The sequence below is a fragment of the Parambassis ranga genome, chromosome 21 (genome assembly GCF_900634625.1).
Source record: "Parambassis ranga chromosome 21, fParRan2.1, whole genome shotgun sequence".
Classification (NCBI taxonomy): Eukaryota; Metazoa; Chordata; class Actinopteri; family Ambassidae; genus Parambassis; species Parambassis ranga.
The window spans coordinates 7,040,513-7,112,601 of NC_041041.1; the positions used below are offsets into that span (position 1 = coordinate 7,040,513).

Sequence of the window (72,089 nt, forward strand, 5' to 3'; positions counted from 1 at the left end):
TGTGATCATGACAGCAGAAATCTACTTGAGAACAAAGTGCTGGTTGTCAGGGTTTCGAGCCAGGGCTTTTATTTTGGTAGTTTATTTTCTGTTTGCATTAATTTGAGTTTTACTAGTTACTTCCTGTTTTATTTTGGTACTTGTCTTTTCCCTTGTGTTTCAGGTCTGTTGACTTCCCCTTCCTCATGTGTGCTCCCTTCCCCCTCCTGTGATTACCTGCTCCGCCCTAATGTGCTTCACCTGTGTCCTATTGTCTTCCAGCCCTCCTGTGTATAAAGTCTGTGTGTTTCCTCCCTCTTGTTGCCAGTTCGTTTTGTGAGTATTCCTAGCAACACAGCCGTCCAAGTTGCCTTTCCGCGCTTGTGATTTTCCCTTTGAGTTTTTCAGTGAGTTTTGTATTTCCCTGTGAGTGACCTGTTTCTGGATCTGACTACTGTTTTTGCCTTTGCCCCTTTTGATACCTTTGCCTCGCTGACTGAACTCTTGTGTGCCGATCATTGCTTTGGATTTAACTACTGTTTTTGCCTTCGCCCTTTTGATATCTTTGCCCCGTGGACTGAACTCCTGTGTACCAACCATTGCCTGCATTAAAACACTGAGATTTGCCTTATACTTCCGGCTCCGCTGCATCTGTGTCCTCCATTTTGTATCGGCCCTGACACTGGTATTTTGGTGATCTTTTGTGCACTCTGTATAATTATGTAGTCATTATCATCATGTGCTCCTCAGTGATAATAATGGTACTCATATGGGCGGACCGCTATGTGGCTATCTGTGACCCTCTGCATTACCCCACCAGAGTCACAGAGAGGAGAGCAAAGCTGTGGGTCTGTTTATGTTGGCTCTATGCTGTTTTGTACAGTAGTCTCATAATGAAGGCAACCTGACTTATCCAGGCAAGTATAAATACTGCAGTGGAGTGTGTTACGCTTACCCTGACAACATTGCAGTGATGTTTGACCCAGTTTTATCATTCCCATTAGTGTCATTGTTGTCCTGTATATGAGAGTCTTTGTGGTGGCTGTGTCTCAGGCTCGGGCCATGCGCTCTCATGTTACAGCCGTCTCAGTGACTGTAACAGCGAAAAAGTCTGAGCTGAAAGCAGCCAGGAATCTGGGTGTTTTGGTAGTTGTGTTTCTGATGTGTTACTGCCCACATTACTGTCTTATGTTCACAAGGACTAGCTGGTTCAGTCCCTCGTTTGCATCCTATGTATATTATATTGTCTATTTCAACTCCTGTCTGAACCCTTTGATCTATGCATTGTTCTACCCCTGGTTTAGAAAAGCTGTTAAACTAATTGTGACTCTGCAGATTCTGCAGCCAGGCTCCTGTGACGCCAACATACTGTAGAAGTGATTAAAATGACTGTCAACAATTGTAGCGAGTTTCCAAAGTTATAGGGTAAATACTGAATGAGTGAATGAATGAGTCTTTGCTTGAGTGTCTGTGAGGCCTCTAAATCGCTGAACCAGCTCCTGCTCCTGCACATGAAGGGGTACTGCATGCGTTTCTCTGAAATGACCTCACATGAAAACTGTTTGTAGAAAGAACTCAGTCACTATTTCAAGTGTACATGGCACATTATTTCTATTAAAAATATTGAATGTTCTCAAGTCAAAAATAAATAATTCTGCAGAGAAGCTGTGGCTCCAGGAAGACTTGCTTAAAAAACATCATACAGTAGCAGGAACATGTGTAGTAGGACGGCTCCTTTTGAGTTGATGGAGGGGTGTGGTCAAGGAGAAGAGAGGCATAGGAGCAGGCACAATGAAGAGCTGGGTGCACCTGTGCGTGTGTGTGCGTGGCAGCAGAGAAAGAAGCCGGAAATAGAGTGCATGGAGAGAGGAGGCCTGAACCAGCACAAAAACCACAAAATCACCTCAACATTAAGTCTCAACGGCACAGAAGAGCAGGTGTGGAAACCTGAGTGCTCTTTGGCAATGTAAAGGAAAGTAATAATACAGTGGATGTGCTAAGGGTGGTGGTGGCTTCTCCTAGCATGTGGGACAAAGCTGTGCATGGCAACCTGATCTTCCCTGACTTCTATGATTTCCCTGACCTTCTTTGGGTTCTGTTTTGCAAGAAATTGCTTGACCTTTGTTTTTTGTAATGGACATTAATTCATGAAAATGAATCCTCTTGGTCCATGTTTTGATGTTTTGTATTTTATTTAAGTATTCATGGACTCTCCCTTACTCTGGAATTTAATTTTGAATTAGTCTTAGATTTAATCTGAATAAACAGAAAATAATAATAACTTGACAATGATCACAACATTCCTGAATCTCGTGTTCTCTTTTAAAGTTGTTTGTTTTGTGGGGCAGGGGTGGTTCTAGCTGAACAAGCTGAATCTTGTCTGGTGCCCAATTTATTAATCTGTAATTTTGCTAGGTTTCCTTTGGGGGCACCCACAACACTACACATCTTTCAATCGAGCTGTTAAATTCATAAAGTAAAACTATATACATGCTTGTTATTTACAAACATAAGTGTTGCCCTGATATATGTGAGAAAAATAAACTGTAATCCTCATTTCACAACATGAAGTTGTGCAATGATGCAGGAAGTCAGACATCTTGATATACACGTCATTTCAGCATAGGCCGAACTTCCACTGCCTGTGCACTTTAAATGTGATGTCTCAGTTAAAATCTAAATAATTTAAGTAAGTGTTAATGATGGTTAACATATGTTAGTTAGTTAAAATATGATAACATAACCTAAATATCAACTGTAACTGGCCTAACATAAGAAAAGGCATCCACTGCAAATGTGCTTCTTCAGAAATAAATACACAAACTCCAAGTAGGTTTCTAAAATGATAAGATAAGATAAGAATGCTCTTATTTAAAATCAAATATAATTTATAGTTTCAAACAGTTATTGTTTAGTTTGGGAAAATAGGTTTTTGTATACTTTCCGGTGCGTACATGGTAAATCATGCAATCAACTTCAAAATTATTTTAGTGCTGCTGAGCCTGTGATAGTGTGGGACATGGCTGTCTAATATTATGTAAGACTGTACCCAGCAGTATGAGTGAATGATGTCTGTCTGACATTGCAGTATTCTCATATGTATATACTGTAAATACATAATGTATAAACATAAGTGTTGCCCTGATATATGTGAGAAAAACTATAATCCTCATTTCACATGTATTTCTGCAATGATGCAGCATATAAGTTATAATAACAACATCAATATCAACTGTAACTGGCCTAACATAAGAAAAGGCATAAGTTTCCACTGCAAGTGTTCTTCAGAAATAAATACACAAAAGTAAGTTTCTAAAATGATAAGAATGCCTTGGTATGGTATATGGTAAAATTCCAACTAAGCAGGTACAATTGAAACTTAAAGCCAACATGAAAGGGTCAAAACAAGGGTTAAACAAAACAGATCTTTTTCTACATAATGCTTATTGCTTAATTCCTTTTGCTGGTGATGATGTTACGACGTGGTTTTCTAATTGTAAAGAGACGTAAAGCATTTATTTTCTTGGAATTTGATTAATTGAATTTCGGGTGAATTTCTAGTAACAAATAGTGACCAATGCTTGGCTATGTCCTAAGTAGGGTTGGGCTTTATTGGCAAACAAATGAATGACGATTAATTATGGCGGTAGCTGATAACGATTAATTGATGAAAATTGCACTTAGATGTTTTTGCCTCTAAACCGCCACATTGTATGCTTATCTAATGACCATTTTAAAGCTACAAGAGGTATTTTGAATGCAGTCAGTTCAATCTCAATTCTCTAAGTTATTTCTATATATTTATTTGACTTATCACGAACAAATACTTTTACTACCCTGCCTGGACCTTCCCCCACCTTAACTCCATACATTACAAGGCAGGCCAGTAGAATTAGTTTGCTCATACAAATACCTGGATTTTAGATTGGAGGAAGGCCTGTCTTTTAAATGTCATGTTTTATGAATTACTCACCAAATTAAAGTAGAGTTTTTGCTTACTTATTAAAGAATGGATTGCAAAAACAGCTCTTTATTTGACTATGGGCATATACCATAGTTTATCTCAACCGTATCCGCATTTCACCTTAAAAAGCTGTGTCTGCTTGTTTGCTGTGTTACCTACTCTATCTGTCTATGCTGAATTAGGGTGGAAGATGTTCAATTGTAACGTTGAGAGAGTCCAGATCGCCTACTGTCTTCTCTGTGCAAATATGCGCTGATTCTAGTTTTCCTTCAATAGTTTAGAGGCATCAAGCACTGCGGTTAGAGAAGAGGAGACGGCGGATCAGCTGTCACTGTCAACCAGGGTAAACACTGATTGAATTTTTGCTTGAGGGTCTGTGAGGCCTCTAAATTATTAGATCAGCTCCTGCTCCTGTCCATGTAGAGGTACTGCATGAGGACATCTTGGTCCAACTGGGACACAGAGGAGGAGGAGGCAAAGATGCACTCAATAAAAAAAGATAAATTAGTTGTGTGAGATGTGTTTCAGGCAGAGCTGTCAGTGCTGCAGCTCCTCTCTCTGATGATGGAGAATCAGGAACTCTGCTTTCCAGAACTCCTCAATGCTTCCTGCAAGAAGCTGACACTTCACTGGACTGATGCTGTGTTTATGAACATGCTGCTGGCCTTCATCTCTCTGATCACTACAGCTCTCAACCTGCTCGTCATCATCTCAGTCTCACACTTCAGGTGGAGATTAATGTTTCATCAGATCTGTTTTCTGAAGTCTTAGTTTGGTCCAATGATGTTTTATATAGTAACTTTATCCCTGACTATGATAGATACATTGCTTTAAATGACACTGATTTATTTGTCTTTTGGACATGTGGACTTGTTGGTTTCTCTGTCTCCCTGCAGGATGCTCCAAACACCCACTAACATCTTCCTCCTCTCTCTGGCTGTCACAGACTTTCTTGTGGGCCTTGTGGTCATGACAGCAACAATTTACTTGAGAACGTCGTGCTGGTATTTTGGTGATATTATGTGTTCTCTGTATAGTTATGTACACGTTATCATCCTCTGCTCTTCTGTGGCAATAATGGTGCTCATATCAGCCGACCGCTATGTGGCTATCTGTGACCCTCTGCATTATCCCACCAGAGTCACAGAGAGGAGAGCAAAGCTGTGGGTCTGTTTGTGTTGGCTCTCTTCTGTTTTGTTCACTACTGTTATACTAAAGGACGACCTGGCCCATCCAGGCAAGTTTAAACCATGCCACGGAGGGTGTTCCGCTTACCCTGATCCCATTGGATTTATCTTTTACCTTGTTTTAACCTTTATTGTTCCCATTACTGTCATTGTTGTGCTGTATATGAGAGTCTTTGTGGTGGCTGTGTCTCAGGCTCGGGCCATGCGCTCTCATGTTACAGCCGTCTCAGTGACTGTAACTGCAAAAAAGTCTGAGCTGAAAGCAGCCAGGACTTTGGGTGTTCTTGTGGTTGTGTTTCTGATGTGTTACAGCCCGTATTACTTAATATATTTCATCGCGGCAGAACTACCCAGTTTCTGGATTTTATCTCTTCTATGTTATATAGTTTATTTTAACTCCTGTCTGAACCCTTTAATCTATGCATTGTTCTACCCCTGGTTTAGAAAAGCTGTTAAACTAATTGTGACTCTGCAGATTCTGCAGCCGGGCTCCTGTGACGCCAACATACTGTAGAAGTGATTAAAATGACTGTCAACAATTGTAGCGAGTTTCCACAGTTATAGGGTAAAGACTGAATGAGTCTTTGCTTGAGTGTCTGTGAGGCCTCTAAATCACTGAACCAGCTCCTGCTCCTGCACATGATGGGGTACTGCATGCATTTCTCTGAAATGACCTCACATGAAAACTGTTTGTAGAAAGAATTCAGTCACTGCTTCAAGTGTACGTGCCTCATTATTTTTATTAAAAATATTGAATGTTCTAAAGTAAAAAAAAAATAATAAATAATTCTGCAGAGAAGCTGTGGAATCAGACTTGCTTAAAAAGGAGAAGAGAGGCTTAGGAGCAGGCATAATGAAGAACTGGGTGCACCTGAGTGCGTGCGAGTGCGTGCGGCAGCAGAGAAAGAAGCCGGAAATAGAGTGCATGGAGAGAGGAGGCCTGAACCAGCACAAAAACCACAAAATCACCTCAACATTGAGGCTCAATGGCACAGAAGAGCAGGTGTGGAAACCTGAGTGCTCTTTGGCAACGTAAATGAAAGTAATAATACAGTGGATGTGCTAAGGGTGGTGGTGGCTTCTCATAGCATGTGGGACAAAGCTTTGCGTGGCAACCTGATCTCCCCTCACTTCTGTGATTTCCCTGACCCTGTTTGGGTTCTGTTTTGCAAGAAATGTCTTGATCTTTGTTTTTTGTAATGGACATTAATTTATGAAAATTAATCCTCCTGGTCCATGTTTTGATGTTTTGTATTTAATTTAAGTATTCATGTACTCTCCCTTAGTCTGGAAGTTAGTTTTGAATGTCTTGGATTTAATCTGAATGAATAGAAAATAATAATAACTTGACAATGATCACAACATTCCTGAGTCCTGTGTTCTCTTTTAAAGTTGTGTGGGGCAGGGGTGGTCCTAGGGGTACTCTCTTTAGGCCCAAAATTGACAAGTCGATTCTTGTCTGGTGCCCAATTTATTAATCTGTGATTTTGCTGTTTCCTTTGGGGACACCCCAACATTACACATCTTTCAATCAAGCTGTCAAATTCATAAAGTAAAACTATATACATGCTTGTTATTTACAAACATAAGTGTTGCCCTGATATATGAGAAACTGAAACTGTAATCCACATAATGCTCTTATTTAAAAAGAAATATAATTTATAGTTTCAAACAGTTACTGTTTAGTTGATTTTGGGAAAATACGTTTTTGTATAATTTCCGGTGCGTACATGGTAATTCATGCAATCAACTTCAAAATAATTTTAGTACTGCTGAGCCTGTGATAGCGTGGGACATGGCTGTCTAATATTATGTAAGACTGTACCCAGCAGTATGAGTGAATGATGTCTGTCTGACATTGCAGTATTCTCATATGTATATACTGTAAATACATAATGTATAAACATAAGTGTTGCCCTGATATATGTGAGAAAAGTGAACTATAATACTCATTTCACAACATGTAGTTCTGCAATGATGCAGCCTATAAGTTATGATAACAACATCAGTATCAACTGTAACTGGCCTAACATATGAAAAGGCATAAGTTTCCACTGTAAGTGTGCTTCTTCAGAAATAAATACACAAAAGTAAGTTTCTAAAATGATAAGAATGCCTTGGTGTGGTGTATGGTAAAATTCCAACTACAGGTACAATTGAAACTTAAAGCCAACACGAAAGGGTCAAAACAAGGGTTAAACAAAACAGATCTTTTTTCTACATAATGCTTATTGCTTAATTCCTTTTGCTGGTGATGATATGACGACGTGGTTTTCTAATTGCAAAGAGACGTAAAGCATTTATTTTCTTGGAATTTGATTAATTGAATTTCGGGTGAATTTCTAGTAACAAATAGTGACCACTGCTTGGCTATGTCCTAAGTAGGGTTGGGCTTTATTGGCAAACAAATGAATCACGATTAATTATGGCATTAGCTGATAACGATTAATTGATGAAAATTGCACTTAGATGTTTTTGCCTCTAAACCGCCACATTGTTCTAAAATTATACTGACAAATCATCAGTCAAGTTAACTACTTCATTCTAACAGGTTAAGCTGGTAAGTAGTGATTAGGCACAATCCAGCCATGTTTGAAATATTTATTGATAACAGATGCATTTCACAAACTGCTTCAAAATAATAATGAAGCAAACATTTAGTAACTTTGTCCTTCAAATGTTCTTATCTTAAGGTCACAAAGCAGTGCATATCAACATTATAATTAAACAGGACAAATAAGTTCAGAAAAGTCACATCAGTGATTATTTCAAGTTGTGTCTGTGCAAATTAACCTGTGACTGGAATATGTCACACACTAGTACACGTTTTCACTCATACTGTAGAACAGCAGCAGAAAAAAATGTGACAAACCGGACAATTCATTTAAATGTATGTCTGTGCAACTCAACCTGCGTTACGTTCTTCCAGCGCTTAGTTTGGTCGTAAGGAGCACAATGACTAAACGTATCGCGGATTCTCGGCTGAGTGGAATTCTTTTCAATATCTGCTGGAGGAGACTTCGCTGTTGTAATGTTTTCCTATCTTGCTGTGGAGTCCATAAATAAAGATCGGGAGGCAGCTTCTCCAGTCGGAGTTCATTCTTTTGATACAAGCAAACGTTAAGTTACTACGGCAACAACCAACGCTCCACACTTCACACCTAATGCATGTCTTGTGGCCTTGTTGCGTTTTCTTTGGCTTTCTTCATACTCCGGTTTATGGTGACAGACGTGGAACCTCTATTTATTTGACTTATCACAAACAAATACTTTTACTACCCTGCCTGGACCTTCCTCCACCTCAACTCCATACATTACAAGGCAGGCCAGTAGAATTAGTTTGCTCATACAAATAACCTGGAGTTTAAAATTGGAGGAAGGCCTGTCTTTTAAATGTCATGTTTTATGAATTACTCACCAAATTAAAGTAGAGTTTTTGCTTACTTATTAAAGAATGGATTGCAAAAACAGCTCTTTATTTTACTATGGGCATATACCATAGTTCTGCAGCCGGGCTCCTGTGACGTCAACATACTGTAGAAGTGATTAAAATGAATTGTAGCGAGTTTCCAAAGTAATATCAAGTATAAGTAGAAGGTTTTAGTGATAACCTCTCAGGGCCTGATGTAGAGGTATTGAAAATTAATTTTCTTAACCAGGGTAGAAACTGAATGAATCTCCGCTTGAGTGTCTGTGAGGCCTCTAAATCACTGAACCAGCTCCTGCTCCTGCACATGAAGGGGTACTGCATGAGTCTCAGATTTTTTTTTAGAAACAATTCAGACATGGTGGCAGGGTGGAAGGTTGCTGGTTCTATTCTTGCTTTGGCATTTCTGTGGAGCTTGCACAGTTTTGTGAATGGTTATTAGATCTTAGATTTCAGATTTGAGAGTAAACTTCAGTTATTGCAAATGTGGTGCATTATTTCTATTAAAACAATAAATGTTCCAAAGCTGAAAAGAAAGCATTCTGCAGAGAAGCTATGGAATCAGACCTGCTTTAAGGACAAAAAATTTTATCAGCAGGAACATGTCTTTCAATTTGAGAGCTGTTTAACACAGAAAGCAAAACATTGCTTGTAAGTTACAAAGAAATCCTTAAAATTATTGTTACAAAACACATTATTGTCCACAATGTATTTTAAATGTTTAATGTGTATCTATTGATTAATGCAAACAGAATATTAATATTTTAGTGCTGCTGAGCCTTTGACACATTGTGGGACATGGATGTCTAATATTATGTAGGACTGTACCTGACAGTATGAATGAATGATGTCTGTCTGACTATGTAGCATTCTTATGTATATACTACAAGTACAGAATACATAAACAAAAGTGTTGCCTTGTTGTATGTAAGAAAAGGAAGTTATAACTACAATGTTTCCACCACAAGTGTTTATTTATTGGAATTTGTTTAATTAAATTTCTATTGCTGATTAAAAAACAAACAATGCTTGGCCCTGTCATGAGCAAACAGCCCCTCTTCTGTCACAACAACACAAAGAAAATACCATTTGTGACATACACAGTGGCACAGATGTTCATTATTTAAAGTCTTCTTATGTGGAGGATCTGATGGTCCACAGTATGACAGGTCGTTGTTAGGTCCAACAGAACCAACCAACAACACCTGGACAGACTTGTTCTTTCACTTTTTCTCACTCATGCTAGTGCTGACAGCACGCGTTGCATCATTTTCCCAAGTCACTCAGGTACGGATTTGGAAGGCCTTGTTTTGAGCAGAGGCACAGCATCTAATACAGTTTGACAGGTTGAGTTAAAGTGAGAGGAGAGAGCCTCTACATCTGAAGTAGAGCAAAGAGATTTAGTTGGGCTGAACAAAGCTGTGGAGAATTGAGCAGCGATAGAAGAGTTATTAACGTGTGTGATGCCTTTAGGTTAAAGACATTAGTTTATGGTGGAATTAAGTTGCATAAAGAAGGTTTAAATAGTTTAGCAGTTAATAAATAGAAGTAAATTCATGTTAAAATTGTTTAAAATATTTTTATGGGTTGAAATTTGATCAGAGTGAGACATCGCTTGTACAAACCCTCTTTGTTGATTTGGAAACACGAACGAGTGAGCGCTCTTACCTGGCACATATCTTTGTTGTACTTTCTCCGGCAACGTTGTGAGCAACAAGTCAGTAAAATAAGGGAGAAAACGACTCATGCAAGCGCTGAATGTGGCTAAAAGCGCCTGTGCCTTGGGAAACATTCGTCTTTGTAAGTAGCAATGTGTTCACAAAGCACTTGTACATGAGCTAAAAGTATTTCGACTGTTTGAATGTAAAGTGATACATGTGTGTAAGCTAGGCTAATTAAGTGTAGCATTTTGTATCGCTAGTCATTTAATTCTCCTTTCTGTATTTTTCAGTTACAAAAACAAAAAATAACATTGTTCATCAAAGAGCTTCAGTAAAACCAAGAAAAGCAAGCCTTGTCTGGGGACCTTTGTTCAGTTTGTTCGCTGGCTGTCTAGCTCTATATAGTTACGTGGTGTGAGGACAGCACAGTAAAAAGACGACTACTCGGCAGGTTCAGGCATACAGAGCTACATTAAGCAACATGAGTCTACGTTCAGGAAAAAATTATCTGAAAGACTACGCTGCTGAACAGCAAGATAAAACAACCGGTGGTGAACAACAAATAGAGGTTACTGCTCCACCAGCTTCAATGAAACTACAGTCTCAACCATTTGACGCCAAGTCGCAGATATCCAGAGCGCCATCACGGCGGTCTCAACGGACATCATCATCATCAACAGGTTCTGCAGCGGCAACCGCCTACGCCAAAGCTCAAGCAGCGCGAGCTCCTCGGGCCTACGCTGAGAAAGAAGCCCAAATGATGAAGCAGAGGGCCGAGCTGGATGCTCATCTGCATGTCCTTCAGTGCCAAAAGGCAATAGCCGCAGCTGAAGCAGAGGCCTCAGCCTATGAAGAAGCAGAGATTCAGAGTGGGGAGATCTGCAGGGAGCTATGTGTGGAAGCTGAGTCCATTAGTACAGAGCAGCGTACTAAGGAGTATGTTCAACGGCAATGTGAGTTACTCTTCCCAGACACTCAGCACAACGCAGTACAGCCTCCTGAAAGAAATTACAATGAAGGAGACATACAAGTCAGTACTCAGTTAACTAATCCTGTGGGAACCAACACTCAGACAAACCCCCCACCAGTGAACAGAGAAATTAAACAGGAGCAAACAGTGAGCACATGTGTAACCAACACTTACCTGCCCAACCCTACAAGGCACACTGCCAGCCTTAACAACAGCATAACTGAAGCAAACAATGCTCAAGATTTTGCTAAATACCTCATCCGCAGAGAATTAGTGAGTACAGGTCTCCTGCAATTTCACGATAAACCCGAAAACTATTGGGCATGGAAAACCTCATTCATTAGTGCAACTAAAGACCTGAATTTGTCTCCCAGAGAGGAAGTAGACCTGTTACTGAAATGGTTGGGTCCAAAGTCATTTGAACAGGCCAAACGCATTCGTGCTGTACACACCCAAACAGTCGCAAACCTACTGTAACAGCACACAAAACGGACATAGCAGCAGAGCACAACCAAAACAGTCCCAGTCCAAAGAAAATGGAGGAACCTGATCGTCAGTGCCCGATCCACAAAAAACCTCACCCGCTCAGAAAATGTAAACTTTTTAGGGACAAACCCATGGAAGAAAGACAGGCCTATCTAAAAGAGCTACAAATGCTGTGGATCTGTTCGACACATTGCAAAGAACTGTAAAGCAGTGGTCAAGTGTATTGAGTGTGAAAGCCCTAAGCATACATCAGCAATGCATCCTGGGCCTGCTGCCGCCCCAAAGAGCACTGCACTGGAGAATGATGGCAGTGAAGAGCAGAGTGAAGACTCCCCTTCAGTCGTGTCAAAGTGTACAGAGGTATGTGGCCAAAGCGATAGTCCACGTTCATGTTCTAAGATCAGTCTGGTAAAAGCATATCCCGCAGGGCACAAAGACAAGGCTATTAAAATGTATGCTGTAATAGATGAACAGTCCAATAGGTCACTGGCCAAGTCTGAGTGTTTTAGCCTTTTTGATATCAAAGCTCCGTCTACTCCATACACCTTAAAGACTTGCTCTGGCAAAGCACAAACCTCAGGTAGGAGAGCTGTAAACTTCGTACTTGAGTCCATGGATGGAAAAGTTAACATCCAGCTGCCGCCTTTGATTGAATGTGACTCTATTCCAGACGATAGAACTGAAATACCCTCTCCAGAGTTAGCTCGGCATCAGCCTCACCTCCTCCCAGTTGCAGACAACATTCTACCTGTCGACCACCAGGCGCCAATCCTTTTACTCCTGGGTAGGGACATCCTCAGGGTCCATAAGGTACGTGAACAAATTAACGGACCTCACAATGCTCCATACGCCCAGAGGCTAGACCTAGGATGGGTTATTGTGGGAGAAGTGTGTTTAGGAAGAGCACACAGGCAGTCAGAGGTCAATGTCTACAAAACACACACCTTGGAAAATGGTCGTGCGTCCTATTATGAGTCCTGCCCGAGCATAATTCATGTTAAAGAGGATTATGGGGTTACTATGCCCACCAGCTGTGACACAGACACTTTAGGACACTCTGTGTTTGTTGGATCTGACTGTGATAACAAACAGGCCATGTCTTTTGATGACAAAGCATTTCTGACAATAATGGAAAACAAAGTTTATCAAAATCAAGAAAACAGCTGGGTTGCACCTCTGCCCTTTTGCTCTCCGAGAAGAAGGCTACCAAACAACAGAGAGCAAGCTCTGAAACGCCTCTGCTCTCTTCGAAAGACTTTGGAAAAGAAACCACAAATGAAAGATCATTACATCCAATTCATGCAAAATATGTTGGATAATGACCAAGCCTGCTCTGGCCCTGCTCGAAAATAAAGAACATTGGTATCTTCCCACATTCGGTGTATACCACCCACAGAAACCAGATCAAATAAGAGTCGTATTTGACTCAAGTGCAGAATGTGATGGAATCTCCCTCAACCAGGTGCTGCTCAGTGGACCTGATTTAAACAACTCCCTTTTAGGAGTGTTGTTGCGCTTTCGAAAAGAGCCCATCGCTGTGACAGCTGATGTGCAACAAATGTTTTACTGCTTTGTTGTGGATGAAGACCACAGGGACTTTCTGCGTTACCTGTGGTATGAAGACAATGACACTGCAAAAAATATAGTTGAGTTTAGAATGAAAGTTCACGTGTTTGGGAACAGCCCATCACCCGCTGTCGCCATCTACTGTATGAGGAAAGCAGCACAGCAGGGTGAAAAAGAACACGGATCCGAGGCGAGGCATTTTGTTGAACGTCAGTTCTATGTTGATGATGGGCTCACATCAGTCGCCACCCCAGAGGAAGCAATCAACCTGCTTGTGAAAACACAAAACATTTTAGCAGAGTCTAACCTACGCCTTCACAAAGTGGCATCAAACAGTAGTCAAGTCATGGAAGCTTTCCCTGCTGAGGATCGTGCAAAGGATTTGAAAGATTTAGACCTAGCAGTGGACCCTCTTCCAGTTCAGAGAAGCTTAGGACTCTTTTGGAACTTAGAATCTGACAGCTTCACTTACCATGTATCAAGCGAGACAAAACCATTCACACGGAGGGGAGTGTTGTCGACAGTCAACAGTCTCTATGACCCTTTGGGCTTTGTTGCTCCTATAATAATGCAGGGGAAAGCTCTACTCAGAGAACTGTCATCTGATGGGAGAGACTGGGACACACCCTTACCCCCTGAAAAATAAGAAAGGTGGGTCTCATGGAGAGACTCTTTGCACGCCCTTGATAACCTCCTGATGCCAAGGTGCTACCGCCCAGGTACGTTAAGCACAATGAAACTAAAAGAACTATGCATTTTCTCTGATGCTTCCACTGTAGCTATAGGGGCAGTAGCTTATCTGTGTACAGTCGACAGTGAAGAAAAATGCCATGTGGGCTTTGTGATGGGGAAATCCAAACTTGCACCCCGCCCTGCACACACAGTGCCACGCCTGGAGCTCTGTGCTGCTGTGCTTGCCGTAGAAATGTTTGAGCTCATCAGAGACGAGCTGGACATGCATGTAGACAATGTGACATTTTACACAGACAGTAGAGTTGTGTTAGGCTATATACACAACACTTCCAGACGATTCTACATGTATGTAGCCAACAGGGTGACACGCATTAGGACATCCACACACCCTGATCAATGGCATTATGTGCCAACTGAGTTAAATCCAGCTGACAAAGCTACAAGATTTATCCAAGTAGCTGACCTGCAGAACAGCATTTGGTTCTCAGGTCCATCTTTCCTGTACTCTGACATGCACACAGGTGCACACACTGGCCCTTTTACACTCATTGAACCGGGAAAAGACGGAGAGATACGTCCAGACACAAAGGTTTTGAAAACTACAATTTCAGAGTCACAGCTGGGCTCTGAGCGTTTTGAGAGATACTCAAACTGGACCAAACTATGCAGAGTCATAGCCAAACTCATTCATGTCATCATATCCTTCACACAAAAGACAAGTGGACTAAGAGGATGGAAAAGTTTTAATGAGACACCAAGCATCCAAGAACTCACTCAAGCTAAAGTTGTCATCATTCAAGCTGTCCAACAGGATGCCTACAAAGAGACACTCAAAAACCTTAAGAAAGGTAAACAAACGGACACAAAACTTGACACACTGAAAAAGCTCAATCCTGTAGTTGATGAAAACAACCTGTTACGGTCGCCTCTCCTCCACTAACCTCACAGAGGAGGAAAAACACCCTCTGATTATCCCATCTACCAGCCACGTTGCCAAACTAAGTCACTGTCATGAACAAGTGGCTCATCAAGGGAGGCATATAACTGAGGGAGCCGTCCGTGGTGCTGGCTATTGGATAGTTGGAGGTAAACGTCTTGTTTCGTCTGTCATCCACAAGTGTGTCCTGTGTCGTAAGTTAAGAGGAAAAATGCAGACCCAGAAAATGGCTGACTTCCCAGAGATCGAGTTACCCCTGAACCACCCTTTACCACTGTAGGTCTAGATGTGTTTGGGCCATGGACAATTGTAACACGTCGCACAAGAGGTGGTAGTGCACAGAACAAACGCTGGGCAGTGATATTCACATGCATGTCTACTAGGGCTGTGCATATTGAACTGGTGGAGACTATGTCTGCTGACAGTTTTATCAATGCATTAAGGAGGTTTTTCTGTATTCGGGGCCCAGCCAAGCTTCTGCGCTCAGACAGAGGCACTAATTTTGTGGGAGCTTGTAAGGAACTAGGTCTGGACTCAGAAAACACAACAGTAGGAAAGTACCTACAGGAGAGAGGATGTACATGGACATTTAACCCTCCTCACGCATCACATATGGGAGGCTCGTGGGAGCGCCTCATAGGGGTCGCCAGGCGCATTCTAGATGCAATGTTGTCACGAACAGAACAAACACGTCTCACTCATGAGGTGTTAAGCACATTTATGACTGAGGTGATGGCGATTATTAATGCAAGGCCTCTTGTTCCTGTATCCACCGACCCCGACAGTCCTGCAATACTCACCCCAGCTATGTTACTAACACAGAAGATGAGTGCTATTTCTGTCCCTTCTGGGAGTTTTTCATCAGGACAGTTGTTTGGAAAACAATGGAGGCATGCTCAACACCTTGCTGATACCTTTTGGAAGAGGTGGAAGGGAGAGTATCTGTCCACTCTACAAAGCCGTGCGAAGTGGATTGAAACCAGACCTAACATGAAAGAAGGAGATGTAGTCTTATTAAAGGACTCTCAAGTCAGCAGGAATGAATGGCCCATGGGACTCATAGTGAAAACATTCCCCAGCAGTGACAACAAGGTCCGCAAAGTGGAAGTGCGGACTGTGCGAGATGGGACTGCTAAAGTGTTTCTCAGACCAGTTTCTGAGGTTATTGTTTTGCTTGCAGAGACTGAATGAATATTCTTTGATGCTAAATAATCCATGTGTTTGAATATGGTGCATGATGTTTTGGTGATATAAAGTGTTTATATCAAGTGGGGAGTGTGATGCCTTTAGGTTAAAGGCATTAGTTTATGGTGGAATTAAGTTGCATAAAGAAGGTTTAAATAGTTTAGCAGTTAATAAATAGAAGTAAATTCATGTTAAAATTGTTTAAAATATTTTTATGGGTTGAAATTTGATCAGAGTGAGACATCGCATGTACAAACCCTCTTTGTTGATTTTGTGTGTTTGGAAACACGAACGAGTGAGCGCTCTTACCTGGCACATATCTTTGTTGTACTTTCTCCGGCAACGTTGTGAGCAACAAGTCAGTAAAATAAGGGAGAAAACGACTCATGCAAACGCTGAATGTGGCTAAAAGCGCCTGTGCCTTGGGAAACATTCGTCTTTGTAAGTAGCAATGTGTTCACAAAGCACTTGTACATGAGCTAAAAGTATTTCGACTGTTTGAATGTAAAGTGATACATGTGTGTAAGCTAGGCTAATTAAGTGTAGCATTTTGTATCGCTAGTCATTTATTTTTCCTTTCTGTTTTTTTCAGTTACAAAAACAAAAAATAACATTGTTCATCAAAGATCTTCAGTAAAACCAAGAAAAGCAAGCCTTGTCTGGGGACCTTTGTTCAGTTTGTTCTCTGGCTGTCTAGCTCTATATAGTTACGTGGTGTGAGGACAGCACAACGTGACTCTGCTGCACAATGCCAACCCTAACCGTTACTTCAGCTACCAGACAGTCATGCCACCTTCAGAAGTTTTCTGATGACTGCCATAGTTTTTAAGCAATATTTCTGATTCTTAAATACAACAGATGTGTGGTCTGAGGAACACAGCATCACAAACCTCTAAGCTGGAAACAGTAAAACCATGTGTGAAAACCAGATCAAGAGTGTGCCCACGTTCTTGTGTAGGACTAGACACAAGCTGTACAAGATTAAGAGTCAGTGAGATATAAAAAGTCTTTGGCCAACAGCTTCACGGGACAGCACACAAATATATTAAAATTTCCAACTATTAAAACATGGTCATTTTTAGGCATAATTCTGCCAAGAAATCAACAAAGTCACCAATAAAGTCTTTGCTACGCTGTAGGGGGTCTGTAAATAACAGCACACAACTCAGAGGACAGAGCCACGCTCAAATAAGTTCATCTCAAAGCAAGTATGTGCAGTCTTTTTGTCACGACCTGGTGTTTATTTATGGTTTAGTTTTCCTTGTTTTGGGTTTTTAGTTTAATCTGTGTTTAGTTATTGTTATTTTCCTGTTGTTCTAGTGTTTTGTTTAGTTGTGTCTTGTGCTTCCTGTTTTACTTTGATAGTCCTATCCCCCTGTGCATTGTCTGGAGTTTTGCTTCCTGTGTTTTCCCTCCTTGTTTGATCACCTGCCCTGCCCTAATGTGTGCCACCTGTGCCTTGTTGTCTTCCCTGGTCCCTTTGTATATAGTCTGTGTCTTCCCCTCTGTCTTTGCTAGTTTGCCTCGTCTGGTGTAGGGTTTGTTGCTAAGCCTTGTCCATGCCATGCCTTGTTCTTCGCCTACCCCATGTACTTCTGCCTGACCTCAGCGTGCTCCAGGTAGAAGTCTCGTTCATGCCTTGTTTTTTTGTTCTTGCCTTTTTATGCCATGTGCCTGTTTTTCTTAGTCTAGTTTTGCCACCTGAAGTGTGATTTTTAGTTTTTGTTTGTCCTCCTGGCTTAAATAAAAGACTCTTGAACTTTAAACCGCTCTGCATTCTGCACCTGTGTCCTCTCACCTGACAAACCCTGACAGTTTTAGTGATGTGATTGCACTGTAAACACAATACAACACAACACAATATATGCACTGACTGAAAAGTCTGTTAACTTATCTAATTCTAAGGGTATTTCATTCTTCTGCTGATCACTACATGTTGCTGGCATAGACGAACTAAGACAAATTATTTACTGTAAATGAAGAATAATTTTTGGATTTGGAAGTGAAATTGGAAAGTTTTCCACCGGATGATCTCTAATGGCACACTGGTTGGTAAACACTGGGTTAGAGAACCATCGACACAATTCACAAGAAAGCCTAGAGCCGTTGTGTACTTTCTGATGAGGGGCTTTAACATCTCCAAAACACTGCTGGTGATGTTCTACCAGACTGCTGTAGCCAGCATTCTTTTTTATGCTGTGGTGTGCTGAGGAGGCAGCATTAAGAAAAGACATGCGAAGCGGCTGGGCAGACTGATCCAAAAGGCAGGGTCTGTGGTGGGCACAGAGCTGGACGTTTGGTCTCAGTGGTGGAGAAAAGGACTGATCAGGCAGCTGATTATTACTGTCTACACAGTCTATTTGTGCATATTTCTTTAATCTGTACAGTTCATATGCACATACTCCATAATAGCTCTCTATTTTATCCCAATTTATTTTACAGACTTTTTAGTTTAGTATATACAGTGCTGCTTAAAAGTGAACCCCTTGAGCAGTTTGGATGTTTCTGTTGTTTTACCATGATTTTCTTATTTTATCATCACCAGTTTTTATGTATGAAATCTCACATATATGTTTTATCGGTTGCATGTACTTGTTTAGTGGAACTTGTTTAAGTAGCCCAAAAACTACATGAAACCTGGAATCAGTGTATGTGCAAAAGTAAGTGAACCCCTAGCTGCATTGATTAAGTCAAACAGACTCAGGTGAGCGCTTAAAGAATCATTAAAGTAGACCAATAAAATGAGACATCATTGGGAAAGGAATTGGTCTGCAATATTCAATTGAGATAGGAAACTAACCAAGCCAACATGGTCCCATACACATCAACAATGCCAAGAGGACAGAAGATATCTGAAGACATGAAGAAGAGGGTAGTGATAGCCCATCAGTCTGGGGAGGTATATAAGACCATCTCAACAAGTTTCCAGCTCCATCCATCGACTGTAAGACAAATACTGTCACGACCTGGTGTATTTATGGTTTTGTTTTCCTTGTTTTGGGGTTTTAGTTTAATCTGTGTTTAGTTATGGTTATTTTCCTGTTGTTCTAGGTTTAGTTGTGTCTTGTCTTGTGCTTCCTGTTTTACTTTGATAGTCCTGTCCCCCCTGTTCATTGTCTGGAGTTTTGCTTCCTGTGTTTTCCTTGTGTTTTCCCTCCTCCTCCCGGTGATTACCTGCTCCTCCCTCATGTGTCCCACCTGTGTCCAATTGTCCACCCTGATCCCTTTGTATTTAGTCTTTGTCCTCCCTGCACTCAGTGCTAGTTCGTCTCGTCTAGTGAAGGGTTGTTTCTGTCCGTGTCTCTTCCATGCCATGCCATGCTTTGATCCTCGCCTTCGATGTCATGTACTTCTGCCTGACCTCACCGTGCTCCAGGTAGAAGCCTTGTTGATGCTTTGTTTTTTGTTCTTGCCTTTTTTCGCCATGTGCCTGTTTTTTCTTAATCTAGTTTTGCCACGCAAAGTGTGATTCTTAGTTAGTTATTTTGGACTCTTCTTTTGACCACGCTAGTGTGATTTTTGGTTTTTGTATTGTTTTGCCCTCCTGGCTTTAAGTAAAAGACTCTTGGACTTTAAACCGCTCTGCGTTATGCAACTGTGTCCTCCCATACCACAAAACCTGACAAATACTTTACAAATGGAGGGCCTTCAATATGCCAGCAACACTGCGTGCGTGCGTCTACGATCAGACGAAAATTGAACACCCATGACATTCATGGGAGGGTTGCTAGAAGTAAAGCCTCTGTTCTCAAAAAAGAACAAAGCTGCTCATTCAAACTTTGCCATACAGCACTTGGACAAACCAGAGGCCTTCTGGGAGTCCATTCTCTGGACAGATGAGTCCAAAATAGAGTTATTTGGTCATAATCAAAACCGCCATGTTTGGAGAAAAGCCAACACTGCAAATGAAGAAAAGAACCTCCTCCCAACAGTGAAGCATGGTGGTGGAAATGTGACGGTCTGGGGCTGCTTTTCTGCTTCTGGTACTGGATGACTCCATATTATTCACGTCACCATAAATTCCCAAGTATATCACCAAATTCTTGACCAGAACCTTCTGCCATAAGTCAGACAGTTGAAGCTGTGATGAACATGGATTATGCAACAAGACAATGAACCAAAGCATTCCAGCAAAACTACATTGGAATGGCTTCAGAGAAAGAGGATTAATTCTCTGTATGGCCCAGTCAAAGTCCAGATCGTAATCCTATTAAAATGTTGAGGCAACACTTAAAAAATATGGTACATGCCAGATGTCCCTGAGTTCTGCAAGGAGGAGTGGGCCAAAATCCCAAAAAGCAGATGCGAGAGACTGGTTAGAAGCAAAAGGAGGAGCCACAAGCTACTAATACAAGGGTTAACTTACTTTTGCTTGCACACACATTTCAGGTTTCATGTAGTTTTTGGGCTACTTAAATAAGTTCTACTAAGTACTTACAACTGATAAAACATAGATCTGAGATTTTATACGTAAAAACTGTTGATGATAAAATGAGAAAATCATGGTGAAACAACAGAAACATCCAAACTGCTCAAGGGGTTCACATACTTTCAAGCAGCACCGTATGTAGTATAGTATTTTCTATAAAAGTATATACTAAGAGTTATTTTTACATTTATTTTAATGTTAGTACTAACCTGGATGCTGGAAATAACACTTGGATTAATAAAGCATCAATCCTACCCTATCCTTGTTTGAAAAGACAGGAAAGAGTTAACAGAACACCTATCACTTGTAACGACCACAGATTCTGGAGCTTTACTCTTTGCAAAATCCAAGCTTCATGGACTCGGCTGAATAGAAAACAAAATAGCTATGCAATATTTTACACTATATTCATGAGAATATACATTTAATGCACAGTTTAATAAATAGATAAAGGGTGTTGATTTTCTCAATAAGAGAAAAAGGAGGTTATGAATGCATTTTATTTTGTTATCTTTGTGAATGAGTCGATTACGTTGTAGGTCAAGGACAAGGAAGTGGACTTCGTTTGTGAACCAGGGGAGAACGTAGTGAGTGGCAAGATAAAGAGAGACAAGAAAAGAGCACGGTGATGCGTGTCGGAGGCGTGTTGACGGCTTTGTGGACTGTAAAGTTAACTTTTACCATCATTTCAGTAAAAGACTCTAGGAACTTGAATGGTGATGGAGTTTGTCAGTTTGAGTGGACTACTCAGTGAGAAACCACGTTTGGCTGGATTAGCTGCTAAGATGGTGGCTAGCGCTTCTTTGCTAAGAAGCTAGCGACCGGCACGCTCAACAAGTAGAGCCTGTGTGAAGCTATAAACGTGACAACGAGGACAGAGACCCCAACAGAGCAGGACAGCGTGGCTGAATTGTCTGTGTTACGTGATCTGCTGTGTGAATCTTCTTTACTCTTCCCCCTCTTCTGTTGAGTTGCACTGCGCGCACAAGCGGACACATCAGTACAGGTACCAATGTTTATTTTTGCCTTGAAGGACCATTTTGTTTAGACTACAGTTCTGGTTAAACAGTTTTTTCTTTATTTTATTTTATTTTTTTTTATTTTTGGTTAATAGATAATAGGTGTGTTTATTTGGGCCTATAGGTTATCATTGGTGTTGGAATATTTATTGTTCTTAATGCTTTTGACCAAATGACTTAAAAGGCATTTTTTATGAATACATACATATTTTCACATAGACATGGTGGGAAGTTAGAGACAGCACAAAAACTGATCATCAATTCACACTGTTGGTGTAATACAAGCTAGATGACGCCTGAATATGTAGGAAAGAGCAAAACAAAAAACTGGACAGAACGTCTTGGTCCAACTCGGACACGGAGGAGGAGGAGGAAAAGATGCACTCAATAAAACTCAGTCGTGTGAGATGTGTTTCAGACAGAGAGCTGTCAGTGCTGCAGCTCCTCTCTCTGATGATGGAGAATCAGGAACTCTGCTTTCCAGAACTCCTCAATGCTTCCTGCAAGAAGCCGACACTTCACTGGGCTGATGCTGTGTTTGTGAACATGCTGCTGTCCTTCATCTCTATGGGCACTATAGCTCTCAACCTGCTTATCATCATCTCAGTCTCACACTTCAGGTGGAGATTATTGTTTCATCAGATCTGATTTCTGAAGTCTTAGTTTGGTCCAATCATGGCCTAAGTTTTATTTTTCTAACTTTAACCCTGACTATGATAGAAATATTGCTTTGAATGGCACTGATTTATTTATCATTTGGACATGTGGACTTGTTGGTTTCTCTGCAGGTGTCTCTGCACTTACACTAACATCTTCCTCCTGTCTCTGGCTGTCTCAGACTTTCTCGTGGGTGTTGTGATCATGACAGCAGAAATCTACTTGAGAACAAAGTGCTGGTTGTCAGGGTTTCGAGCCAGGGCTTTTATTTTGGTAGGTTATTTTCTGTTTGCATTAATTTGAGTTTTACTAGACTAGTAGTCTGTGTGTTTCCTCCCTCTTGTTGCCAGTTCGTTGTGAGTATTCCTAGCGACACAGCTGCCCAAGTTGCCTTTCCACGCTTGTGATTTTCCCTTGGAGTTTTTCAGTGAGTTTTGTATTTCCCTGTGAGTGACCTGTTTCTGTGACCCTCTGCATTACCCCACCAGAGTCACAGAGAGGAGAGCAACGCTGTGGGTCTGTTTGTGTTGGCTCACGTAAACCGGATTTTATGTTCCTGACGGAAACTTGGCTACGTGAAGGAGAACTGGTACCTTTCTCGGAGCTGCTCCCCGCTGGATGTAATTATTTTATATATATATCCCCACGTACCACTGGCAAAGGAGGAGGACAGGCTTCGATATTTAAATCCTCATTCCACTGCCAACAATCTCCGGCTGTCAGCTACTCCAGCTTTGAGCTGCAACTCTTCGAGGTAAAGCTCCCCGTGACTGTTCTCTGTGCGGTGATCGGCCACCAAAAATTAACAAAGACTTTGTTCGGGACTTTGCGGACTTTGTGTCGGGTGTCACTCTTAAATATGATCACTTTCTGATTGTTGGTGATTTTAATGTGCATGTCTGCTGTGAGAGCAGACCAGTGTTAATTTTGTTGACGAATCATTTTCGTCATAGTTTTCGTTAACGACCTTTTTTTGCTGATAAAAACGAGACGATAACTAAATAAAAACTAACGCACGGTGCCAAAAACGAAGACGAAATGGATTGACACTTTCGTCAACGAATAAAAACGAGACGAAATTATTGATGGAGACGAGATCCAATCAGAGCAAATTTTGTTTGTGGAAAGGGAGGGACGAATCAGGAGACGGCGGCAGAGAGCCAATCAGAAGTGATCTCTCTGTGTAAGGACGTTACCCCGCGATGCTGGAAGAAGGCGTCCTCATGCATGGTCACACAACACAGGAGAAGAACAGACACACAGACACGTTTAATTTCAAGACAATCAAGACGGTTTACAAACCGTGCGGAACGACTATCAGCGGTAAAAACAATAAACCTGAAGCGATATTTGCAGACGAGTCATCTTAACTTCCGTTCAAAGATACACGTGACAAAATCTATAAATGAAGACACCGCTGCTGATGGTTTTACAGCATGCGACCTGTTTCTAAGCTGTCACTGAAGTGTTTTGCTGTAGTTATGGAGGATTCATGAAGAAGGTCATGACTGAACAGTGTATTCAGGGAGGGCAGCTCACTGTTCACTGCTGCTTTTGTGAAAAGGTAATAGCAATTAAATAATTTGTTTGTTTCAAATAACACAAGTTAAAGCTGTGCCTGTTTTTATTGCACAATCAAACCTTAAATATTTCATGAAAAATATATATCATAGAATTTTAGTCGACTAAATCCACGGCAGATTTAGTCGACTAAAATTATTTGATATTTAGTCGACTAAAACTTTAAAAATGTTGATGACTAAAACGTGACTAAAATCAAATGACATTTTAGTCACAAGACTAAAATAAAAACTAAATCCGAAATTGCTGCCAAAATTAACACTGGAGCAGACCTCTGGTCAGAGACTTTCTGAGCGCCATTGACGCTTTAATTTTAGCCGACACATGAGGAAGGCCACACTCTGGATCTTGTGTTGTCATATGGGCTGGATGTACAGATAACTGAAATTGGACACTCCCTCTTATCTGACCATCTACCTGTTATTCTCCCTCTCTGTGCCTGCACCCGCCACCATGAACACCGCTCCCGTTCGCCGTCTCCATGTTTTTAACCCCTCAACTCCCCAGCTGTTTACTGCTGCTTTTAAAAATACCTTTTTATATTCCCTTGATCTTAGCAGCCACGGTGTGGATGATTGTGTAATGATGTTTGATTCACTTTGCTCTGAGATTTTGGATTCAATCGCGCCCATGACTCTCAAGCCTGTAAGGCCGCAGAAAGAGCCTTGGCTCAACGAGTCCACTCGTGCGCTCAGACGCGCATGTAGGCAGGCAGAGAGGAGATGGAAAAAGGACAAACTTAAAATTTCGTGGGATCTCCTCCAAAACGATCTCACATCATACCAGCAGGCTGTTAAAGCTGCAAAGACAGAATATTTCTCCGCACTTGTGTCTGCAAATGCTCATAAGCCTAAGGTTCTTTTTAATGTGTTTGATTCTTTGGTGAATCCATGTGATGCTGTCAGTATTGAGCCGTCTCCTACTCTGTGCGAGGCTTTTAAGGAATTTTTTATCGATAAAATTTTAGCAATTAGACACCCGCTCTCGCAATCTGCCCAGGACCCCTCAGCTCTTTCTCCCAGCTCCGCTGTCTTTGACAAATTTGAGCCTGTCTCACTATCTCACCTCACTGAGATTGTTAAAAATTTACGGCCTACCACTTGCCAGTCTGACAGCATTCCATCCCGTCTTTTTAGAGAGGTCTTCTGCACAGTTGACACTTTTAGCGTACAATTTATAAATCTGTGTCTGAGCTCTGGATCTGTTCCATCCTCTTTTAAACATGCCATTCTTTTAAAAAAGAAAGGCCTAGACCCCTCGGTTTTAACCAATTTTAGACCAATTTCCAAGCTCACTTTTATGTCAAAGGTTTTAGAGAAAGCTGTTCTTACTCAAATCCAAGAATTTTTAAAAACAGCCAATGTCTGTGAACTGTTTCAATCTGGTTTTAGGCCTCTCCACAGCACTGAAACTGCTCTTTTAAAAGTTTTTAATGATCTCTTACTAACCCTTGACTCTGGCAACTGTGCCATTTTAATTCTCCTCGACCTGACAGCGGCCTTTGACACAGTAGACCATAGGATTCTCTTGGCTCGCTTAGAGCACTATGTCGGCATAAAGGGCACTGCCCTAAAGTGGTTTGAATCCTATCTGACAGACAGATCCTTCTCAGTTCAGATGGGGCAGTTTTCTTCCTCAGTGGCCCCTCTGACCTGCGGGGTGCCACAGGGGTCGGTTCTGGGCCCACTGTTCTCTCTGTACATGCTACCCCTGGGGTCCATATTCAGGAAGCACAGCATCCCCTTCCATTGTTTTGCTGACGACGTGCAGGCGTATTTGCCCCTTAGAGTTTCTGCCAAAGATTCCCTCCAATCACTGCTAAACTGCATGAGTGATATTAAGAAATGGATGGACCTAAACTTTCTAAAATTAAACGAAATCAAAACTGAGGTTGTCTTGTTTGGTCGCCCCGACCTAGTCCAGGTCCTTGCCAGCTCCTTTGGCCCACTGGCGCCAAACATACAAACTCATGCAAGGAATCTCGGGGTGATTGTAGATGGTGCTTTTAAATTGGACAAGCAGGTGAGCTCAGTGGTCAAGTCCAGCTTCTTTCAACTAAGGCTTATTGCTAAGGTAAAGCCATACCTTAGTCAGAGTGACTTAGAGAAAGTCATCCACGCTTTTATAACCTCTTGCTTAGACTACTGTAACTCCCTATATATTGGAATTGGACAGTCAGAGCTTCACCGTCTGCAGCTGGTCCAAAACGCAGCGGCTCGCCTACTCACCGGGACAAAAAAGCGCAAGCACATCACACCAGTGCTTTCCTCACTTCACTGGCTACCGGTGAAGCACAAAATTGATTTTAAGATTCTTTTATTCGTTTTTAAGTGCTTGCATGGGCTGGCCCCGTACTACTTAACAGACCTCCTGGTATTACATCGGCCCTCCAGAGCTCTTAGGTCTGCTAACCAAATGGCTCTGGAGGTCCCCCGATCTCTTTTAAAAACTAGAGGTGACCGGGCCTTCTCAGTCATGGCTCCCACTCTGTGGAACGCTCTGCCTCTAGCTGTGCGGTCAGCAAATGGCCTCACCACTTTTAAATCTCTACTTAAGACTTACTTGTTTACCTTGGCCTTTGCCTGAGTATTGGCAGCTCTTGGGGATTTTATGTTTTATGATTGTATCTTTGTTTTATCAGTTTGAGTTTATTTTATGTATTTTAATGTTAAGCACTTTGGTGGGCGACGCCCTTATAAATGTGCCATATAAATAAAGCTGACATTGACATTGACATAACAAAAGACAACATAGGAAAATATTACCTGTGGCATTTCATTGCAAGATTGCACAGATTCCTACATTGTGACAGAGGCCATGCAGTAAAAGACTAAACAGCCTAAAACAAATTAACCAAAAAATGAATGACAAAAATACATGACATTTCAAAGCGCTGTACTTTGGAAATGGTTACACTCATTGAAAAACAAAAGACTGTACAGAACATCTTGGTCCAACTGGGACATGGAGGAGGAGGAGGAAAAGATGCACTCAATAAAAAACAGATAAATTAGTTGTGTGAAATGTGTTTCAGACAGAGAGCTATCAGTGCTGCAGCTCCTCTCTCTGATGATGGAGAATCAGGAACTCTGCTTTCCAGAACTCCTCAATGCTTCCTGCAAGAAGCCGACACTTCACTGGGCTGATGCTGTGTTTGTGAATATGCTGTATTCCTTCATCTCTATGAGCACTACAGCTCTCAACCTGCTTATCATCATCTCTCATCGTCTCACACTTCAGGTGGAGATTAATGTTTCATCAGATCTGATTTCTGAAGTCTTACTTTGGTCCAATCATGGCCTAAGTTTTATTTTTCTAACTTTAACCCTGACTATGATGGAAATATTGCTTTGAATGGCACTGATTTATTTATCATTTGGACATGTGGACTTGTTGGTTTCTCTGCAGGTGTCTCCGCACTTCCACTAACATCTTCCTCCTGTCTCTGGCTGTCTCAGACTTTCTCGTGGGTGTTGTGATCATGACAGCAGAAATCTACTTGAGAACAAAGTGCTGGTATTTTGGTGATCTTTTGTGTGCTCTGTATAATTATGTAGTCATTATCATCATGTGCTCCTCAGTGATAATAATGGTACTCATATCGGTGGACCGCTATGTGGCTATCTGTGACCCTCTGCATTACCCCACCAGAGTCACAGAGAGGAGAGCAAAGCTGTTGGTCTGTTTGTGTTGGCTCTTTGCTGTTTTGTACAGTAGTCTCATAATGAAGGGCGACCTGACTTATCCAGGCAAGTATAAATACTGCAGTGGAGTGTGTTACGCTTACCCTGACGACATTGCAGTAATGTTTGACCTTGTTAAGTTTTATTGTTCCCATTACTGTCATTGTTGTCCTGTATATGAGAGTCTTTGTGGTGGCTGTGTCTCAGGCTCGGGCCATGCACTCTCATGTTACAGCCGTTTCAGTGACTGTAACAGCAAAAAAGTCTGAGCTGAAAGCAGCCAGAACTCTGGGTGTTTTGGTAGTTGTGTTTCTGATGTGTTACTGCCCACATTACTGTCTTATGTTCACAAGGACTAGCTGGTTCAGTCCCTTGTTTGCATCCTTTGTATATTATATTGTCTATTTCAACTCCTGTCTGAACCCTTTGATCTATGCATTGTTGTACCCCTGGTTTAGAAAAGCTGTTAAACTCATTGTGAGTCTGCAGATTCTGCAGCCAGGCTCCTGTGACACCATAATACTGTAGAAGTGATTAAAATGTCTGTCAACAGTTGTGGAGTAAAGTAATATCAAGTATAAGCAGAGCATTTGAGACTTTTCAGGGCGTGATGTAGAGGTGAGAGGTAGTGAAAAATCACTTTTCTCAACCAAGGTACAGACTGAATGAATCTCTGCTTCAGTGTCTGTGAGGCCTCTAAATCCCTGATCCAGCTCCTGCTCCTGCTCATGAAGGGGTACTGCATGGGTCTCTCAGTTTCTCTCTGAGTACTTTGGCTTTCTCCCACATTTTAAAGACATGTTTGTCATGATAATTGGTTATTCTAAATTGCTTGTAGTTGTGAATGGTTGTCAATCTGTCTATGTAGAACCTGTGATAGACTGACGACCTATCCAGGGGGTACCCTGCCTCTTGCCTATAGACAGCTGGGATAGGCTCCAGCCCCTGTGACCCTGTACTACAGGGCAAAGCAGGTTCAGAAGGTGGATGTATGATCCACACATGAAAACTGTTTGCAGAAGAAACCCATACTATGTAATACTTTGTCAGACATTATTTCAATTTGTTCAGACTCAGATGCACAGCAGTCCTGTAAGATGCTAAAAATGCAGTAACTTTCTATGTAATGGTGAAAGTTCGCACTTTGTGGCAGTGCCCTGGCCACATCATAATATTTTTGAGAGAGTTTTGGAATTTGTCTATTCCCTATGGTGTCTTAAGTGGACACAGTGAATTTCAGATCAATTGGAAGAAGTATGCTGGGCATGAAAAGTTTTTTAGAGCAGTCAGAAATCGCCCTCCATCGAGGGTGTGGAGGTGGAGGAGGTTAGGACTTATAAGTAACTGGGATTGCATGCTGATATCCCGAGTTCTGTCATAATGCTGTATGTGTGTGTACTTACCAATCAGTGCAATATAACATAGTGTTCATCAGTATTCTATATTATATCTTATTGTGATGTTGGGAATAAATGGAACAAATAATCCTACTATTTACTTTGTGTGTGCATTTTCTTGTTGATTAATATCAATGAGTCTGGGTTATATTGACCATTAAGTACTTTAAAATACATAACTTAAAAACCAAGCTTAGCACCAAAACCATATTCATGCCACATCATGCTGAGATAATGTGAGGTCATGCGGAACAAATATGAAGGATATGAATAACTTCTATAGATATAGTATTGGTTATGCTGTGTGATTTATTAGCTGTTATATTACAACACCAATATGAACTGCAGAAATTAACAAAATATATTGAGTGGCAGCTAACACTTGAGTCTTTGGTCTTTGTAAGGTTTCGTGATAGCAGATGTAAAAAGTATAGGGAAATTTTACCACACTAAAAAAATCTTAAAAACTAAGCTTAGCACCAAAACCACATTCATGGCACATCACGCTGAGCTATATTTTCATATGGCTTTCAAAGAAGCACATTTTCATAACAAAAGACAACATAGGAAAATGTTACCTGTGGCATTTCATTGCAAGATTGCACAGATTCCTACAATGTGACAGAGGCCATGCAGTAAAAGCCTAAACAGCCTAAAACAAATTGATGACAAATGAATGACAAAAATACATGACATTTCAAAGTGTTGTACTTTGGAAATGGTTACACTCATTGAAAAACAAAAGACTGGACAGAACATCTTGGTCCAACTGGGACATGGAGGAGGAGGAGGAAAAAATGCACTCAATAAAAAAGATAAATTAGTTGTTTGAGATGTGTTTCAGACAGAGAGCTGTCAGTGCTGCAGCTCCTCTCTCTGATGATGGAGAATCAGGAACTCTGCTTTCCAGAACTCCTCAATGCTTCCTGCAAGAGGCCGACACTTCACTGGGCTGATGCTGTGCTTATGAACATGCTGCTGGCCCTTATCTCTATGAGCACTACAGCTCTCAACCTGCTTGTCATCATCTCAGTCTCACACTTCAGGTGGAGATTAATGTTTCATCAGATCTGATTAATGGAGTCTTACTTTGGTCCAATCATGTTTTAATTTACTAACTTTAACCCTGACTATGATAGAAACATTGCTTTAAATGACACTGATCTATTTGTCTTTTGGTCATGTGGACTTGTTGGTTTCTCTGTCTCCCTGCAGGAAGCTCCAAACACCCACTAACACCTTCCTCCTCTCTCTGGCTGTCGCAGACTTTCTCTTGGGCCTTGTGGCCATGACAGCAACAATTTACATGAGAACGTCGTGCTGGTATTTTGGTGATATTATGTGTTCTCTGTATAGTTATGTACACGTTATCATCATCTGCTCTTCTGTGGCAATAATGGTGCTCATATCGGCTGACCGTTATGTGGCTATCTGTGACCCTCTGCATTATCCCACTAGAGTTACAGAGAGGAGAGCAAAGCTGTGGGTCTGTTTGTGTTGGCTCTCTTCTGTTTTGTTCACTACTGTTATACTAAAGGACGACCTGGCCTATCCAGGCATGTTTAAAGACTGCCACGGACTGTGTTACACTTACCCTGATCGCATGGGATTCATCTTTTACGTTGTTTTAACCTTCATTGTTCCCATTATTGTCATTGTTGTGCTGTATATGAGAGTCTTTGTGGTGGCTGTGTCTCAGGCTCGGGCCATGCGCTCTCATGTTACAGCCGTCTCTGTGAGTGTAACAGCAAAAAAGTCTGAGCTGAAAGCAGCCAGGACTCTGGGTGTTCTTGTTTTTGTGTTTCTTATGTGTTACTGCCCGTATTACTTAAATATTTTCATCACGATGTTTTTTCATAGAGCAACCAATGACTGGATTTTCCCTATTCTATGTTATCTGGTCTATTTTAACTCCTGTCTGAACCCTTTGATCTATGCATTGTTCTACCCCTGGTTTAGAAAAGCTGTTAAACTCATTGTGACTCTGCAGATTCTGCAGCCGGGCTCCTGTGACGCCAACATACTGTAGAAGTGATTAAAATGACTGTCAACAGTAATAATATCAAGTACAAGCAGAACATTTGAGTGATTACTTTTTAAGGCCTGATGTACAGGTGAGAGGTAGTGAAAAATCACTTTTCTCAACCAAGGTACAGACTGAATGAATCTCTGCTTCAGTGTCTGTGAGGCCTCTAAATCCCTGATCCAGCTCCTGCTCCTGCTCATGAAGGGGTACTGCATGGGTCTCTCAGTTTCTCTCTGAGTACTTTGGCTTTCTCCCACATTTTAAAGACATGTTTGTCATGATAATTGGTTATTCTAAATTGCTTGTAGTTGTGAATGGTTGTCTCTCTGTCTATGTAGAACCTGTGATAGACTGACGACCTATCCAGGGGGTACACTGCCTCTTGCCCATAGACAGCTGGGATAGGCTCCAGCCCCTGTGACCCTGAACTACAGGACAAAGCAGGTTCAGAAGGTGGATGTATGATCCACACATGAAAACTGTTTGTAGAAGAAACCCATACTATGTAATACTTTGTCAGACATTATAGAAGTGACAATTAAAGCTGCAAGCAGCGGGGCCACCACAGTCTCCTCTCCTATGCTCCCCTCTCCTCTCATTCCAGAGATGTACACCAAAACACATGTATGCAGGAGACATTTCCTGCTGCCAGTAGGTGGCACTATGACTGTGTCATCATATCAGCATGTCAATTTGTTCAGTCTCAGATGCACGGCAGTCCTGTAAGATGCTAAAAATGCAGTAACTTTCTATGTAATGGTGAAAGTTCGCACTTTGTGGCAGTGCCCTGGCCACACCGTAATATTTTTGAAAGAGTTTTGGATTTGTCTATTCCCTATGGTGTCTTAAGTGGACACAGTGAATTTCAGATCAATTGGAAGAAGTATGCTGGGCATGAAAAGTTTTTTAGAGCAGTCAGAAATCGCCCTCCATCGAGGGTGTGGAGGTGGAGGTGGTTAGGACTTATAAGTAACTGGGACTGCAGCTGATATCCCGAGTTCTGTCATAATGCTGTATGTGTGTGTACTTACCAATCAGTGCAATATAACATAGTGTTCATCAGTATTCTATATTATATCTTATTGTGATGTTGGGAATAAATGGAACAAATAATCCTGCTATTTATTTTGTGTGTGCATTTTGTTGTTGATTCATATCAATGAGTCTTGGTTATATTGACCATTGAGTACTTTAAAATACATAACTTAAAAACAAAGCTTAGCACCAAAACCATATTCATGCCACATCATGCTGAGATAATGTGAGGTCACGCGGAACAAATATGAAGGATATCAATAACTTCTATAGATATAGTATTGGTTATGCTGTGTGATTTATTAGCTGTTATATTACAACACCAATATGAACTGCAGAAATTAACAAAATATATTGAGTGGCAGCTAACACTTGACTCTTTGGTCTTTGTAAGGTTTCGTGATAGCAGATGTAAAAAGTATAGGGACATTTTACCACACTAAATAAATCTTAAAAACTAAGCTTATCACCAAAACCACATTCATGGCACATCATGCTGAGTTATATTTTCATATGGCTTTCGAAGAAGCACATTTTCATAACAAAAGACAACATAGGAAAATGTTACCTGTGGCATTTCATTGCAAGATTGCACAGATTCCTACAATGTGACAGATGCCATGCAGTAAAAGACTAAACAGCCTAAAATAAATTAACCAAAAAATGAATGACAAAAATACATGACATTTCAAAGCGCTGTACTTTGGAAATGGTTGCACTCATTGAAAAACAAAAGACTGGACAGAACATCTTGGTCCAACTGGGACATGGAGGAGGAGGAGGAAAATATGCACTCAATAAAAAAAAAAGATAAATTAGTTGTGTGAGATGTGTTTCAGACAGAGAGCTGTCAGTGCTGCAGCTCCTCTCTCTGATGATGGAGAATCAGGAACTCTGCTTTCCAGAACTCCTCAATGCTTCCTGCAAGAAGCCGACACTTCACTGGGCTGATGCTGTGCTGATGAACATGCTGCTGTCCTTCATCTCTCTGATCACAACAGCTCTCAACCTGCTCGTCATCATATCAGTCTCACACTTCAGGTGGAGATTAATGTTTCATCAGATCTGATTTCTGAAGTCTTACTTTGGTCCAATCATGTTTTATTTTACCTACTCTAACCCAGACTATGATAGAAACATTGCTTTAAATAACACTGATTTATTTGTCATTTGGACATGTGGACTTGTTGGTTTCTCTGTCTCCCTGCAGGAAGCTCCAAACACCCACTAACATCTTCCTCCTCTCTCTGGCTGTCACAGACTTTCTTGTGGGCCTTCTAGTCATGACAGCAACAATTTACTTGAGAACGTCGTGCTGGTATTTTGGTGATATTATGTGTTCTCTGTATAGTTATGTACACGTTATCATCCTCTGCTCTTCTGTGGCAATAATGGTGCTCATATCGGCTGACCGTTATGTGGCTATCTGTGACCCTCTGCATTATCCCACCAGAGTCACAGAGAGGAGAGCAAAGCTGTGGGTCTGTTTGTGTTGGCTCTGTTCTGTTTTGTTCACTACTGTTATACTAAAGGAAGACCTTACCTATCCAGGCAAGTTTAAAAACTGCCACGGAGTGTGTTCCGCTCACCCTAATTACATTGGATTTATCTTTTACCTTGTTTTAACCTTTATCGTTCCCATTACTGTCATTGTTGTGCTGTATATGAGAGTGTTTGTGGTGGCTGTGTCTCAGGCTCGGGCCATGCGCTCTCGTGTTACAGCCGTCTCAGTGACTGTAACAGCAAAAAAGTCTGAGCTGAAAGCAGCCAGGACTCTGGGTGTTCTTGTGGTTGTGTTTCTGATGTGTTACTGCCCGTATTACTTATTTTTTTTCATAGAGACACAAATAACCAATCTCTGGATTTTAGCTCTTCTATGTTATCTGGTCTATTTTAACTCCTGTCTGAACCCTTTGATCTATGCATTGTTCTACCCCTGGTTTAGAAAAGCTGTTAAACTCATCGTGACTTTGCAGATTTTGCAGCCGGGCTCCTGTGACGCCAACATACTGTAGAAGTGATTAAAATGACTGTCAACAATTGTAGCGAGTTTCCAAAGTTATAGGGTAAAGACTGAATGAGTCTTTGCTTGATGTGCTCCTGCACATGAAGGGGTACCGCATGCATTCCTCTGAAATGACCTCACATGAAAACTGTTTGTAGAAATTATTCAGTCACTGCTTAAAGTGTACGTGCCACATTATTTTTATTAAAAATATTGAATGTTCTAAAGTCAAAAAAATATATAATAAATAATAAATAATTCTGCAGAGAAGCTGTGGAATCAGACTTGCTTAAAAAGGAGAAGAGAGGCTTAGGAGCAGGCATAATGAAGAACTGGGTGCACCTGAGTGTGTGTGAGCGAGTGCGTGCGGCAGCAGAGAAAGAAGCCGGAAATAGAGTGCATGGAGAGAGGAGGCCTGAACCAGCACAAAAACCACAAAATCACCTCAACATTGAGGCTCAATGGCACAGAAGAGCAGGTGTGGAAACCTGAGTGCTCTTTGGCAATGTAAAGGAAAGTAATAATACAGTGGATGTGCTAGGGGTGGTGGTAGCTTCTCATAGCATGTAGGACAAAGCTTTGCGTGGCAACCTGATCTCCCCTCACTTCTGTGATTTCCCTGACCTTGTTTGGGTTCTGTTTTGCAAGAAATGTCTTGATCTTTGTTTTTTGTAATGGACATTAATTTATGAAAATTAATCCTCCTGGTCCATGTTTTGATGTTTTGTATTTAATTTAAATATTCATGGACTCTCCCTTAGTCTGGAAGTTAGTTTTGAATGTCTTGGATTTAATCTGAATGAATAGAAAATAATAACTTGACAATGATCACAACATTCCTGATTCCTGTGTTCTCTTTTAAAGTTGTGTGGGGCAGGGGTGGTCCTAGGGGTACTCTCTTTAGGCCCAAAATTGACAAGTCGATTCTTGTCTGGTGCCCAATTTATTAATCTGTAATTTTGCTAAGTTTCCTTTGGGGACACCCCAACATTACACATCTTTCAATCAAGCTGTCAAATTCATAAAGTAAAACTATATACATGCTTGTTATTTACAAACATAAGTGTTGCCCTGATATATGAGAAAATAAACTGTAATCCACATAATGCTCTTATTTAAAAAGAAATATAATTTATAGTTTCAAACAGTTACTGTTTAGTTGATTTTGGGAAAATACGTTTTTGTATAATTTCCAGTGCGTACATGGTAATTCATGCAATCAACTTCAAAATTATTTTAGTACTGCTGAGCCTGTGATAGTGTGGGACATGACTGTCTAATATTATGTAAGACTGTACCCAGCAGTATGAGTGAATGATGTCTGTCTGACATTGCAGTATTCTCATATGTATATACTGTAAATACATAATGTATAAACATAAGTGTTGCCCTGATATATGTGAGAAAAACTATAATCCTCATTTCACAACATGTAGTTCTGCAATGATGCAGCATATAAGTTATGATAACAACATAAAAACCAACTGTAACTGGCCTAACATATGAAAAGGCATACGTTTCCACTGTAAGTGTGCTTCTTCAGAAATAAATACACAAAAGTAAGTTTCTAAAATGATAAGAATGCCTTGGTGTGGTGTATGGTAAAATTCCAACTAAGCAGGTAAATTGAAACTTAAAGCCAACACGAAAGGGTCAAAACAAGGGTTAAACAAAATAGATCTTTTTCTACATAATGCTTATTGCTTAATTCCTTTTGCTGGTGATGATATGATGATGTGGTTTTCTAATTGCAAAGACACGTAAAGCATTTATTTTCTTGGAATTTGATTAATTGAATTTCAGGTGAATTTCTAGTAACAAATAGTGACCAATGCTTGGCTATGTCCTAAGTAGGGTTGGGCTTTATTGGCAAACAAATGAATGACGATTAATTATGGCGGTAGCTGATAGCGATTAATTGATGACAATTGCACTTAGATGTTTTTGCCTCTAAACCGCCACATTGTTCTAAAATTATACTGACAAATCATCAGTCAAGTTAACTACTTCATTCTAACAGGTTAAGCTGGTAAGTAGTGATTAGGCACAAACAAGCCATGTTTGAAATATTTATTGATAAGAGATGCATTTCAGAAACTGCTTCAAAATAATAATGAAGCAAATATTTAGTAACTTTGTCCTTCAAATGTTCTTATCTTAAGGTCACAAAGCAGTGCATACCAACATTATAATTAAACAGGACAAATAAATTCAGAAAAGTCACATCAGTGATTATTTCAAGTTAAAAATATGCGTCTGTGCAACTTGACGTGTGACTGGAATATGTCACACACTAGTACATGTTTTCACTCATACTGTAGAACAGCAGCAGAAAAAAATGTGACAAACCGGACAATTCATTTAAATGTATGTCTGTGCAACTCAACCTGCGTTACGTTCTTCCAGCACTTAGTTCGGTCGTAAGGAGCACAATGACTAAACGTATCGCGGATTCTCGGCTGAGTGGAATTCTTTTCAATATCTGCTGGAGGAGACTTCGCTATTGTAATGTTTTCCTATCTTGCTGTGGAGTCCATAAATAAAGATCGGGAGGCAGCTTCTCCAGTCGGATTTCATTCTTTTGATACAAGCAAACATTAAGTTACTACGGCAACAACCAACGCTCCACACTTCACACCTAATGCATGTCTTGTGGCCTTGTTGCGTTTTCTTCGGCTTTCTTCATACTCCGGTTTATGGTGACAGACGTTGAACCTCTATTTATTTGACTTATCACAAACAAATACTTTTACTACCCTGCCTGGACCTTCCTCCACCTCAACTCCATACATTACAAGGCAGGCCAGTAGAATTAGTTTGCTCATACAAATACCTGGATTTTAGATTGGAGGAAGGCCTGTCTTTTAAATGTCATGTTTTATGAATTACTCACCAACTTAAAGTAGAGTTTTTGCTTACTTATTAAAGAATGGATTGCAATGAATTGAATGGATTTGAGATGTGTTTCAGACAGAGAGCTGTCAGTGCTGCAGCTCCTCTCTCTGATGATGGGAGAATCAGGAACTCTGCTTTCCAGAACTCCTCAATGCTTCCTGCAAGAAGCCGACACTTCACTGGGCTGATGCTGTGTTTATGAACATGCTGTTTTCCTTCATCTCTCTGATCACTACAGCTCTCAACCTGCTCGTCATCATCTCAGTCTCACACTTCAGGTGGAGATTAATGTTTCATCAGATCTGTTTTCTGAAGTCTTAGTTTGGTCCAATGATATTTTAATTTACTAACTTTAACCCTTACTATGATAGAAACATTGCTTTAAATGACAGATTTATTTATCTTTTGGTCATGTGGACTTGTTGGTTTCTCTGTCTCCCTGCAGGAAGCTCCAAACACCCACTAACATCTTCATCCTTTCTCTGGCTGTCACAGACTTTCTCGTGGGCCTTGTGGTCATGACAGCAGCAATTTACATGAGAACGTCGTGCTGGTATTTTGGTGATATTATGTGTTCTCTGTTTAGTTATGTACACGTTATCATCCTCTGCTCTTCTGTGGCAATAATGGTGCTCATATCGGCTGACCGTTATGTGGCTATCTGTGACCCTCTGCATTACACCACCAGAGTCACAGAGAGGAGAGCAAAGCTGTGGGTCTGTTTATGTTGGCTCTGTACCGTTTTGTTCACTACTGTTATACTAAAGGAAGACCTGGCCCATCCAGGCATGTTTAAAAACTGCCATGGGGAGTGTTACGCTTATCCTAATCGCATTGGATTAATCTTTTACCTTGTTTTAACCTTTCTTGTTCCCATTACTGTCATTGTTGTGCTGTATATGAGAGTCTTTGTGGTGGCTGTGTCTCAGGCACGGGCCATGCGCTCTCGTGTTACAGCCGTCTCAGTTGTAACAGCAAAAATGTCTGAGCTGAAAGCAGCCAGGACTCTGGGTGTTCTTGTGGTTGTGTTTCTGATGTGTTACTGCCCGTATTACTTACTTATTTACATAGGGAACAGCATAACCAATTCCTGGATTTTACTTCTTGTATGTTATCTGGTCTATTTTAACTCTTGTCTGAACCCTTTGATCTATGCATTGTTCTACCCCTGGTTTAGAAAAGCTGTTAAACTAATTGTGACTTTGCAGATTCTGCAGCCAGGCTCCTGTGACGCCAACATACTGTAGAAGTGATTAAAATGTCGGTCAACAATTATAGCAAGTTTCCAAAGTAATATCAAGCATAAGCAGAATATTTTAGTGATTACTTCTCAGGGCCTGATGTAGAGGTATTGAAAGTTAAATTTCTTAACCAGGGTAGAAAAGATAAGATAAGATAAGATAAGATAAGATAAGATAAAACTTTATTAATTCCGAAGGAAATTCTTGTGCCAGAGGTATCAAGTCACCATAAATGCAGTAAAGTACAGAGTATAAGTATAAGTGTCACTATAATCCAAAAAAGAGTACAGTACGCAGTATGAGCACAATATATGATACATGGATACAAATATGGAGATGTAAGGTGCTAAGTAAACATAATATAGACAAGTGGAGGGAATGACAGTGATGCCTGACATGATTATCTAGCTCTTCTCCCTACAGAAAGGGGAGGAGTTACAGTGGCCATCAGATACAGTCTGATGGCCACTGGCAGGAAGGACCTCCTGTGGCGTTCTGTGCTGCTCCTCGGTAGTCTCAGTCTACCGCTGAATGTGCTCCTGTAGGACAGCAGTGTGTCGTGCAGGGGGTGAGACGTGTTGTTACGAATACTGAGGAGTTTCCTCAGTATCCTCCTCTCCGTCACCTCCACCACAGACTCCAGCTCCACTCCCAGCACCGAGCCAGCCTTCCTAATGAGCTTGTTGAGTCTGTTGGTGTCGGCCGTCTTCATCCTGCTGCCCCAGCACACTACAGCGTGGAAGATGACGCTGGAGACCACCGAGTGGTAACACATCTGCAGCATGGTCTGGCAGACGTTAAAGGACCTGAGTCTCCTCAGTAGATAAAGGCGACTCTGTCCCTTCCTGTATATTGCCTCTGCATTTGTGGACCAGTCCAGTTTGTGGTCAATGTGGACACCCAGGTATTTGTAGCTGTCCACAATGTCCACGTTGGTACCCTTGATGCTGACCGGGTTTGGGAGTGTCTTGTGCTTCCTGAAGTCCACCACCAGCTCTCTTGTCTTTGTGACATTCAGCTGCAGGTGGTTCTGTCCGCACCACTCCACAAAGCTGTCCACCACACTCATATACTCCGCCTCCCGACCTCTGCTGGTACAGCCCACAATGGCAGAGTCATCCGAGAACTTCTGCAGGTGGCAGGACTGTGAGCAGTGTCTGAAGTCCGATGTATAGAGTGTGAACAGGAATGGAGACAGTACCGTGCCCTGGGGTGCCCCCGTGCTGCTCACTATCGTGTCTGAGACGGTGTTCCTCAGCCTCACAAATTGTTGTTATAGACAGGTGTTAATGGTGCATCACAGGGAGGGGGAGGGTGGTCAAGGAGTGGACTATCAAACCTGTTGAAAAACTGGTTCAGCTGGTTGGCCTCCTGCAGATCTCCATCCATCAGCTGGTCGGAGATCCTATTGTGGCCGGTGATGGTTCGCATGCCACTCCATACCTCCCTCAAGTTGTTCCGGGCAAGTTGGCTCTCCAGCTTCCTCCTGTAGCTCTCCTTGCCCTCTCCAATCTTCTCCTTCACCTCTGCCTGGGCCCTCCTCATCTCCTCTCTGTCTCCACTCAAGAAGGCTGTCTTCTTTCTGTTGAGTGATGCCTTGATGTCCTTTGTCACCCATGGTTTATTGTTTGGAAAGCAGCGTATTGACCTGGTGGGGATTAGAGAATCTGTACAAAAATTAACATATTCTGTGATACAGTCTGTGAGTGTGTCTACATCGTCACCGTGGGTGTCACAGAACACATCCCAGTCAGTCACCTCAAAACATCCCTGCAGGGTCTCCAGGGCTTCCGGTGTCCACCTCCGTACAGTTTTGGTGGTCACCGGCTGCCGCTGTACTGCTGGTATATACTGGGGTTTGAGGTGGACTAGGCTATGGTCTGATCTGCCTAAGGGAGGGAGAGCTATGGAGCTGTATGCCTCTTTAACATTAGCATACAGTAAATCTAGAGTTTTATTTTCTCTTGTTTTACAGTCCACAAACTGCTTGAAAGCGGGCAGAGTTGATTTCAGATTAACATGGTTAAAATCGCCAGAAATCGCTATGAAGGCATTAGGGTGCTGGGTCTGAAGCCTCGCGGTCACAGAGCTGATGACGTCAGTAGCCCGTGACGCCTCAGCCGAGGGAGCAATGTAAACAACGAGTGCAATGGCGTGAGAGAACTCTCTGGGCAAATAATATGGACGTAGACTCACCGCTAGCAGTTCAATGTCCGGGCTGCACACACGCTTTTTTACCGTAACGTGTCCAGGGCTGCACCACCAGTTGTTCACGTAGAGCGCAAGTCCCCCTCCTTTCTTCCTGCCGCTCTCGGTGCAGTTCCTGTCCGCCCGTAACTGAAAGCCGGCTAAACTCACGGTAGAGTCCGGTATGTTTGCGTGCAGCCACGTCTCTGTAAAGCACATTACAGACGCCTCACGAAACACACACTCACTCTTTGTGAGAGATGTTAACTCTTCCATCTTATTACCCAGTGATCTAACATTACCCATGATGATAGAAGGAAGATACGGCTTGTATCTTCTTTTCCTCAGCTGTCTTCCTTTGCCCCCTCTGCTTCCGCGTTGTTTCCTTCTTAGTTCTTTGGGGATTTCGTGTCGCTGGCCATACATCCCACTGTGCTGGAGATTCATCAGCTGATCCCTGGTGTAAACAATGGAGCCCTGGCGTGTTTCCGTCACGGCCGAGACGCGGCATGATAAAAGTGCTCCAAAAGCGATGAAGACCACGAAGAAAGTCCGAAAAAGACGCATTATTGCAGTGCCTGACCGCTTATACTTCGATTTAGTACGAAGTAGAGTGTTTAGAGTAGGAATAAATTACGGAAAACAACTTAATACACCCGCGGTGTGCGGAGCTTCTCTGGCTGGCTGCTACCGCGAGGCCGCGCCGGAAGCTAATGGACAAAAGTGTCTGTGAGGCCTCTAAATCACTGAACCAGCTCCTGCTCCTGCACATGAAGGGGTACTACATGCGTTTCTCTGAAATGACCTCACATGAAAACTGTTTGTAGAAAGAATTCAGTCACTACTTCACGTGTACGTGGTGCATTATTTCTATTAAAAATATTGAGTGTTCTAAAGTCAAAAATAAATAATTCTGCAGAGAAGCTGTGGAATCAGACTTGCTTAAAGAACAGCAAACAGTAGCAGGTGTGATGCGGTGCACCTAACTTTTGTGCCGGTGCACCGCACCACAAGAAAAAAGTTAGGCGCACCAGTGCAACCAGTGCAAAAAGTTAGTCTAGAGCCTAATCCTCATTTCACAACATGTAGTTCTGTATTAACTAGGGGGTGGATTCAGGAAAAAAATCAGGAACCGTTCAGTACACATATTTCGGTTCAGGGTGCGTGTTCTGTTCGGTTCTGGACATGTGCATCAAGTAATACAGGGAGGCATTTTTAACACAGCGTAGAGACGAGTGTTGGCAACTTGGCATCTCTCTCGCTTTCCAAACTTTTTTTATCTATCTAAAGCAGGGGTGGGCAATTATTTTTTTGTGAGGGCCACATAGACTTCCATTAGAAAAGCAAAGGGCCACATTTGTTTCATAAATAATAATACGAATTGGAGTTCACTGGTACAGCATCTACCTTTATAAATATGCTCTTGTTACATTTTCATCACTGTAAGCAGTGTTTCCCACAGACCAATGTGTGGTGGCATCTCGGTGTCACATCGGTCGGCGAGTTGGTCATTGTTGGTTGTGGCAGTTTTAAAGCTACAAGCATTTTGAATCGATTGAGTTAAATCTTAATTCTCTCAGTTAGTTCTGAGTGATAAGACAAATAAATACATTACTTGAACCCTGCCTGGACCTTCCCCCACCTCAACTCCATACATTACAGGCCAGTAGAATGAGTTTGCTCAGACAGACATGTCCTTTTTCATGTTTCCTGGATGACTCACCAAATTGAAATTAAAGTTCTTACTTTAATTTGTGCCTAGTTTAGTTCTAATCTAAGGAATGGATTACAAAAACATCTAAAGCTGAAGGTTTTTATTTCACTATATGAACTCAACACTGACCTCATATGTCAGCCTGTTCTTGTTTCGTAAAATGACATTTTCTGGTAAAATAAAGGTTAAAATAAATAATGTGATATAACCACATAAATACATTAATAGCATAAATACTATAATCAGATATATGGAACTACTAAAGGCACAACAAGGCAACTAACTGATTAATAAAACAGCTTTTGGTGTTATTATTCATTTGTGACTATGGGCATATGATGTAGATTATCTCAACGGTAACCACGTTTCATCTTAAATCACCTAATGTTTGCTGCGTTACCAGCTCTGTCTGTGCTGAGTTAGGGTGCGTCTTCTCTGTGAAAATATCCGCCGGTCCGGGTTTTCCTTTAACAGTCAGACGTCAGACATGGTGCATTGAAAGGAAGAGCGGGCGGATCAGCTGCTCTCCATGTGTGCGCATGCATGTGCGCTTATGTGTGTACGTGTGTGTGAACACGGATGGGAGGGAGAGAGAGAGTTGCGCGGAGTCGAATGACTGGAAAGATAGCTATATTATAAAATTGCATTGGCGAAAAAAAACACAGAATCAATGTGTGGCGGAGGGTGTTGGTGATGTGAACTGGTCTGTGCAGAGCCATCGCAACACGGTAGGCAAACCAGCCAATTGCCTAGGGCCCCGAGTGTGAGAGGGGCCCAAGACGGACAGTCAGTTAGTCCCACTATTGCAGCAGCGCAGTAACACATTCAGACCCTGCCCCTCTCTCCCCCGCCCTCGCTGTCCCCTGTTAGTGCCCTGTCAGTGCTGCTATCAAAATAGACAGGTGTCGCGGCATGTTTAGAATGTGGCATGTGAAGAATGAAGCGCACATACCAGTCTGGCTTCAAGAAAAGGCAACAAAAGAAAGAGGCAGAGGAAAAACGCAAACGAGAAAGTGGTAAGAGTCTTTAACCCATCACCTTATTTCACCCCACGTTATGTCTATGTCGTTTCACGTTGTATCACCTACAGCACTTTGAGAAGTAGCACTCGCGTTTAGTACACGGTCTCCTTTGGTACTGCAGCTTAAATGTTCGCAGAGCCGTCGAAAGGCAAACCAGGCAAGCAATTAAGTTGCTCTGCATAAAAGCGTCTGCAAAAAGAGCAAACATAAATATAAAGAATGTAGCTCTTTAGCTCATGCAGCAACAGTGCGTCGCTGATATGCTAATGATACGTTAGCTTGTGTTGTCTTGCTCAGAATTTAGCATAAACTAAGTGGTGCTGTTACAACTTACTGTTAAAGTTAATCATCTGTAAACCACAACAGGAAAACCTGCGAAATGTAATTTTAGTTTCTATAGCGTTTATTAATGTTCAGGTGTTTCTATGTAAATAAAAATTTTAGAAATCCTCATCTGATAATAGTCAACTATTACCAAATAGTCATGAGCTATTATATACTCCTATTCCTTTTTTCCATTAGGTGCTTTGCTTAAATACTTGTCTGCGACTCCTCAGGAAGAAGCCACAACCTCCATGAAGGTATGTGCATTATGTTTGGATTATTTACACTTAATTTACATGTATTTTTAGGCTAATTACTATGTTCTTATACAACACAGCTCATGGGGAGCCCTGTGAGGGAGCTCAAGAGGATGCCCCAGCCAGTCAATCATCTGAGAGCACTCCACTTATTCCCACCACCTCTACTGCAGCACCTGATTTGGCAACATTGGAAGGTACTCCTAGTTGTCTTCTGAGTGATGATCCAGCACTATGGCCAAACATCATTGATGATAATAGCCGTTGTCAGCTTGTAAAAAAAGGACCAGTTCAAATCATAGACTTTGATTTTCCCAAAAACTCAGAAATGCCCCCAAGGAGATTTACAACAGAGAACTACATGATAACTATGAAAAATGGTGAAAAAATCCAGAGGTCGTGGCTTTTGTACTCAGTAAGCACAGAAGCTGTATTTTGTTTTTCCTGCCTGCTTTTTAGCAATCGAGACAATGCTCTTAGCAGTCATGGTTATTGTGCATGGAAGAACCTAGCACAACAACTTAAAAAACATGAATACACAAAAGCACACTCAGAGTCAATGCAGAAGTGGCATGATCTGCAGAAAAGATTACAAACTAAGACAGCCATTGACCAAAATCATCAAAATTTAATGCAAATTGAAATGGAACATTGGAAAGCTGTAATTCGGAGAGTCATTGCTATCATTTGTCATCTTGCAGAACGCAACCAAGCTCTTAGGGGGTCTTCAGATGTGCTTTTTGACTCACACAATGGAAATTTCCTGTCATTAGTTGAACTAATAGGACAGTTTGATCCCATTATGACTGAGCATTTAAGAAGGATAAAAAACAAGGAATCAAAACTCCACCATTTAACGTCCTATGATTCAGAACGAAATCATAGATTTAGTTGGAGAAAAAATCATTCAAGAGATCACCCGAAGAGTAAAGGTAGCCAAATATTACGTCATAATGGATTGCACTCCTGACATTAGTCACAAAGAGCAACTCGCAGTTGTTCTCAGAATTGTCAGTTGTGAAACATCTGTTGGTGCAGCTACTGCAGAGCATTTCGTTGGTTTCTTTGACATCGAGGACACATCAGGGAGAGGTCTAACAGAGACTCTGCTAGGCTACCTGCAGCAGCTTGGCCTAAACATTTCTGGTCAGTCCTATGATAATGGCAGCAACATGATGGGTCAAAAACATGGTGTACAGGCAAGAATATTGCAAATGAACAGCAAGGCACTGTGTGTCCCTTGCAGCAGCCACACACTTAACCTAGTTGTGTCAGATGCTGCCTCAGTCCTCAGTTTTGTCCATGTCATTTTTTGGTGTCTTGCAAAGACTTTACAATCTGTTTAGTTCTTCTGTGCAACGGTGGGCCATTCTGAAGCAGCATGTCACACAACTTACTTTAAAAATGCTGTCAACAACAAGATGGGAGGCTTGAATTGACAGCGTAAAGGTGCTGCAATACCACTTGCCACAAGTTGTGGAAGCACTTTCTGCACTTCAAACATTTGCCATTGGAAAAAGAGATTTGGAAACCATGTCATCTGCCAAAAGTCTACTCACTGAACTGAGGAGCTGGCGTTTTCTGTTGTGCACCATCATCTGGTACAATATTCTTTACCAGATCAATCATGTGAGCAAGCTTCTGCAAAGTCCAAAGTTCAAATCTGAAACACAAGGTGTTAGAGACTATCTCACAGACTTTAGGGAGAATGGCCTGACTTCCTGTCAGTCAGATGCAGTGGACATTGCAGATGAGCTAAACATTGAAAAAAAGCTTCCTGAGAAAAGGCAAAAAAGAACACCAAAACAATTTGACTATGAGAAAGCAGAAGAAGCACAGTGCAGTCCAGATGAGTCCTTCAGAAGGGACTTCTTTCTTCCTTTAGTGGACACGGCCCTCATAAGCCTCAATCACCGTTTCTCAAAAATGGAAGATGTGTACGTGCTTTAGTTTTCTGTTTTCCAAAGATAACATGATTCAAAAACAGTGCATGACATTGAGGCAGAGGACTTGGTTTTGGAAGTTAGTTCTGCAATTCACACCTTTCCTGACAATGTCTCCACCTGCCCACAAAACATGTTAAATTACATATATGCTGAGGAGCTGTTGGATTTGTACAGTAACCTCAGTATTGCATTGCGTCTCCTCCTGACGCTTCCAGTCACTGTTGCATCGGGTGAAAGGAGCTTCTCTGCTTTAAAACTGATTAAATCATATCTTAGGTCAACTATGTCCCAAGAGAGGCTCAGAGGACGGGCACTGATTTCAATTGAGCGTAATGTTCGCAGGTGTTTAGACATGGAAGATGTGGTTACTGCATTTGCACAAGCTAAAGTCCGCAAGCATTTCTAAGACTGTTATTGTTGCTGGTCTTGATAAAACAGCAAACAAACAAAAATCAAGGTTGTAAATATTTTTTTCTGATTGTTTTATACAAAATGTTGAAAATATTTCTGATTGTATTGTAGAGTTCACGTTTGTTTACAAGAACATATTGATCATCTTGTACAAAGAGTACATATTTCTTTAATATAGGTACTTTGTGACTGTTACAAACTTGAAAATATTTCTGATTGTATTGTAGAGTTCACATGTTTGTATACAAGAACATTTTTGATAATCTTGTACAGAGAGTACATATTTCTTTAATATATTTTGTGATTGTGTGCTTTTTCCGGATGTGGCCCGCGGGCCGTACTTTGCCCAGGTCTGATCTAAAGCAACTAGTGACTCTCTCTGGTGACGTTTGAAAACTGTCGTGAAAACACGTATCATTCTGCAGTCAGCTACTGTCCTCGACAAGCAGTGACCGTGAGCTCCTCCCCCGCTTCAACGCACTCCGGTCAGTCTCTTTGTAGCTTCACGCAGCAGGTTCAGCTGCAGGCAGAGCAGAGAGACCCACAGCACTCTGCGTCCAATCGTGCGCAAAGCTGCCGAAGGTCCTGTCAATGCTTACAGAGCGGGATGTAAATAGCATATTTCAATGGCAAAGATAAAAAGAAAACCACGGACATCAGTACTGTTAGCATTGCATAGCTTAGCCTAGTCATAGAGTTCAGTCTATCCAACTAGCATGTCGTTCTCTGTCTAACGGTGGGAGTATGTGCGCACACGTGTCTGTGTTTGTGTGTGTCTGTGCATATGTCTGTGTGTGTACACGCATCGTGCCTCTGTGCGCAGACAGCAGCACTGAATTGTAAACACACCATGCAGACAGAAATGTCATGCTGCTGTGCAAATAAGATAAATAACATGAGCTGTTTAGTTTGTTTAATAAAAGAACAAGGTGTAGACCTGTTCTATAGGAAAATCTTAAATGTCTTCTGTTAGGATCTGGTGCTATATAGAAATTAAAAATAAATGAAATTGACTTAACCTGATATAATGGGGGAAACACTGAACTGATTCTTAAATATGGTAAATGTTGGATAATTAGGATATATTTTATGCTCATCTGGTATTTCCAGAGTGTTAAAAGTAGAAAAAACCTCAACATTGTAAACCGAACCGAACCGAAAACCGTGACCTCAGAACCGTGATACGCACCGAACCATGGATTTATTGAACTGTTCCACCCCTAGTATCAAGTGTAACTGGCCTAACATAAGAAAAGGCATACGTTTCCACTGCAAGTGTGCTTCTTCAGAAATAAATACACAAAAATAAGTTTCTAAAATTATAAGAATTCCGAGTAGTAGGGTTGGGCGGTATTAAGGTATACCGGCGGGGCACACAGGTAGCGACGGTATCATTTTTAATACCGTCAATTAAAAAAATGCAATGTACTTATATAAAAAATAAGGATCAAATATTAAACACATTTTATTTGATGCCTTGTGTGGTTGAAGTTTCACTTCAGTAGTATAATATCTTTTACGTTTGGAGACCTTTGATAAAGTTTATGAACATGACGTGACAGCGTGGAGGAGAGAGAGAGAGAGCGCTATAGTCGCACCTGTGACCGGGTCCCGTAGAAGAACACTGCTGAGATAGTATTTAGTTTCTGAACGGTGTAGGCACGAGCCAACAGTTTGGTACCGCTGTCTGAGCCTACATTTATCATTTTAATTGTTTCGTGTGACCGGCAGGTTTTCAGTTTACGGGACAAGTGGTTTTTTTACCATGCGTAACATAAATACTGCACAATGCTCTTAACATGATAAAATAAACGTTTCTGGTGCTGAAGAAATGACAACTAGTGACTAATGCTTGGCTACGTCATAAGTAGGGTTAATTATGGCATTTAGCCGATAACGATTAATTTGAAATTTAATTGATGACAATTGCACTTAGATGTTTTTGACTCTAAACTGCCACATTGTTCTAAAGTGATACTGACAAATCATCAGTCAAGTTAACTACTTCATTCTAACAGGTTAAGCTGGTGAGTGTTGTAGTGATTAGGCACAAACAAGCCATGTTTGAAATATTTATTGATAACAGATGCATTTCAAAAACTGCTTCAAAATAATAATGAAGAAAACATTTAGTAACTTTGTCCTTCAAATGTTCTTATCTCAAGGTCACAGAGCAGTGCATATCATTATTAAAATTAAACAGGACAAATAGGTTCAGTGATTATTTCAAGTTAAAAAAATATGTGTCTGTGCAAATTAACCTGTGACTGGAATATGTCACACACTAGTGCATGTTTTCACACATACTGTAGAACAGCAGCAGAAAAAATATTACAAACAAACCGGACAATTCCACATTTAATGTATGTCTGTGCAACTCAACCTGCGTTACGTTCTTCCAGTACTTAGTTTGGTCGTAAGGAGCACAATGACTAAACGTATCGCAGATTCTCGGCTGAGTGGAATTCTTTCCACCTATCTGCTGGAGGATACTTTGCTGTTGTAATGTTTTCCTATGTTGCCGTTAGGGCTGAACGATAAGAATTGCGATTTTTCTGGCAAATATTGTGATTTCCATTTCATCCACAATTTTTTTCAAATCAAGTTTTAGTGTACATGAGCATTTGCAAAGATCACAGAAACTTACATCATACAATTCAAAAACCAGATTCCGTAGCTAATGCAAGAATGAAAATTAAAGTCAAGAACTGATTTCAAATGTAGTCCTATTTATAACAAACAAAAAAACATGCTATACATAAGCTACATTGAGTGCTTGACCAACAACAGTTATTATAACTATGCCTTAACTTAAAGTAAACTTAAACTTTTCTCATCTACAAAATATGTCAGACATCGAGCACCAAAATATTGCACTTCTGTAAAAAAATGTAGCATAAATTACAGCAAAAATTGTAAACAGCTTTTTAAAACAAAGGAATTCAACCCTGTATTAAGAAATCTGAAGTGGTAATAAAAAAAAATTTTACTAAAATAAAATGACCCTACCTTTTTCGTAGATGGGAAAAGGTAAAACATTAAAATAGGTGGGTTGATCATTGATTGCTGAGCAGCACCAAAATATTGCACATCTATTTTGTAAAAATATAGCATTTCAAAAACACTTAACGACTTTAAACCACAAGTCAGGGTAAAGTGCAGAACAAACACAATCAACACTAATATTTGTGTCCCTGACATCTCTACATCTCTACATCTCTATATCACCTTACAGATTTTTGCAAAGAAAACCAGCATGCCAACCTTTGATGGTTTTAGACTTGAGCGCTGACACATGATGATATTGCCACTGGCACTAAACAATCTCTCTGATGGTCAACTTGTGGCTGGTATGCAAAGGTATTTACGAGCCAATTTGCTCAGCCATGGAAAGTTAACATTGTGCGCTCTCCACCAGGCCAATGGATCTTGCTCTCTATCAATAGTAGGAGTTATGAGTTAGTTGTCCAGTTCTGCTTTAAGGGTATCCTCCAACTGCACAGTGGAAGAGGGAGCAGGGACAGCCTTGCCCTTGAAAAGGCTGCCAAATGACCACTTTCGCCAGATCATCACAGGTCATTATGGAAACATTTAGTGCTATTGTTTGTTTAAGTTTTACCAAGACCCACCCACTGAACAACAGTTTGTCAGCTAACAACAGTTTGACAGCTAATTTATTTGTCTTTCTGTTTTTTTAAACTGTTTCAGTTTTGCGAAACAAAGTAAAGACCTACTCAAGGCAAACTACGTTTGATTGCTGACTTTATGAATGAAATGAGGGCAGAGTACTACTGACAATAGGCAGAGACTTTCTAAATAGAAGGGCTTTGCTAACAGCCTACTGGAGACACATTATCATATTAAATCCGTATGAATGGATTAATACACAAACACGCTCCCCCAAACACACATTCTTACACTTACCAATTGTAAGATGCAGCCTGTGTCCAAAACATTGAAGTCTGGTCCACTGGTTAAATTCCATTGCTTTGATCATGTTTGTTGCATTGTCGGTTGTGGTGCACGTCTGGGCCTCTTCTTTTAGACCCCAGCTTGATAGACACTCTCTCAATCCCATGGCGATATTCTCTCCAGTGTGGTCAGTGGGGAAGTATGCTGTCTGCAGGCAGCGACTTTTCAACTCAAAGTTGCCATTTACAAAATGCACAGTCAAACTCATATATGGTTCGGTCGTTCTGCTTGACCACATCAGTAGTTGTGGCATAATACACCACATTTTCCAGCTCTTTTAGCACCTTTTCTTTACATTCTGCGTACGTCTGTAGGATGGCAACCTGATTGAAGTACGTGCAGGAGGGAAGTATATACCTCTTATCCATCGTGCGGAGGAGACTTTTAAACGACTCTTTGGTGACCGTGTTTACAGGCACCATGTCCTTGGCAATGTAGTGTGTTACGGCAGTCTTTATTTCCCGGTGTCTTCGGCTGCTTCTGTCATACGGAGTTACACTGGCGAAACAAGATGTAATTGTTGTCTGTTTGGCCCCAGTATTACTTTCACTAGACGAGGTCTCACTGGACTTTCTCGCTATGCACTCATCATGCAAATGCACATGGTGAACTTTTAAGTGGCGGTATAAATTCGTCGTGTTTCCACTAGATGTAGCAACCTTGGCATGACATGTTTTGCACAGCACCTGTTTCTGTTGTTCATCTGCTGCCTCAAACCCAAAATAATGCCAGATTACCGATGTGCTTTTTTTGGGGGGTTCAAAACCCCGACTCCGCATCTAGTCCCGCTGAAGCCATTTCTCAAATGGATGACCAGCAACACTGGTTGGAGTCAAGAACACGTGACCTGTCCACACGCAGAATGCCGCTTCTGATTGGTGAGGTTGTTAGCATTGCAAGTAGGGCATACATGTGTAAAACATTTGACAAATGTCGTGACCTTCCCTGGTCACCCCGGATCGTCAGACTCCGTCGTCTATAATCAGAACATTGAGTGAAAGAAAATACCCTGGGTTTTATAGTTTCACCTTTATAAAGGGAGAACACACAGTGAACACAGGCCTTTCAGTCTGCTTCACTCCCGTCCATATGTGTTCTGGCCCCTCCCTGGATACAGGCTAGTTTTATTGAAAGTTGAGGTACATTTGCATAATAGATAAACAACTTGTCAAGTCCTTCGTAGGTATTCCCATATTGGGACATGTTGCACTTTTATCTCCACCTACTCATTATCATAATTGGTCTAACATATTTATGACTGTGAAACACTCTGTTTCCCTCCTATGTTGGATGATTTATCTTAGCCTTCACCAGAGAAAAGGGGTCCTGGAATGTAAACATTCCCCCTAACTCTCTATAAGGGAGTGTGTGTGTGTGTGTGTGTGTGTGTGTGTGTGTGTGTGTGTGTAGAGAGTCTCCCTTTTTCTCAGAGTGAAAACATACATACGAGGAAATATGTGCTCTGTATCATGTCAGTGCATAAGTATCTTTAAATAATTCCACACAAACAAAACCTGATTCAGTTAGGAGCAGTGCAAAAAAACGTGACTTTGGCGATCTCAAAATCACGTTGTCTGAGATCGCAATTTTCAGTCTAAAACGATAGATCATTCAGCCCTAGTTGCTGTGGAGTCCGTAAAGATCGGGACGCAGCTTCTCCAGTCGGAGTTCTTTCTTTTGATACAAGCAAACATTAAGTTACTACGGCAACAACGCTCCACCCTTCACACCTAATGCATGTTGCGTATACTGCTTAAGCCGGCGTTGTGGCCTTGTTGTGTTTTCTTCGGCTTTCTTCATACTCCGGTTTATGGTGACAGACGTTGAACCTCTATTTATTTGACTTATCACAAACAAATACTTTTACTACCCTGCCTGGACCTTCCTCCACCACAACTCCGTACATTACAAGGCAGGCCAGTAAAATTAGTTTGCTCATACAAAGACCTGGATTTTAGATTGGAGGAAGGCCTGTCTTTTAAATGTCATGTTTTATGAATTACTCACCAAATTAAAGTAGAGTTTTTGCCTACTTATTAAAGAATGGATTGTAAAAACAGCTCTTTATTTGACTATGGGCATATACCATAGTTTATCTCAACCGTAACCGCAATTCACCTTAAAAAGCTGTGTCTGCTTGTTTGCTGTGTTACCTACTCTATCTGTCTATGCTGAATTAGGGTGGAAGATGTTCAGTTGTAACGTTGAGTGAACTCCAGATCGCCTACTGTCTTCTCTGTGCAAATATGCGCTGATTCTAGTTTTCCTTCAGTAGTTTAGAGGCATCAAGCATTGCAGTTAGAGAAGAGGTGCTGTCGGTGTCAACCAGGCTAAACACTGATTGAATTTCTGCTTGAGGGTCTGTGAGGCCTCTAAATTATTAGACCAGCTCCTGCTCCTGTCCATGAAGAGGTACTGCATGAGGACATCTTGGTCCAACTGGGACACAGAGGAGGAGGAGGCAAAGATGCACTCAATAAAAAAAGATAAATTAGTTGTTTGAGATGTGTTTCAGACAGAGAGCTGTCAGTGCTGCAGCTCCTCTCTCTGATGATGGAGAATCAGGAACTCTGCTTTCCAGAACTCCTCAATGCTTCCTGCAAGAAGCCGACACTTCACTGGGCTGATGCTGTGCTTGTAAACATGCTGCTGGCCTTCATCTCTCTGATCACTACAGCTCTCAACCTGCTCGTCATCATCTCAGTCTCACACTTCAGGTGGAGATTAATGTTTCATCAGATCTGTTTTCTGAAGTCTTAGTTTGGTCCAATGTTTTATTTTACTAACTTTATCCCTGATTATGATAGATACATTGCTTTAAATGACACTGATTTATTTGTCATTTGGACTTGTGGACTTGCTGGTTTCTCTGTCTCCCTGCAGGAAGCTCCAAACACCCACTAACATCTTCCTCCTCTCTCTGGCTGTCACAGACTTTCTTGTGGGCCTTGTGGTCATGACAGCAACAATTTACTTGAGAACGTCGTGCTGGTATTTTGGTGATATTATGTGTTCTCTGTATAGTTATGTACACGTTATCATCCTCTGCTCCTCTGTGGCAATAATGGTGCTCATATCGGCCGACCGCTATGTGGCTATCTGTGACCCTCTGCATTATCCCACCAGAGTCACAGAGAGGGGAGCAAAGCTGTGGGTCTGTTTGTGTTGGCTCTCTTCTGTTTTGTTCACCACTGTTATACTAAAGGACGACCTGGGCCATCCAGGCAAGTTTAAACCCTGCCACGGAGGGTGTTCCGCTTACCCTAATCCCATTGGATTTATCTTTTACCTTGTTTTAACCTTTATGGTTCCCATTACTGTCATTGTTGTGCTGTATATGAGAGTCTTTGTGGTGGCTGTGTCTCAGGCTCGGGCCATGCGCTCTCATTTTACAGCCGTCTCAGTGACTGTAACAGCAAAAAAGTCTGAGCTGAAAGCAGCCAGGACTCTGGGTGTTCTTGTGTTTGTGTTTCTTATGTGTTACTGCCCGTATTACTTATTTTTTTCATAGCTACGGAAAAAAACAATCCCTGGATTTTAGCTCTGATATGTTATATGGTCTATTTTAACTCCTGTCTGAACCCTTTGATCTATGCATTGTTCTACCCCTGGTTTAGAAAAGCTGTTAAACTCATTGTGACTCTGCAGATTCTGCAGCCGGGCTCCTGTGACGTCAACATACTGTAGAAGTGATTAAAATGACTGTCAACAATTGTAGCGAGTTTCCAAAGTAATATCAAGTATAAGTAGAAGATTTTAGTGATTACTTCTCAGGGCTTGATGTAGAGGTATTGAAAATTAATTTTCCTAACCAGGGTAGAAACTGAATGAATCTCTGCTTGAGTGTCTGTGAGGCCTCTAAATCACTGAACCAGCTCCTGCTCCTGCACATGAAGGGGTACTACATGAGTCTCAGATTTTTTTTAGAAACAATTCAGACATGGTGGCAGGGTGGAAGGTTGCTGGTTCTATTCTTGCTTTGGAATTTCTGTGGAGCATGCACAGTTTTGTGAATGGTTATTAGATCTTAGATTTCAGAATTTAGAGTAAACTTCAGTTATTGCAAATGTGGTGCATTATTTCTATTAAAACAATTATTGTTCCAAAGCTGAAAAGAAAGCATTCTGCAGAGAAGCTATGGAATCAGACCTGCTTTAAGGACAAAAAATTTTATCAGCAGGAACATGTCTTTCAATTTGAGAGCTGTGAAACACAGATAGCAAAACATTGCTTGTAAGTTACAAAGAAATCCTTAAAATTATTGTTACAAAACAAATTATTGTCCACAACGTATTTTAAATGTTTAATGCGTATCTATTGATTAATGCAAACAGAATATTATTATTTTAGTGCTGCTGAGCCTTTGGCACATTGTAGGACATGGATGTCTAATATTATGTAGGACTGTACCTGACGGTATATGAATGTCTGTCTGACTATGTAGCATTCTTATGTATATACTATAAGTACAGAATACATAAACAAAACTGTTGCCTTGTTGTATGTAAGAAAAGGAAGTTATAACTACAATGTTTCCACCACAAGTGTTTATTTATTGGAATTTGTTTAATTAAATTTCTATTGCTGATTAAAAACCAACCAATGCTTGGCCCTGTCATGAGCATGAGCCCTGTCTGCTGTCACAACAACACAAAGAAAATACCATTTGTGACATACACAGTGGCACAGATGTCAACCAGACTTGTTCTTCCACTTTTGCTCACTCATGTCAGTGCTGACAGCACGCATTGCATAATTTTCCCAAGGTACTCAGGTACAGATTTGGAAGGCCTTGTTTTGAGCAGAGGCACAGCATCTAATACAGTTCGACAGGTTGAGTTAAAGTGTGAGAGGAGAGAGCCTCTACATCTGAAGTAGAGCTGGGAGATTTAGTTGGGCTGAACAAAGCTGTGGAGAATTATTAATATAATTATATTAGTTATGGAAGAGTTATTAACATGACTCCGCTGCACAATGCCAACCCTAACCGTTACTTCAGCTACCAGACAGTGGTTTTCTGATGACTGCCATAGTTTTTAAGCAATATTTCTGATTCTTAAATACAGCAGATGTGTGGTCTGAGGAACACAGCATCACAAACCTCTAAGCTAGAACCATGTGTTAAAACCAGATCAAGAGTGTGCCCACGTTCTTGTGTAGGACTAGACACAAGCTGTACAAGATTAAGAGAGTCAGTGAGATATAAAAAGTCTTTGGCCAACAGCTTCACGGGATGGCACACAAGGATATTAAAATTTCCAACTATTAAAACATGGTCATTTTTAGGCATAATTCTGTCAAGAAATCAACAAAGTCACCAATAAAGTCTTTGTTACGCTGTAGGAGGTCTGTATATCACAGCACACAACTCAGAGGACAGAGCCACGCTCAAATAAGTTCATCTCAAAGCTGGCACTAGATAGTGTCGACAAGACCTGTTTACAAATGTAGCTATCCCTGTAAACAGTCGCTATGCCTCCTCCGCGACCTGAAGTACTCAGGGAGTTAAAGTATGTGCAGTCTTTTAGTGATGTGATTGCACTGTAAACACAATACAACACAACACAATATATGCACTGACTGAAAAGTCTGTTAACTTATCTAATTCTAAGGGTATTTCATTCTTCTGCCGACACTATATGTTGCTGGCATAGACGAACTAAGACAAATTATTTACTGTAAACAAAGAATAATTTTTGGATTTGGAAGTGAAATTGGAAAGTTTTCCACCAGATGATCTCTAATGGCACACTGGTTGGAAAACACTGGGTTAGAGAACCATCGACACATTCCACAAGAAAGCCTAGAGCTGTCGTGTACTTTCTGATGAGGGGCTTTAACATCTCCAAGACACTGCTGGTGATGTTCTACCAGACTGCTGTAGCCAGCATTCTTTTTTATGCTGTGGTGTGCTGAGGAGGCAGCATTAAGAAAACACATGCGAAGCGGCTGGGCAGACTGATCCAAAAGGCAGGGTCTGTGGTGGGCACAGAGCTGGACCGTTTGGTCTCAGTGGTGGAGAAAAGGACTGATCAGGCAGCTGATTATTACTACATCAGGGGTCTCAAACTCAACTTACCCGGGGGGCCGCTGGGGGTAGAGTCTGGGTGAGGCTGGGCCGCATTATGGCCGCATTAAAAAAAAGGGTTTCAAATATTCCAAAAAAGTACAACTGGTCCAATCGTCTCAATCTTTATTAATAACAGGCCAGAATAGGGATGTAAATTATTGATTAATTCAATACTCATTAGTTGAATGACCTTATCGATCGATTAACAATTAATTGATAAGCGGCTGGGCCTGAATTTCCCTCAGTTTCACTAAGACTAAAATCTAAACATTGTTTACTAAATAAACTGCATGTCATATTCCTTAATGAGTGATTTGTTGTACCATTGGAGAGTACAGACAGTACAATGACATTTATGTAGGCTAGTATAACAAAATCTATTGTGAATAGAAATTGAATAAAATATGTCCAGCTGCTTTAACATGAAAATAAGTTGTTCACTGGCTCCTCACACAGACACATGTCAGGAGTCAGGCATGTGCAGCTTGTTTACAGTGAGGGCAGCTACTGAGAACATGTGTTCTATTCAACTAGCATCCTGATTAAAAAGAAAGAAAGAAGAGTTGGGGCGGAACTCCTCTGCAGCGGAGAAATGCGCGAGCATGCAGAGACAGAAACGACACGGCGAGCAGAACGGAGGCTGTCACTCCTCAAAAAAAATTCAAACTAAATATCAGAGAAATACTGACGGGCAATTAATAATAAAAATAAAACGCACAGGGCGAGCCTCAGCAAAAAAGTGCGTGTGAGAAAAATGTGCGGGCCGCACTAACACTAAACTTTGATGTCAAGTGGGGGGCCACAAAACATCGGCCGCTACTTTGAGACCCCTGGTCTACATAGTCTATATCTGCATATTCCTTAATCTGTACTAAAGGGTCTTTGCAGACTTGGCAAGGGATACTCCACCCTTGTCACCAGTTTTAAATGTGCTGTCCGCGTGGTAAGTCCGAGTCTAGTAAGCTCCACAGAAATAAGTAATTTACTTTGTTGTTTTGCTTTACGTCCATGCTCCTATTGTTATATCTTGTTAGGCATAGTAACATTAAGTTTCCTTTTAACGTTGGGTTATTAAGTGTTGTAAATTAAGCAGTCCGGTTTACAAAATGTTAGCTGCTAGCTTAAATGCAGTGCTGTCTTGTAGTACGGTGCTATATGCTAATTTTTGGTTTATTTTCCAGTGTGTCACTGTGGAGCTTGTTAAAACTCGGGATACAAGACGTTTTCCTGTGTTTCCAGGTACATATCCAAATAAGTTGTTTTATACTCCACCCTTGTCACCAGTCTTAAATGTGCTGTCACTGTGGAGCTTGTTAAAACTCGGGACACAAGACGTTTTCCTGTGTTTTCAGTGTGGCACTAATAAATGGCGTGCTGAGCCAAGAGAGAAGTTGGTTTTTAATTACACAACGCAGAAGAAAGTACACACCCCACTACACATGTACTTGTTTAGTGGAACTTGTTTAAGTAGCCCAAAAACTACATGAAACCTGGAATTAGTGTATGTGCAAAAGTAAGTGAACCCCTAGCTGCATTGATTAAGTCAAACAGACTCAGGTGAGCGCTTAAAGAATCATTAAAGTAGACCAATAAAATGAGACATCATTGGGAAAGGAATTGGTCTGCAATATTCAATAGAGAGAGGAAACTAACCAAGCCAAGATGGTCCCATACACATCAACAATGCCAAGAGGACAGAAGATATCTGAAGACATGAAGAAGAGGGTAGTGATAGCCCATCAGTCTGGGGAGGTATATAAGAACATCTCAACAAGTTTCCAGCTCCATCCATTGACTGTAAGACAAATACTTTACAAATGGAAGGCCTTCAATATGCCAGCAACACTGCCTAGAAGTGGGCGCCCAGCAAAACTATCACCCAGAGCCACCAGAAAAATAATAAGTCAGTTAAGGCTCAAGGCCAAGGTCAAGGCCAACCCACACATCAACTCTACAGAGTTGCAGACCTCTCTGGCACGTCTGGGACCAATGTGCGTGCGTCTACGATCAGACAAAAATTGAACACCCATGACATTCATGGGAGGGTTGCTAGAAGTAAAGCCTCTGCTCTCAAAAAAGAAAAAGCTGACTAATTAAAACTTTGCCAGAGAGCACTTGGACAAACCAGAGGCCTTCTGGGAGTCCATTCTCTGGACAGATGAGTCCAAAATAGAGTTATTTGGTCACAATCAAAACCGCCGTGTTTGGAGAAAAGCTAACACTGCAAATGAAGAAAAGATCCTCCTCCCAACAGTGAAGCATGGTGGTGGAAATGTGACGGTCTGGGGCTGCTTTTCTGCTTCTGGTACTGGATGACTCCATATTATTCACGTCACCATAAATTCCCAAGTATATCACCAAATTCTTGACCAGAACCTTCTGTCATAAGTCAGACAGTTGAAGCTGTGATGAACATGGATTATGCAACAAGACAATGAACCAAAGCATTCCAGCAAAACTACATTGGAATGGCTTCAGAGAAAGAGGATTCATTCTCTGGATTGGCCCAGTCAAAGTCCAGATCGTAATCCTATTGAAATGTTGTGGCAACACTTAAAGAAGATGGTACATGCCAGATATCCCTCCAACCTCTATCAAGTGGCTGAGTTCTGCAAGGAGTGGGCCAAAATCCCCAATGACAAGGCAGTGGGCTTAGTTTGTGAACCAGGGGAGAACGTAGTGAGTGGCAAGATGGAGAGAGACAAGAAAAGAGTACGGTGGTGCGTGTCGGAGGCATGTTGACGGCTTTGCGGACTGTAAAGTTAACTTTTACCATAATTTCAGTAAAAGACTCTTTAGGAACTTGAATGGTGATGGAGTTTGTTAGTTTGAGTGGACTACTCAGCGAGAAACCACGTTTGGCTGGATTAGCTGCTAAGATGGTGGGTAGCGCTTCTTTGCTAAGAAGCTAGCGACCAGCACACTCGACAAGTAGAGCCTGTGTGAAGCTGTAAGCATGACAACGAGCACAGAGACCCCAACAGAGCTGGACAGCGTGGCTGAATTGTCTGTGTTACATGGTCTGCTGTGTGAATCTCCTTTACTCTTCCCCCTCTTCTGTTGAGTTGGGTACCAATGTTTATTTTTGCCTTGAAGGACCATTTTGTTTAGACTACAGTTCTGGTTAAACAGTTTTTTTCTTTATTTTATTTTATTTTTGGTTAATAGATAATAGGTGTGTTTATTTGGGCCTATATTCCAACTATTGGTGTTGGAATATTTATTGTGGTTAATGCTTTTGACCAAATGACTTAAAAGGCATTTTTAATGAATACATACATATTTTCACATAGACATGGTGGGAAGTTAGAGACAGCACAAAAACTGATCATCAATTCACACTGTTGGTGTAATGCAAGCTAGATGACACCTGAATATGTAGGAAAGAGAAAAACAAAAAACTGGACAGAATGTCTTGGTCCAACTGGGACACGGAGGAGGAGGAGGAGGAAAAGATGCAATAAAAAAGATAACTCAGTTGTGTGAGATGTGTTTCAGACAGAGAGCTGTCAGTGCTGCAGCTCCTCTCTCTGATGATGGAGAATCAGGAACTCTGCTTTCCAGAACTCCTCAATGCTTCCTGCAAGAAGCCGACACTTCACTGGGCTGTTGCTGTGTTTGTGAACATGCTGCTGTCCTTCATCTCTATGAGTACTACAGCTCTCAACCTGCTTATCATCATCTCAGTCTCACACTTCAGGTGGAGATTAATGTTTCATCAGATCTGATTTCTGAAGTCTTAGTTTGGTTCAGCCATGGCCTAAGTTTTATTTTTCTAACTTTAACCCTGACTATGATGGAAGCATTGCTTTGAATGGCACTGATTTATTTATCATTTGGACATGTGGACCTGTTGGTTTCTCTGCAGGTGTCTCCGCACTTCCACTAACATCTTCCTCCTGTCTCTGGCTGTCTCAGACTTTCTCGTGGGTGTTCATGGTGTGATCATGACCGCAGAAATCTACTTGAGAACAAAGTGCTGGTATTTTGGTGATCTTTTGTGCGCTCTGTAAAATTATGTAGTCATTATCATCATGTGCTCCTCAGTGATAATAATGGTACTCATATCGGTGGACCACTATATGGCTATCTGTGACCCTTTGCATTACCCCACCAGAGTCACAGAGAGGAGAGCAAAGCTGTGGGTCTGTTTATGTTGGCTCTATGCTGTTTTGTACAGTAGTCTCATAATGAAGGCGACCTGACTTATCCAGGCAAGTATAAATACTGCAGTGGAGTGTGTTTCGCTTACCTTGACGACATTGCAGTAATGTTTGACCTTGTTTTAAGTTTCATTGTTCCCATTACTTTCATTGTTGTGCTGTATATGAGAGTCTTTGTGGTGGCTGTGTCTCAGGCTCGGGCCATGCGCTCTCATGTTACAGCCATCTCAGTGACTGTAACAGCAAAAAAATCTGAGCTGAAAGCAGCCAGGAATCTGGGTGTTTTGGTCGTTGTGTTTCTGATGTGTTACTGCCCACATTACTGTCTTATGTTTACAAGGACTAGCTGGTTCAGTCCCTCGTTTGCATCCTTTGTATATTATATTGTCTATTTCAACTCCTGTCTGAACCCTTTGATCTATGCATTGTTGTACCCCTGGTTTAGAAAAGCTGTTAAACTCATTGTGAGTCTGCAGATTCTGCAGCCAGGCTCCTGTGACACCATAATACTGTAGAAGTGATTAAAATGTCTGTCAACAGTTGTGGAGTAAAGTAATATCAAGTATAAGCAGAGCATTTGAGACTTTTCACGGCGTGATGTAGAGGTGAGAGGTAGTGAAAAATCACTTTTCTCAACCAAGGTACCGACTGATGAATCTCTGCTTCAGTGTCTGTGAGGCCTCTAAATCACTGATCCAGCTCCTGCTCCTGCTCATGAAGGGGTACTGCATGAGTTTCTCAGTTTCTGAGTACTTTGGCTTTCTCCCACATTTTAAAGACATGTTTGTCATGATAATTGGTTATTCTAAATTGCTTGTAGTTGTGAATGGTTGCCTCTCTGTCTATGTAGAACCTGTGATAGACTGACGACCTATCCAGGGGGTACCCTGCCTCTTGCCCATAGACAGCTGGGATAGGCTCCAGCCCCTGTGACCCTGTACTACAGGACAAAGCAGGTTCAGAAGGTGGATGTATGATCCACACATGAAAACTGTTTGTAGAAGAAACTCATACTATGAAATACTTTGTCAGACATTATAGAAGTGACAATTAAAGCTGCAAGCAGCGGGCCCACCACAGTCTCCTCTCCTATGCTCCCCTCTCCCCTCATTCCAGAGATGTACACCAAAACACATGCATGCAGGAGACATTTCCTGCTGCCAGTAGGTGGCACTATGACTGTGTCATCATATCAGCATGTCAATTTGTTCAGTCTCAGATGCACAGCAGTCCTGTAAGATGCAAAAAATACAGTAACTTTCTGTGTAATGGTGAAAGTTTGCACTTTGTGGCAGTGCCCTGGCCACACCGTAATATTTTTGAAAGAGTTTTGGAATTTGTCTATTCCCTACGGTGTCTTAAGTGGACACAGTGAATTTCAGATCAATTGGAAGAAGTATGCTGGGCATGAAAAGTTTTTTAGAGCAGTCAGAAATCGCCCTCCATCGAGGGTGTGGAGGTGGAGGTGGTTAGGACTTATAAGTAACTGGGACTGCAGCTGATATCCCGAGTTCTGTCATAATGTTGTATGTGTGTGTACTTACCAATCAGTGCAATATAACATAGTGTTCATCAGTATTCTATATTATATCTTATTGTGATGTTGGGAATAAATGGAACAAATAATCCTACTATTTACTTTGTGTGTGCATTTTCTTGTTGATTAATATCAATGAGTCTTGGTTATATTGACCATTAATTACTTTAAAATACATAACTTAAAAACCAAGCTTAGCACCAAAACCATATTCATGCCACATCATGCTGAGATAATGTGAGGTCACGCGGAACAAATATGAAGGATATGAATAACTTCTATAGATATAGTGTTGGTTATGCTGTGTGATTTATTAGCTGTTATATTACAACACCAATATGAACTGCAGAAATTAACAAAATATATTGAGTGGCAGCTAACACTTGAGTCTTTGGTCTTTGTAAGGTTTTGTGATAGCAGATGTAAAAAGTATAGGGAAATCTTACCACACTAAATAAATCTTAAAAACTAAGCTTAGCACCAAAACCACATTCATGGCACATCACACTGAGTAATTTTCATATGGCTTTCGAAGAAGCACATTTTCATAACAAAAGACAACATAGGGAAATATTACCTGTGGCATTTGATTGCAAGATTGCACAGATTCCTACAATGTGACAGAGGCCATACAGTAAAAGACTAAACAGCCTAAAACAAATTAACCAAAAAATAAATGACAAAAATACATGACATTTCAAAGCGCTGTACTTTGGAAATGGTTACACTCATTGAAAAACAAAAGACTGGACAGAACATCAGCAAAGCTGTGGGTGTGTTTGTGTTGGCTCTGTTCTGTTTTGTTCACTACTGTTATACTAAAGGATGACCTGGCCCATCCAGGCATGTTTAAACACTGCCACGGAGTGTGTTCCACTTACCCTGATTACATTGGATTAATCTTTTACCTTGTTTTAACCTTTATGGTTCCCATTACTGTCATTGTTGTGCTGTATATGAGAGTCTTTGTGGTGGCTGTGTCTCAGGCTCGGGCCATGTGCTCTCATGTTACAGCCGTCTCAGTGACTGTAACGGCAAAAAAGTCTGAGCTGAAAGCAGCCAGGACTTTGGGTGTTCTTGTGGTTGTGTTTCTGATGTGTTACTGCCCGTATTACTTAGTTTGTTTCATAGAGACACAAATAATCAATCCCTGGATTTTAGCTCTGATATGTTATCTGGTCTATTTTAACTCCTGTCTGAACCCTTTGATCTATGCATTGTTCTACCCCTGGTTTAGAAAAGCTGTTAAACTAATTGTGACTTTGCAGATTCTGCAGCCGGGCTCCTGTGACGCCAACATACTGTAGAAGTGATTAAAATGACTGTCAACAATTGTAGCGAGTTTCCAAAGTTATAGGGTAAAGACTGAATGAGTCTGTGCTTGAGTGTCTGTGAGGCCTCTAAATCACTGAACCAGCTCCTGCTCCTGCTCATGAAGGGGTACTGCATGCGTTTCTCAGTTTCTGAGTAATTTGGCTTTCTCCCACATTTTAAAGACATGTTTGTTATGATAATTGGTTATTCTAAATTGCTTGTAGTTGTGAATGGTTGTCTATCTGTCTATGTAGAACCTGTGATAGACTGACGACCTATCCAGGGGGTACCCTGCCTCTTGCCCATAGACAGCTGGCATACACAAGGAAATGTTTGAGAACAAAGGAAGACACACAGACCTGTCAGCAGACCCGTCAGCAGACCCTCACCTCAACAACTCTCTCAGCTTAAGGCAAGACACTGAAGACACAACTGGTAAAGACTGGACTTAATAAACAGATAAATGCATATAGAAAATTTAAGTTTGAATGTTTAATAATGAAGATTGTTTATTTGTTCAATTAGAGCTACATTGCTATGCTTTTTAGTTAAGTCCTGTTGTGTTGTGTTGGTTTAAAAATATTTAATATTGTTTTTTTGCTTTATCTTTAAAGGTTATCAACCTATTATTTCTTCAGACTGATTTCTAAATAAAGGAAAAGAAGATAATTTTGAGTTGTCCCTTGCGTCCTCAAGTGTCAGCCGGGCAGTTTTTCAAGTTTGGGCAGAAGCTGAGAAAAAAACCAGGCATAACTTGACAGTTGATAACCACATGGCAGGAAGGATTAAAGGCCTTAAGAAAGGAAGAAGAAGTTAAAAAGGCAGTCCAACACAACCTCTGGTCCAGATACGGAGAAGATGAGGTGGAGTCTGCTATCCAGGAAGCAGAATCAGCCCGTGAAAGAGCTCATGTAATTCCAGTTTCTGCTGTGAACAAAGACGGCTATGAGCTACGTCTGGATGGTGCGAAGAAACTGGTCCAAGATGCAACTGCATGCCTTACAGTTTGGGAAATATGGATTTCAGAGGAGGAGAAGGCAAGTCTGGATGGCAGAGTAAAGGGGCTTGAGGCCAGAAAGGCAGAATTCCTCATAGCACAAAGAGTTGCAGAAGGGGAGAGACGAGAAACAATCCCTGAGTCACCTTCACAAGTTGGGCAGCCAGTTCAGCAAGCACTACTAAAAATCCGGCCTATCAGCCTTCCCAAATTCCATGGATTCAGAAGGAACTTCCATCGATGGAAGAGAGACTGGGAGAGTCTGCAAAGGCAGGGGGAGCCCACTGGCTCAGCTGAAGCAAAGAAGATCTTAGACAGTGTTGAAGAGAAGATAAGTAGAGACCTGCAGTTGTCCACCTATAATATTGCTGAAGACATGTTCAGGGTGCTCGAGAACAGATATGGGAACAAATCTGCAATTACCTTGGAGATAATCGAGGATTTGGAGAGAATTCCTGTCCTGAATTCAAACCAGCCAAGGAAGACATTTGACTTGATCCAATCTGTAGAGAAGGCCCTCAGTGATCTCACAGAACTTGGAAATTCAGGAGCCCTCAAGAACCCTCTGGTCATCAAAGCTATAGAGAGCAAGCTACCAGACAACCTGAAAAAGGACTGGCTTGTATTCATGGTTAACCCAGCAAATGGTGTCACACCAATCACTTTGATAGCCTCCTCACGTTCCTGAAAACTCAAGAAGGAATTCTGGAAAAATTAGAGCAGCTTGGAGTGGGTGAGAAGAATGATAAAAAACCTGCTTACACAGAGAAGAAGTTTGCTTCAACTCGTTCCACAAGAAAAGGCGGATGTGTTGTCTGTGGAGATGAAAAGCACAGAGACAAGATTTTCTTTTGCAAGCGGTTCAAAGAACTTAAGCCTAGTGAAAAGCTGGATGCTGTGGAGAAACTGGGAGCATGCAAAAGGTGCCTATTATGTCATGAAGATGATGACGAGTGTACAGATACTTACCTGTGTAGAAATCAAAACTGTAGGAAAGGAGGTCTTGCACACCATTTCTTTCTTTGCCGGAGAGGGGACTCTAAGAAGAGTGAAACGGACAGAGCACCGAAATCAAGTGTGAGTAAGCACAAACTTACAGAAGAGCAGGAAGAATTTATGTCTGAACTCTCCCCAGAGATGGCAGAAAGATTTTGAAGAGCTTTCACTAACATCACTGGGAAAACACACTGCACTGAGAAGAACCGGCTTGATGTGATGGAGCTAAGTGAGCTACCAGTCATTCTGATGCTGCTGGAGGTAACTGCCAATGCAGGACAGAAAATTGGAACACTCATAGACTTGGCATCAGACACTAACTACATCACCCACAGAGCAGCCAGAAGATTAAATCTACGCAGTGAGAAGATTACTCTGGTCGTCCATGGGGTCGGTGCAATGGCTATGAAGGTGAGGACCAGAAGGTATCTGCTCAGGGTGAGGGTCAAGACACCCACAGGTACAGAAAGAGCTCATGAGCTTGTCTGCTATGGCTTGGATGATATTGCAAAGGTGCACAAAGCACAAACCAAAGCAACTCCAAAAATTCTTCCCAGAAATCAGCCTGGAGGACCTGCGCAGACCAACACACATTGAACTGCTGATCAGTCACCGTGAAGGAAGACTGGCTCCACAGAGAGTGAAGGTGATTGGAGACCTTGTCCTATGGGAGGGCCCACTGGGGAAGACTGTTGGTGGAGCACATCCAGATCTCTTTGAGGAAGTTGACATGACTGCATGCACATCTGAAACACACTTTGCCCGATCTATGAGAACCACAGCAGTAAAATACCAAGAGCTCACTGAAACTGAAGAACTCAAAGCTGAAACCAAGAACACACTTGCTGGCAGAGTATTTCTTGACTGGTGGAGATGGGACAGCATTGGAGCGGCATGCGAACCAAAGTGTGGAGGGTGCAGGTGCGGTAACTGTCAGTCTGGAGGCAAGGAAATGACATTAAGTGAGGAAAGAGAGCTGGAAATAATCAGAAAAGGTCTCACCTATGTCAAAGCAGATGCTCACAGCAGTAGACCACACTGGGATACAAAGTATCCATGGATAGAAGATCCAGCCTCCCTACCCAACAACAGAAGTGGAGTGGAGGCCACCTTTCTTAAGAACAGAGAAGCGTCTCAAGAGAGAGCCAGAATGGAAAGCGGCATATGGGGCTCAGGTCCATGAAATGGTGGAAAGAGGAGCAGCAAAGAAGCTCACCAAAGAGACTATTTCCAACTGGAAAGGGCCTGTGTGGTATGTTAGTCACTTGGTGGCGCCAAATCCCCATTCTGTCACAACACCTGTGCGCCTGGTATGGAATAGCAGCCAGAAATTTAAAGGACGCAGCATGAACGACCTCCTGCTGAAAGGACCTGATGTCCTAAATCAGCAGCACTCGGGGACATCAGGAAAATGTACAATTCTGTGTGGTTGGAAGAACTGGAAATGCATCTTCACATATTTCTCTGGAGAGACACAGAAGATGGTGAGATTGAGGAATATGCCATCACCCGAGTTAACATTGGCGATCGACCAGCAGGGTGCATTGCACAGCTGGCCATGAGGGAGACTGCCAAACTGCCTATGTTTGCTCACTTAAAGGAAGAATGCAGGATCCTAGAAGAGGATTCTTATGTTGACAATGTCCTTACTTCCCACAATAACCTGAAAAAGTTGGATGAGACCACTAAAAGAGTTGGGGAGATCCTGGAGGCAGGTGGGTTCTTCCTTAGGCCCTGGGTTCGGTCAGGCCAAAGTGGGAGGAAGGAGGCCGTGCCAGAAGCATCACCAGATAAAGTACTCATCCTCCCAAACCAAAGGAGGGAAGAAGACAACAAAGCCTTAGGAGTTGGCTACATTGTTGGAAGTGACAAACTGTACCCAATGACTTCAATAAACTTCTCAAAGAGGAAAACGAAAATGAGAGTTGGCCAAAATCTCCTTGGAGAAGAGGTAAAAAACAACACTCCTAACCCACTAACTAGGAGACAACTGCTAGACAAGTAGCTAGTCTGTATGGCCCAATAGGTCTTGTTACACCTGTCAAACAAAAGGGTGCCATTCTAGTCAGGAGAGCATTCCAAGAGGCTGGAGGCAATGCAACCAGAGACACCTGGGACAAACCGCTGTCTGAGAAATTGAGGGAGGAAGCCATCCAGCTGTTTGAGGAGTACACATGTCTCAGCCAAATCACCTTTCACAGAAGCCTCACACCAGTTGACTGGATCAGAAAGCCATGGGGAGTAACATTCTCTGATGGAAGTGACCAGAGTTATGGAGCTGTTGTGTACCTCAGTGCAAGGTGTTGAAGTCAGACTGGTCGAGTCTAAAGCAAAGTCACACCACTCGATCAGAAGGGTGAACCGGTCAAGGCTGAGATCTGTGGAGCTGTCCAGTCTTCGCCTCAGAAGATACATTGAAAAGCACAGTCGGATGGAAATTGAGAAATGGCTCCATCTGCTAGACAGTCAAACTGTGTTGGGAGCAATCCAAAGAGACAGTTATTGTTATCAAACCTTCTTTGCAAACAGAGTTGGAGAAATTCAAAACTCTGCATCTGTTGATGACTGGTGGTGAATTCCAGGGGACTTACAGGAGAATTCTGTGTGGCAGAATGGACCAGAGTTTCTAAAGCAACCTGTGGAAAAGTGGCAGAAAAAGTCTGCCAAAGAAGTTGCAGCCTATGCCAAGGAAGGCATAGACAAGCTCCAAAGAAAATCATTCTGGTCAGCAGCACTGACCAGATCACAGGTTAGAAAAAATCAGGGTGATGTGCCATCTGACAGAGCTGGGCCAAATCCCGATGTGCTGCAACACAGTCCAGGAGGAGGTGAATCCAGGATTCAGATCCAAAGACCACCAGCTGGCTCTGCAGTGACAAAACTCATTGATGTAAAGAAATTCAGCAGCTTAACCAAGAGTTATTGCCTGGGTATGGAGAGCTGCAAACAAGTGGAAAATGGTACTGATGAACTCAACCATAGCTTCAAATAAGCTAAAGTGGGAGGAAATGTCCACTGAGGTAAAATCCACAACCAAACCAGCTGTGCTTAGGGAGTGTGAGAACGCAGAAAGAGATCTCTTTCTTGCAGCCCAAGAAGGTTCAACCTTTCAAGACACCACCCTCAACAGGCTTGCTGTGTACAGAGATGCAGAAACAGGACTCTTGGTCTGTGGAGGAAGGTTTCAGATCTTCAATGATGAGAGGAACACAGTACCAATCTTACCTTATGATGCATGGTTATCCACTCTTCTAATGCAAGAAGCCCACAGTGCAAACCATGAAGAGATCGCAGGCACAGTGCTGCGGGCAAGGAAAAAAGCCTGGGTAATAAAAGGCCGGAAATTAGCTCAGAAGATTGTAGACAACTGTGTGACCTGCAGGAAAGCCAGAGCAAAAAAATTTGAATACACAACTGTGGATTTATTTGGCCCTTATGAAGTGAAGGATGAGGTGAGGAAAAAGGTAAAGCTGAAGGTGTGGGGGATCATCTTCTGCTGTATGGCATCCCGAGCTCTACATGCAGATGTTGTCAGTGACCAATCATCTGAAAGTTTCCTGCTGGCCTATAAGAGATTTACAGCACTGAGAGGGCATCCGAAGAAACTGTGGTCAGATCTTGGGAAGAACTTTGTGGGGGCCAGACCTGCTCTCAGAGACCTATCTATTTCTAAACCAACTGCAAGGATCAGAAGTTGAAGATGAAGCATCCAGACATGGAACAGAATGGAGTTGGAAAATTCACCCTGCTGATTCCCCTCACAGGAATGGAGCTGCAGAAGCAGCTGTTTGCACAGTGAAACACGCTCTGCATAACTTGGGAGGAGATGGATGCTTCACATGGAGTGAGTTCCAAACCTTTCTCTACATGGCTGCTAAAAAGCTGGACCAAATCTGTTCATCAGAAGTAAATGGCACACAGCACACAGAAATGTGGCGGTGGGAGATGTTGTTTGGTTGGCTGACCAAAATACTTTGAGGGGTCAATATAAACTTGGCAGAGTAGTCAGTGTCAATGCTGACAAAAAGGGAATCGTCAGGGATGTGCAGGTCCGAACCTTCCCCAGTTATCCAGTCCCAACTGAAACAGGGCCAAAAGAAGAAAGAAAAGAAACTCCCTACAAAGATCCCTGCTACAGTTCTGCATAAAGACATCAGAAATGTCATCGTCCTACTACCTGCAGAAGAGCAAAACAAAGACATCAAGAATGATGATACACATCCACAGCTCTTGTGACCTCCCTGGATTAAAAATCAGGAGGTCAAGTGGGAGGTGTCATGTCAGTTTCCAACTCAAGACATTAAAGTGTCTCACACAAAGCCTCCGAACCTGCAGGGGGCAGTGGGGGAATGTATTGACTGCTGGACTTCCTGAACCCCACTTCCTGTAGTAGGTTTCTTCTGGCCTGCTACTCACAAGGAAATGTTTGAGAACAAAGGAAGACACACAGACCTGTCAGCAGACCCTCACCTCAACAACTCTCTCAGCTTAAGGCAAGACACTGAAGACACAACTGGTAAAGACTGGACTTAATAAACAGATAAATGCATATAGAAAATTTAAGTTTGAATGTCAGACATTATAGAAGTCACAATTAAAGCTGCAAGCAGTGGGACCACCACAGTCTCCTCTCCTATGCTCCCGTCTCCCCTCATTCCAGAGATGTACACCAAAACACATGTATGCAGGAGACATTTCCTGCTGCCAGTAGGTGGCACTATGACTGTGTCATCATATCAGCATGTCAATTTGTTCAGACTCAGATGCACAGCAGTCCTGTAAGATGCAAAAAATGCAGTAACTTTCTGTGTAATGGTGAAAGTTTGCACTTTGTGGCAGTGACCTGGCCACATCGTAATATTTTTGAAAGAGTTTTGGAATTTGTCTATTCCCTATGGTGTCTTAAGTGGACACAGTGAATATCAGATCAATTGGAAGAAGTATGCTGGGCATGAAAAGTTTTTTAGAGCAGTCAGAAATCGCCCTCCATCGAGGGTGTGGAGGTGGAGGTGGTTAGGACTTATAAGTAACTGGGACTGCAGCTGATATCCCGAGTTCTGTCATAATGCTGTATGTGTGTGTACTTACCAATCACTGCAATATAACATAGTGTTCATCAGTATTCTATATTATATCTTATTGTGATGTTGGGAATAAATGGAACAAATAATCCTACTATTTACTTTGTGTGTGCATTTTCTTGTTGATTAATATCAATGAGTCTTGGTTATATTGACCATTAAGTACTTTAAAATACATAACTTAAAAACCAAGCTTAGCACCAAAACCATATTCATGCCACATCATGCTGAGATAATGTGAGGTCATGCGGAACAAATATGAAGGATATGAATAACTTCTATAGATATAGTATTGGTTATGCTGTGTGATTTATCAGCTGTTATATTACAAAAACCAATATGAACTGCAGAAATTAACAAAATATATTGAGTGGCATCTAACACTTGAGTCTTTGGTCTTTGTAAGGTTTTGTGATAGCAGATGTAAAAAGTATAGGGAAATTTTACCACACTAAATAAATCTTAAAAACTAAGCTTATCACCAAAACCACATTCATGGCACATCACACTGAGGTATATTTTCATATGGCTTTCGAAGAAGAACATTTTCATAACAAAAGACAACATAGGAAAATATTACCTGTGGCATTTGATTGCAAGATTGCACAGATTCCTACAATGTGACAGAGGCCATGCAGTAAAAGACTAAAAAAAATGGACAAAAAAATGAATCACGATTAATTGTGGCATTTAGCCGTTAATGGTTAATCGATGACAAATGCACCTAGATGTTTTTGACTCTAAACCGCCACATTGTTCTAAAACGATACTGACAACTCATCAGTCAAGTTAACTACCGTATTTTCACAACTGTAAGGCACACCTAAAAGTTTAAAATTTTCTCAAAAGTCGGCCGTGCGCCTAATAATTTAGTGCGTCTTGTGTATGGGTTGAGTACCAGACACAGGGACGCGGACTACGTATGCTGGCAGCAATTCACCAATCAGCTGAACACTACGTCATACATACACTACGTACGCTAGCAGCGATGAACCAATCAGATGGATATTACATAATACGTACACTACGTACGCTGGCAGCAATTCACCAATCAGCTGAATGCTATGGTACAGGCGCAGCAACTTCCAGCGGATTACAAAGAAAAGCTGGCCAGCTCGGCGTCTACTGCATGGATGAAGTCCCCCCTCACTTTCGACATGCCCGTGAACCAAACAGTAGGGAGAGAACGGGGACCAGCACGGTATCAATACGGATCGCGGGGCACGAGAAGTCAGCATTCGCTGTTGTTCTCGGTTGCCATGGTAATGGACAGAAACATTCAAATTAAACAGGACAAATCAATTCAGAAAAGTCACATCAGTGATTATTTCAAGTTAAAAAATGTGTGTCTGTGCAAATTAACCTGTGACTGGAACATGTCACACACTAGTGCATGTTTTCACTCATACTGTAGAGCAGCAGCAGAAAAAAAAAACATGACAAACAAACCTTACAATTCCACATTTAATTGTATGTCTGTGCAAAGCAACCTGCGTTACGTTCTTCCAGTGCTTAGTTTGGTCGTAAGGAGCACAATGACTAAACGTATTGTGGATTCTCGGCTGAGTGGTATTCTTTCCAGTATCTGCTGGAGGAGACATCACTGTTGTAATGTTTTCTTATCTTGCTGTGGAGTTCGTAAAGATTGGGAGGCAGCTTCTCCAGTTGGAGTTCTTTCTTTTTGTAGCGGCGCGCTCTGCTGCGGCCTCAGGTGAGTCTGTTTTGCTGCTCTGGGCGCTTACCCAATTAGAGGGCGGGGAGTGGGGATAAAAGGAGGGTAGTTTCCTCTTTGGGTCTCTCACTTCCTGGCATGACGGCTCGGTCACTTCCTGGTTGTAGTGTCCGGTTTCCCGTCTGAGTGCAGGTAGGTGCATGGTGGCTCTGTGGCACTCTCAATTCTCCCTTAGACTGGACACTAACTCTGTTATCTGTTAGTTCAGCTCTGATGGTTGCGGCTGGCTTCCTCACTGAGGGATTGATAGCGGTGCTCATTGCACTGAATGTCAGACGCTGGCCCTGAGGGGATACAGACAGGTGACGAGACGTGATACGTGTGGGAACACTGCTACTTCGCC

At 41.7% G+C, this 72,089-nt stretch overlaps 3 protein-coding genes and 1 pseudogene across 3 annotated transcripts; all 4 read left to right on the plus strand.

The window, feature by feature from the left end:
* Positions 1–4,507: 4,507 nt before the first annotated feature.
* On the plus strand, positions 4,508–5,644 carry LOC114426912 (trace amine-associated receptor 13c-like). Its single transcript, XM_028394594.1, has 2 exons — positions 4,508–4,671; positions 4,840–5,644. The coding sequence occupies exons 1-2, from the start codon at positions 4,508–4,510 to the stop codon at positions 5,642–5,644; spliced, it is 969 nt and encodes a 322-aa protein (XP_028250395.1).
* A 27,115-nt stretch (positions 5,645–32,759) lies between these two features.
* Positions 32,760–33,897, plus strand: LOC114426067 (trace amine-associated receptor 13c-like). Its single transcript, XM_028393212.1, has 2 exons — positions 32,760–32,923; positions 33,093–33,897. Exons 1-2 carry the CDS (start codon positions 32,760–32,762, stop codon positions 33,895–33,897), a joined length of 969 nt encoding a protein of 322 aa, XP_028249013.1.
* A 390-nt stretch (positions 33,898–34,287) lies between these two features.
* On the plus strand, positions 34,288–38,029 carry LOC114426913 (trace amine-associated receptor 8a-like). The gene is made up of 3 exons (XM_028394595.1): positions 34,288–34,365; positions 36,909–37,060; positions 37,228–38,029. The coding sequence occupies exons 1-3, from the start codon at positions 34,288–34,290 to the stop codon at positions 38,027–38,029; spliced, it is 1,032 nt and encodes a 343-aa protein (XP_028250396.1).
* Positions 38,030–52,409: 14,380 nt separating this feature from the next.
* LOC114426068 (trace amine-associated receptor 13c-like) lies at positions 52,410–53,543 on the plus strand (annotated as a pseudogene).
* The last annotated feature ends 18,546 nt before the right edge of the window (positions 53,544–72,089 follow it).

Excerpts from the sequence above, each read along its gene's own strand:
- LOC114426067 (XM_028393212.1), top strand. The coding sequence starts at position 32,760 with ATGGAGAATCAGGAACTCTGCTTTCCAGAACTCCTCAATGCTTCCTGC. Across the intron at positions 32,924-33,092 it reads ATATCAGTCTCACACTTCAG|GAAGCTCCAAACACCCACTA; the intron begins GTGGAGATTAAT and ends GTCTCCCTGCAG.
- LOC114426912 (XM_028394594.1), top strand. The coding sequence starts at position 4,508 with ATGGAGAATCAGGAACTCTGCTTTCCAGAACTCCTCAATGCTTCCTGC. Across the intron at positions 4,672-4,839 it reads ATCTCAGTCTCACACTTCAG|GATGCTCCAAACACCCACTA; the intron begins GTGGAGATTAAT and ends GTCTCCCTGCAG.
- LOC114426913 (XM_028394595.1), top strand. The coding sequence starts at position 34,288 with ATGGAGAGAGGAGGCCTGAACCAGCACAAAAACCACAAAATCACCTCA. Across the intron at positions 34,366-36,908 it reads TCAATGGCACAGAAGAGCAG|GAACTCTGCTTTCCAGAACT; the intron begins GTGTGGAAACCT and ends TGGGAGAATCAG. Across the intron at positions 37,061-37,227 it reads ATCTCAGTCTCACACTTCAG|GAAGCTCCAAACACCCACTA; the intron begins GTGGAGATTAAT and ends GTCTCCCTGCAG.